We start from the raw sequence: 54,630 nt of genomic DNA, 5'->3' as shown, positions 1-54,630 counted from the left end.
TAGTGTTGGTAGGTTAGGAATATTAAAAAAAAAAGGTATTTTAAAAATACTTTTATCTATACTATTTTGATATTCAAAAGAAAAAGTAAATGTTTAGTAGATTCTTATTTTAAGGGTGTTTTTGCTAAAAAGCCCCTTTTGTTCTTTCATCAATCAAAAGTTGATAAAAAAATAAGGTGCAAAAAATATCTTTAATATTTAGTGCTAAGAGTAATTTTACCTTTAATATTTAAGATGGTGCAATTTTAACGTTGACAGCTAAGAGCAATTTTACCGTTAACGCTAGTAAGTTGGGCCAATTTCAGACATTATTATAAAACACATATATTTTGTTCTTTATTCTGCATCAATTGCATGTCAGTTCGTTTTCAAAGTTTAAAAAAAGATTTTATGTTTTTTAATAGAATTGGAGATTAATGTTTATAAATTCGGTGAAATATTTTGAATTTTTTTTGTCCAACTCATACAATAAACAATATATTTTTTTCACGTCTAATAATAAGTTTATGATCGGTTACTAATGAGCAATAAAATGACTGAAGTGTAGATGACAAAATTTATTACCGTGAAGACAGTTTGATGAATTATTTCTCAAATTGATCTTAGATGCAAATATTAGGGGTAAAATTTCATCATTTTAGACGTTAGGGATAAAATAGCTCATAAGGTTAGGTGCATTTTTGCATTTTATAGCTAAAAAAACAAAATTGAGGCATCAACATCCACCTCTAAATAGACAAAAATATATTCCTGTATACTATATGAAAAATGTTTTAAGAAATGTCATCAAATACCAGTTGAGGTTAATTAAATTCCAACAAATAAATAAATAAATAAGGAATTTAGTGAGAGAGAGACAGGTGATTGGATCCATCAAATCATTACAAGTTTTTGCATGAATATTGCAATTCCACGGAAAGTAAACGCTTTCATTATTCCCATATTACGCCACTTACCATAACAGAAAAAGAAAAGATATACTACAACGTAATTTTATTTTTAATACTAACAAAATTAATTCTAAGAAATATCAATTTTATACGTATCAGATTCATTTATCCAACTTTTTATTTAATGATCATATCAGCCCTCAATTATGGTTCTAAAAAATAAAATAAAATACTAAGGTTAAAATATTTTATATATATGTTAATAATATAGTTATAAATAATTTATCAAAGTACCAACATTTAAATTTATTTTTTTTTGGTAGAAAAGGAAAGGAAAAACAACCAACAACAACTACCCTGGGAAAAGCCTAGGGAAGCTAATTCCAATCATATCCTCTAAAAGAAGAGGAGAGAGGAAGCTAGGGGACACAGAAATGGTAGTAACACCTAACGTCCCCTCATGGCCCGCCGTCGCCAAGCGATCAGCAACTCAGTTCTGCTCTCTAAATATGTGACTGAACTCTAAGCTCTCAAAGGAGGAACAAAGCCTTATAATAGCTTTGATAAGGTTGCGACTATTAAGACCCATAGTATGATTTTCAGAAATCATTTTAATGGCCTCCATGTTATCAGACTCCACAGCAAGCCTCTTAACACCCAGCCTTTTAGCAAGATTGATACCAGTGAGAATGCCCCAGAGCTCCGCTGAGAAGGAAGAACCCAACCCCAAATTCTGGGTGAACCCAGAAAGCCAAGCACCCCCCTCATCTCTAAGAACACCTCCGGCCGCAATCTTACCATTGCTGAGGCAGGAACCATCAGTATTCAGCTTCACAACCCCCTCTCTCGGTCTGCTCCATCCCACGAGATGGACATCACAAATCTGGGAGGATCTGGCAAGGGACTCTCCTTTGAAACTATCAACAATAGAAGAAAGTTTTTTCAAGAAGAACTCAGCTAAGTTTGTCATAAACACAGTTTTATCTCCAAAAATCTCCTCGTTTCTCCACTTCCAAACTTGGTGACAAATAATCGCAAAGAAAATGTCACCATGCTCCATGTAAGAGAGTAACTTACCCCTAATACCATCAGAGAACCAGTCGTCCCCAGAATGGGCCATGAAGGAAGAGAAAATATGGTGTGGGAGAATTTTCTTCCAAACCTCTTTACTTTTAGAGCAATCCCTAAGAGCATGGCACAAAGTTTCAACATGGCCTCTGCATCTACTGCAAGCTCCTGAGTCAGCCAAATGCCTTCTATGCCTATCCGAATTAGTAAGTAACCTGTCCTTAACGCCCAGTCACAGGAAACTCCTAATACGGTAAGGGACTTTGAGGGTCCAAATGGACTTCCAAACATCCGAGGGAGGATCGGACATATTGAGGGAAAAAGCTTCAAAGGCAGATTTGCAAGAATAAACTCCATTGTTAGTCAGCGCCCAGCAATGCCTATCCATGTCTTCCTCTTGATTACTCACCTTCACTCCCCGAATTCTAAGGAGAGTCTCTAGGCTAAAGAAAGTGTCAAACTTTGACCAGATAGTCCCCTTCCGAGTCCACCACATCGGCAATCCTCCAGTTACGGATATCACTAGGCGGAGGGGAAGTACACACATCTACTAACGGTTTATCCCCAATCCAGGTATCAAACCAGAAACTAATGGACTTACCATTACCCACCTCCAGACCAACTCCCAAGCAGAACTCAGCAAACACAGCGCTAAGCCCTTTCCAGAGGAAGGAGCAATTGACAACTCTCTCCTTAGGGCCCCCGAAGATTTTGTCTTTCCGATACTTACCACAAAGAAGGCGAACCCGAAGAGAGGAGGGGCATTGCCATATACGCCAAAGGAGTTTCATTAATAAAACTTTATTATTGTCCTTTGCTTTCCTAATGCCCAGACCACCAGAATCTTTTGGCTGGCAAACCTCACTACAAGGCACTAAATGGACCTTTCTTCCCTCCGCAGCTTCCCCCCAAAGGAACCTACAGTTAATCTTATCAAGATCATTAAGCACAGGATCCGGAAGCTGACAAGCCTGCATGATGTGATTGGGAGCAGCACAGTTAACAAATTGAATTAACGTGAGGCGACCAGCGAGAGAAAGAGTCTTGGCTTTCCACGTGGCACACTTTGTATTGGCTTTATCCAAAGTATCTTTGAAGGAGACTTTAGACACACGCTCACTGTGGAGGGGAACGCCCAGATACTTCCCAAGAGAATCAGTAAGAGGAATACCTGACAGATCACTTAATCTTTTACAAGCTCTCGGATTCATATTCTTTGAGCACATCATCCTAGATTTCTGGATATTAATTTTCTATCCAGAGGCCGAACAAAAACAATCCAGAATATCCATAATGACACTCAACTGCTCCTCATTGCCTTCAAGAAAGATAAGGACATCGTCTGCAAAGAATAAGTGAGTCACCTGGGGACAGAAGATGTTGATCGCCACTGGGTGGAAACTCCCATTATCAATCGCATCTTGAATCAGGTGAGAGAGCATCTCCATAGCAATAACGAAAAGGAAGGGGCTCATAGGATCCCCTTGACGGATTCCCCGACCCGGGGAGAACTCATTCGACATATCCCCATTGACCATAACTTGAAACACAGGAGAAGAAATACATACCTTAATTAACCTTCTCCAGCTGTCCGGGATTCTAGCTCTCTCAAGACTCTCCATCAGGAAATCCCAATTGATACGATCATAGGCCTTCTCCAAATCCAGCTTCAGAGCCACAATGCCTTTCTTCCCCTTCCTGATCTTCATCGTGTGGACCATCTCTTGGGCAATCACCACATTATCCATCATTTGTCTACCAGGCACAAAACTACCCTGATTCTGACAAATGATCGCAGGAAGGATGCCCCGAATTCTATTAGCCACAATCTTTGTAACCGTTTTGTAAAGAACATTGCAAAGACTGATGGGTCTCATATGCAAAAAGGAAGAAGGCTTATCAATCTTAGGAATCAGAACCAGGAGGGTTCTATTAACCAGCTCAATATCCTTAGAACCATTGAACACCCCTAAGATGAAATTATAGATGCCTTCCTTCACAACTTCCCAATGCTTATGGTAAAAGCCCGCCGGCAGACCATCAATCCCAGGAGCCTTAGAAGCCCCAATGCTGAAGATGGCTTGGTCAATCTCTTTTCGGGAAATAGGTTGAAAGGCATCCTGACTACTTTCCTCACTGATTAGAGGAAAGGTAGCAACAGAGTGAGCCCCCCTCTAGATGAATAGGTTCCTCTTTGAACAGATCCTTGTAGAACTCCAGGGCCAAATTCCGAATAACCTCATCTTCATAAACCCAATCACCATTAGAATCCATAATAGCCTCAATTCTATTCCTCTGCCTTCTTATTAAGGTAGAAAGATGGAAGTACCTGGTATTACGATCCCCATCTCTAATCCAGGACTTTCTAGACTTCTGGTATTACGATCCCCATCTCTAATCCAGCGCCGATAGACTTAAGGAGCTGTCCACAGAGCTAACCAGAGCCGTCTTAACCGACGCCTTTAGGATTCCTCCTCCCGATGCTGACAAAACGGGGGAGAAAGAACAAGCTAGAACACATCATGAGCATAGTCAGTCCAAGCAAAAGAGAAAGAAATAGAAATTAGGCTAGCTCAGTTATGCTATGTGTTTGTAGTCTCTATGTGTTATGTTATGTTTTTCTTTCTTTTGCTGTAAACACTGACTACTTCTAGTAATATCAATACTTCCATCTGTTTATCCAAAAACTGAGTTATGAGTTATTATCTATGATGCTGAGTATTAAATCATTATGTATCTTCAAATTACATCAACCATGTTTAATGCTTATAAAACTTGTTGATTGTACCCAATGCTGATAACATGTTTGACATTGACTTATATGCTTATATAATATTGTCTTATAAAACTCATTGAACAACAAATTACTCAGCGCTCTCTGAATGCTATAACTTCCGCTTAAACACTGAGTAAAATAGAATATGTTCCATGAGCTGACCTATATCTATAAACTGACCTTAGACTTACTCGATTAAACCTTCAAATGTTTAGAGTAAAACTAAGTCAGTAGCTCAACCCTTACGGGGAAGTTTGCTAAGTTATATTAGGTCAACTATCATGGGGGAGCTCAATACTGAGTTCTTCGCTGAATAGTTTTGCCAACATCAAAATGGGGGAGTTTGTTGAAACACCTTTCCACATAATTTTGATTTGACAAAATTGTTTAAGTATAATATATTCTAAACACACTTAGTTTAAATGCTTTGATTTATTCTATTAATGTGTTTGTTCAATGTTGAGTTAAATTGTTTATAAGACACAAGATTAAAAGGCCCAAGCCCAATACGGAAGTCAAAGCCCAAGTCAAACAGTTTAAGGCAACTCGGCCCGCGTATGTCAATACTATGTCGTTATGTACAAAACGCAGCTCAGTAAAAGAAGGATCTAGAAGACCTTCAAGGAACAACTTCGGAACGAAGCTGCTGAGTTGATTCGACAAACAGTACAAGACAGCAGCTGGCTAAGAACAACTTCCAGACAAAGTATTTCTACTTTGGGTAAAGTTCAGAAGACACAGTATGCTGTCTAGTTGACATTACCATAAATGGAGAGACACTCTGCCGAGCTGACCAAAAGCTGACCGAGGATAGAAGATACACAAATCTGATTGGCCAAGAGCTCTGAGCAAGTCAGGATGACAACGACAGGAAGCCGTTTCCCTCCAACGGTTATTTCGAAATTCGAAATGACCGATGCCTCAGACGTCTCTATAAATAGTGCCATCAGTTGCTTCATTCTACAGAGAACTTGATCAAGCCATTACGCTGACCAAATTTCTACCCAAAGTTCTCCAAGCAAAAGCAAAGCAATCTTACACTATATTTCATATTTTTTGTGTAAAAGTCTAGAGTGATTATTCAATCATCTAAGGTGTCTTAGCAATCATTGTTTAGGACAAACACTTATCATTTCTAGAGATTAGAAAGGAGAGGCTGAGTACTCGGTTATAGTACTCAGCGAGAGATTAGGATTGAGTAGAGGTATAGAGGAAGGTACTCTTGTTATACTCAGTTGCTAAGATTGTAAAAGGTTTGATGCTCTACCGTTAAAGAGCTCAGTAGAGAATTCGAAATCTCGGAACGTGTTCCAGGGACAGGACGTAGGCTTGGAGGCCGATCCTGGATAAATTTGCTGAGTAACATATTTCTAACCTTTAACTCCTTTATATATTTATTGCTTGCTTAAACAAAAACTGACCAAGTAAAGAGGTCAAGCTGAGTTGTGCGCGTTGAATATCCGAGCTCAGGAATACACTCTAAGTGCTATCTCCTGACTCAAGTAAAGAAACTGACCTAGTCACTAGTTGACTAAGCCAGTATCTTGCTATTCACTCAGCGCCGCTGTCCAAACCTTTTTCTCACGAAAAAGAAGTCTGCCCTAAGCTTAAAAGTTTTAAATAGTTCCTAACCCCCCCCTTTGGAACTATACTTGTAACGTTATAAGGGACCAACAAGTGGTATCAGAGCTTAAAAGCTCACTGTAAAAGGTTTAACCACCTTGAGCTGATCCCCACTATGGGCAAAAACAGCACTCGGTTTCTCCCAGGAAACCAAACAACTCAGATCTTACCTGAGGGGCTGTCCATTACTCGGCCTCCCCTATTCTTCGGGTCTAACTACACCTTTTGGAAGAATAGGATGAAAAATTTCATTCAGGCTACAAATATGAGTGCCTGGCTATCTATAGTCCAAGGTCCATTTGTACCTGTCGAAGTTGTGGCTGGCCAAACAGTTGTTAAAGCTGAGGCCAAATGGACAGAGGATGATCTCAAGAAGCTACAAAATCATGCTTCGGCTATAAATATGCTTCACTGTGCGCTCGATGCTGTAGAATATAATAAAATCTCAGGTTGTGAGTCGGCGCAAGAGATCTGGAAGAAGCTGGAGGTCACCTACGAAGGAACCAATAAAGTAAAGGAGTCCAAGGTGAACCAGCAGATGAGACTGTACGAGCTGTTCGAAATGAAAAATGATGAGGGTATATCTGACATGAATGCAAGGTTTACCAACATCATCAATGACCTCAAGAGACTTGGGAAGATCTTCACTGAGGAAGAACAAGTCAAAAAGATACTCAGGAGTCTTCCTAAAGATTGGCAAGCAAAGAAGACCGGTGTTGAGGAAGCTCAGGACTTAACCACCTACAAATATGACGAACTCATCAGCTCGTTGCTGACCCATGAGATATCAATGAAAAACTTCGAGGTGAAGGAAAAGTCTGAAGACAAGAAGCAGAAATCTCTTGTCATGAAAGCTGACTCCACTGATGGGAGCTCAACAGATGATGAGAAGATGGCTATGTTCACAAGGAAGATGAAAAGGTTGTTCAGAAAGAATGACAAATATTCTAAGAAGCCTTACAGAAAGTTTGATAAGTATAAAGCTGAGTCCAGCGATAGCAAATACAAGAAAGACAACTCAAAGCCCATTACATGCTTTGAATGTCATCAAACTGGGCATATCAAGTCAAGCTGCCCCACGCTGAGGAAGGATAAGAAGAATGGCAAAAAGGCAATGGTGGCTACATGGAGCGACAGTGATGAGTCTTCTTCAACAGAAGCTGAGGCCACCGAGTCAGCAAAGATTTGCTTCATGGTTGACGAACTTGCTGAGCCGTGCGTCTCTGAGCATACTGACCCCTCCATTGCATCTGATGATGAGGAGCAATCAAATGAGGTAATATAACTTTCCCAGCTCAAAAACGAAATGGGTAATGCCCTGAGTGATCTCTATACACTTGTCAAAAAGTGTAATAAGAAAATTAGAGCACTCAGCAGGCGCTGTGACGAGGTTGAAGAGGTCAAGCTAAGTGACCTTAGATTCCTTCTTCAGGACAACTCAACTTTGCATGATAATATGGAGATCATACATAAGTCTGTCTCTGAAGTCCAATCAGATTCAAAGAAACTGAGAAAGGACGTCACAAATATCCAGAACCAACTAAAGGTTCAAAACAAAAGAAATATTCCTCTGAATGCTCAGTACCGAAGTACTGGTCAGCAGAGATGGAATCCCCAGCGGAATGTCCAGTGTGACTTCTGTGGGAAGAAAGGACACACCACAAAGGTGTGCTGGCATGCTCAGCACTGGGGTGCTGACCAGTCAGTGAAAAATCCTAAACAGAAGGTCAGCTGTGACTTCTGTAGAAAGAATGGCCATACTGTCCAAGTATGCCGCCATAAAATAAAATATGATGCTTTACCTGTTGAACCTAACAAGCAAGGACCCAAAAAGAATTGGGTACCTAAAAGTAACTAGTTACAATGCAGGTAAGCCTGAGGTGTGCTGAGAAGTCAAAGATGTGGTATATTGACAGCGCATGCTCGAGGCACATGACTGGTGATGAAACTCAGTTCATCACATTTGAGCGTAAACGAGGAGGAAGCGTAAGTTTTGGAGACAACAAAAAGGGTAAGATAGTAGGGTCAGGAACCATCGGATGTAATCCTACTATTGAGTCAGTCTCCCTAGTCAGCGGACTCAAATATAACTTACTCAGCGTAGCTCAGCTATGTGACAATGGGAGAAAAGTTATATTTGATGCTACTGGATGTAAAATATACGAGGGAAAAACAAATGAGTTAATTTTAACTGCCCCTCGGATTGATAATGTCTTTATGCTAGACTTAGAGAAAAAGTTTTCAAAAACTGCATGCTTAGTTTCAAAGGAAGAAAATTCCTGGCTATGGCACAGGAGACTTGGTCATGTAAGCATGGACCTCCTGGCCAAATTAGCAAGAAAGCAATTGGTTGAGGAACTGCCTGAACTTAGATTTGAAAAAGATCAATTATGCCATGCTTGCCAAGCTGGAAAACAAACCAAACAATCTTTTCATAGCAAAAACATTGTCTCAACTAAGCGTCCGTTAGAATTACTACACTTGGATCTCTTCGGTCCAGTCCAGCCGCTGAGTCTGGGTGGAAGAAGATTTTCCTTGGTCATTGTAGATGACTTCTCTCGGTACACTTGGGTCATCTTGCTGAGTAGCAAGGATGAGACCTTTGAGACATTTTCAAATTTGGTTAGAAAACTTGAAAATGATAAAGACCTAAAACTAGCTCACATCCGAAGTGATAATGGTGGAGAATTCAAAAATCAACAGTTTGTTGAATTCTGTGAAGCCATCGGCATTGACCATAACTTTTCTGCTCCTAGAACGCCTCAACAAAATGGGGTTGTTGAAAGGAAGAACAGAACACTGGTTGAAATAGCCAGGACAATGCTGAGTGAGCATAGGCTTCCAAAGTACTTTTGGGGAGAAGCTGTTAACACAGCATGCTATATTCTTAATAGGCCTCTTGTTAGACCTATACTAAAGAAAACCCCCTATGAGCTTTGGAAAGGACGAAAGCCCAACAGTGGATACTTTCGTGCCTTTGGCTGTAAATGTTTTATTTTAAACACTAAAGATAGCCTAGCTAAATTTGACTCAAAAGCTGATGAAGCTATCTTTTTAGGCTACTCAACAAACAGCAAAGCATACAGAGTTTTCAATAAACGAACTCAAGTTTTAGAAGAGTCAATACATGTTGAGTTCGACGAAACTAACCCTACAGGAAGATATCTGCCGCTGACCGAGGATGATCCACACTCAGCACCCGCTGATCAAGATACAGCTGCTGAGTCATTCCCTCAAGGGCTGACCAAAGGTAAAAGTGAACCTAATATTGTTTTCACTGACCAGTCTTCACCTGCAGAGATTGTTGAAACACAGACAACACAAGACATCGATCTACCCAAAGAGATAAGGATTCAAAGAGGGCACTCAGAGAGTGCAATCCTTGATGCCGCTGAGAATACCCTGATGACAAGAAACCAACTCAGGAGGTACCTCAGCAATGTAGCCTTCGTCTCAGTTCAGGAACCTAAGAACTTCGCTGATGCTGAGGAAGATGAATTCTGGATAAGCGCAATGCAAGAGGAACTTGATCAATTCAGAAGAAATGATGTATGGGAGCTAGTGCCACATCCAAGGAGTCAGAAGACCATTGGAACAAGATGGGTCTTCCGCAACAAGCTGGATGAGCAAGGAAACGTAGGCAGGAACAAAACAAGGCTTGTAGCTCAGGGCTACAGTCAGCAAGAAGGTATTGACTATGGTGAGACCTTTGCCCCAGTGGCAAGGCTAGAGGCTATTAGGATTTTATGTGCATATGCATCTTACATGAACTTTAAATTGTTTCAAATGGATGTTAAGAGTGCATTCCTTAATGGAGTTATAAACGAGGAAGTTTATGTTAATCAACCTCCAGGGTTTGAGGATCCTAAATTCCCAAACCACGTTTATAAACTCAAAAAGGCTCTGTATGGCCTCAAGCAAGCACCACGTGCTTAGTATGAGAGGCTGACTAGTTTCCTGCTGACTAGAAACTATGTCAGGGGTAAAGCTGATACAACCTTATTCATTAAGAGAAAGGGTAAAGATACCCTGCTGGCTCAAATATATGTTGATGATATTATTTTTGGTGCTACTAATGAGTCAATGTGCAAGGAATTTAGCAAGCAAATGCAGACTGAGTTTGAAATGTCTATGATGGGAGAACTCAACTTCTTCCTTGGACTTCAAATCAAACAAGGAAAGAATGGCATCTTCATCAGTCAAGCTAAATATGCCAAGGAGATATTGAAGAAATATGATCTTGAAAATTGCAAGCCAATATCCACTCCTATGGGCACTGATACTGTCCTCTGCGCTGACGAGAATGGTAAGTCGGTAGACAGCAAATTGTATCGAGGTATGATAGGCTCTCTACTTTACTTAACAGCAAGTAGACCGGACATTCAGTTCTCAGTATGCTACTGTGCTAGATATCAATCTAACCCTAAGGAATCTCATTACATTGCTGTAAAAAGAATCCTTAGATATTTGCAAAGCTCAGTGAACGCAGGTTTATGGTATCCCAGCACTCATGGCTTTACACTCGTTGGATACACTGACGCTGACTATGGTCGAGACAAGCTAGAACGGAAAAGCACCTCTGGAGGATGTCATTTCTTAGGAAGCTGTCTTGTATCTTGGTTCAGCAAGAAGCAGGCATCAGTAGCCTTATCTACCACTGAAGCTGAGTACATTGCTGCTGGTCATTGTGTTGCTCAAGTCCTATGGATTAAGCAACAGCTTGAAGACTATGGTGTTCAAACAAAGACAATTGAGGTCAAATGCGACAACAAAAGTGCAATTGATCTATCAAAGAACCCAATTCAACACAGCAGGATGAAGCATGTTAGCATAAGACATCACTTCATTAGAGACCATGTACTCAAGGGTGAGATAAAGCTGACCTACGTCCCAACGGATGAGTAGCTTGCTGATATCTTCACAAAGCCACTAGCTCGTGAACAGTTCAGCATACTGAGAGAAGCCATTGGTATGTTTAATCCTCTTCAGTAAATTCCTGTTCTAAAATGTAAATTTATGCTGAGTGAATTACTATGCTGAATGAGTTATGCATGCTGAGTGATTGTTATGCTGAGTACTTAACATATCAATACTGAGTAAATACGCACACCGAGTAGTAATTTTCAAACTGAGAAATCATCCTTTCATATACTACTGACCACTCAGAATATAAAACGCTTAGTATTCTAAACGCTGAGTGTTAGATCCGTTGCATTAAATGCAAAAGCACGCGAATAGCCACCTAGGATGACGTATGCGCCGAATATGTCATAAAATCCAGGATATTTATCGGTTGACAATCCCAAGGCAAAACTGACACATGGATTCGATAAGATCCACACTTCATCGCTATAAATAATGGGTAAATCCCCATTCTTTATTTTCTTTACACTTACCGAATTCTTTGGAAAAGCATTCTCTCTCTCTCACTCTGAGACTCTCAAAGCTTCCCAATCCTCTTTCTGATATAATGACTAGAGTTTCCGTCAACATCTCCGGTGCCGGTCACCCTAAGACCAGCTCCGATGAACCCTCCAGGCAAACTTCTGTGCCTGAAACCACCAAGGTCACTACGCCGAGCAAAGGCAAAACTGGGCAAGCTACCTCCTCCAAAGGAAAACCGACCAAAATCAGAACCTATACCAAGGTATTTGATAACATTAGCGAATGGAAAGTAGACTTCTCGCGATGGGTTTCTGAGGCCTTCGTGACATCCGAACAACCCTTCTGCGAATGGATATCGCAAAATGGATGGACCGAGCTGTTCTCCATTAGGGATCACACCTATCCTAACCTGGTAAGGGAGTTCTACCACAATCTCTTAGTCGCTGACGATAACCAGGACTACTTAACAACAGTGGTAAGGGGGAAAACGATTTTCATCAATCCCACCTATTTGGCGAATTTGCTAAAGCTGAAAAATGAGGGAGCAAAGCTGAGAAGAACTGGAGATCAGGATGACACTAACTATGAAGTCAACTTTTGCAAGCCCCCTGGTCATTCTGGAGAAGTCTCTGTTGGGGTTTAGTGTCCTATAGACAATTGTTGCAGGATACAAACTTAATGTAAATGAATTGTTCTTTATATCATTTGTTTTAATGAGATATATGTTTTATAACTATATAAAGGCAATCCCTTTTAAGCACTAAATAAAGTCTAATAAAAGGAAATCCGTAAGTTTGTTTAAAGTGATTATAAAGTGTTCATACAAGCATGAAGTGAGACAAAACTTTATAATAAACCAATAAACTTAAAACCACCCCAAGTCAAGTGATATGTTTAGGATTGATATATCACTGTTGAGACTTGTATGTAACAATGTCTTCTGTCCGACAGAAAGCTGATCTCACAAGCTTCATATATATAGATATCTGGACAGTTACATAGATCCGATGAAACGTCGTTCATTAGGATTGGGGATCCGATTTGAGATAACAGGATGGGTAGATTCATCCTTGTCACCTGTTCATCTCATTGGTATTAATAGGTATAACTAATCCTCAGACTCAAAGGAATGTTAATTGGTCATCCTGAATTACTGAATGTGAGACTTTGATCCTGCTTTCCCACGATCCTTAACAGAGATGACTCTGGGGTGTGAACGGCAAAGGTTGGGTGTCACAGGAGGTAATATCAGGGTAGTTATACATTGGATTGAGCATTTATCACTCCCGATTAATGGGAGATACATCCAAGGATCGCTTGTGGAAGACTCGACTCTAAATCCTTGCAAGGTGATAACTTAAGAGTAAGAAATACAGATTTCACTTAACCTATCTATTTGAGTTGACTCGGTCTATATAAGTAAAACGAACGTCTCGCTATATGTGACTTGACATCACCCATAGTCATAAGATTCAGTTCAAGGATGTAGTTGATAAAGGATCGAATTATACTGTAACTAATACGGAAGGGTTAACGCTAGAATCAACCTGTCTTCTTAACGGACTCTGGGGGAATGATTACAGACTTGCCAATAACATACTCAGTACATCATTCCGTTATGCAAGGATTAAATATAATTCTTGAAGAAATTAATTTAATAGTTGCATACGGCCAGAAGTAGTAATAACCTAATGGATCACACATAAGACTTGGAACCAAAAGAGAGATGGATGTCATTAATAGATGGAAGCCCAATTGAGCCCAGTAAGGCCCATTTAAATAGAGGGGGCCGAAATTTATATATAATAAATAAGGAATTATTTTAATTCCATTAATCCTAATTTGATTAGGTTTATGAATTAAATTAATTAAGAGATAATTAAGTTAGGAGTTTTAATTAGATTAATATACTCCTATTATTATCCAATTAGGTTATTTATTATTATCCTAGATATATTAGATGTATTATAAGATAATAATTGAGAATCCTATTCCGAATTGAATTCCTATTAAGTAACCTATTCCTATCTAACTAGGGTTTAGATACAAGTTATTATATATACCCCCTACTACATGAATTTCAACCAAGCCTAACCCCTCCCCTCATTGTGATTTTTGAAACATACAATTAGAGAGAGAAAGTGAATTCGCATCCCCTAGTTCGTGGATAAGAATTCATACGGCTTCCATCGATCGATTAATTTCATCTATCTTTCTTTCTCTTTGATCTTGTGTTGGTTAATTAGAGGCAATCTATTTTGGTTGCATCTCATACGGTTGATTCTAACTTAACCTCACCGTGTTATACTTCGTGCTTGGGGACTCGGAGAAGAATTGTGGGCGCTTCTTTAACAACGGTAGATTGTTCTTCAAAAGGTATTTCTTCTTATCCCTCTTTATATGAAATAACGATTAACGGATCCTATGGTTAAAAGGAAGTAGGCTAAAATTTTATATTTCCGCTGCTATACCTTAGCCTTAATTTCCTTCAGTCTCAAGTTCATCCATGGGTCAGCACCAAAAGATGGCTCATTACCTGCTGACCTACTTTATTTACCCAAAGATAAACTGCACCAGCTCAGCGACAAATTTCGAGCAATGCTTTATATGGCATATGCTGACATATACGCCTATCAACATGCCAGTATTCTTGATTGCTGGGTTCATAAGGAGCACTGGGACTCTGAGGCTGGGATCGCTCATCACCAGGATCCTCATTGATCATCAAATAGACCTAACTGATGAAGTTAAAGCTAGAGGATCTGAAATAACAGCTGCTTCGCTGAGGGCTTTGAAGTTCAATCAGCCACTAAAGAAAGGAAAAGCTGCTGCTGAACAACAAGCTGAGGAAATAGCTCCAAAGCAAAGCCAAAGGACAAAGGCTCCAATTGCCCGCAAGAGGAAAGCTGTTGTGACCTCTTCTAAGAAAGTTGAGCCTCAGACCAAGAAGTCAAAGTCAGCTGCTGAACCAGGTCAGGAAAGACCTAAGTCAGCTGAGAAAAGGAGCAGGCAAGAAGAGCCTGAAATTGAGGATGAGCAACTTCAAAAGAAGCAGAAGTCTTCTACACTGACTCCCATTGATGCTATACCTACTGACGTAGTAGTTCCTGGTGATTCTCACTACACACAGTGTCTAGGAACTATAGCTGAGCATCAAGAAGATGAGGTGCATCTGGACAATCAGTTCATTGCACAAGTTGAGGAAGAGTTAGATGGTGATACTGAAGAAGATGAAGAACAAGAAGTAGAAGGCGGTCAGGATGACGCTGAGGACACTGAGGATACAGCTAGTGAGGTTGATCCTGAGCCAACCAATACTGGGTTTGCTGCTGAACAAGAACCTGACCAACATAATGCTGATCAAGAGGAAACTTCTCCCTCTCACTCAGGAGAATCTATACAAGCTGACGCTCCTCCTCTAAGAAGAAGATTAATCAAGGCAAGTCAGAAGTCTGTCATTGACACTCCTTCTCCAACTGTTCCTGACTTTGTTATCCAGAAGCCGACTCAAGACCCTTCTAAACTCAAGCTGAAATTTTTCAGAAAACAACCAACTTCTACTCCATCGGCCTCCCTTGAAAAGCAAGCCTCTGTTTCTTCACCAAAGGAACATGCCGACTTAAATGCTTCTGCAAACTCAACAAGTCAAGTTGAGTCAATTCCTGTAAATGCTGTCAATCCAAGCATTGTGCTGACTCAAAACATTCCTGCCCCAGTCAGCACAGACAGCATTAGAATTACCTCTTCTCCAATCAACACATCTGCCGATCAATCAAATCTACCAGAAACTCAAGTGCAGATTGGAACCACACTTCCAGTCACTGACCATGTGATTCCACTGACTCCTCTTCCAACCGGTCATACTGAGGCAACACTGCAAGTTAATGAAGGCCCTCTTAGCTACTTGCATGCTACCGAGTCTGGAAAAAGAATCATCGACTCGGTGCAAACACTGATCAAAGACCTTCATCAAACCACTCAACCTGCTGCTGGGTCTTCTACTGCTGAGACAACTTAGCTCTCCCATGTAACCCAGCTTCTCAACGAAGTTAAGGGATTTAAGGACTTGCTGAGTGTCATCGTTACCTTTCAAGCACAGCAAGCTAAGCAGGATTCCATCGCAAAGCTGGCTGAGATCCAGCTGACAATAGTTCAACATCTCAACGCTCTTCAGGAACAAGTTCAGACTTTGTCAGCTGTGAACACGCGCTATGCAACTTCTGATGAAGTAAAAATGCTCTTTGCTCAGCTTCACACCGAGCAAATCAAAACCAATGAGCAAATGGTCTCCTATTCTCAGTGCTCCGTAGAGCAAATTGGTGAGGCCGTTCGATTGCTGAACTTGAACAAGCAAGAGATGGATACTGACGCTATGAAGCAAAATGAAATGCTGTCTATCACCAGACAAACCTTCAATCACATACGTCACACAAATATTCAGCGTCAATCCTATGACACATCCTTACTGAAGACCTTTCATCAAGTCATTGCTGGTCTGACTGATGCACTTACCTGGGTAGGAAAATCTCAAGCCTTCATCGTAAGCGTGATCAGCGCTGCTGAACTTAATATACCTTCCGAGGTCTCAGATAATGGAGTTGCTATTTTTGATGGTGTCAATGAAAGCGCCGATAGACTTAAGGAGCTGTCCACAGAGCCGTCTTAACCGATGCCTTTAGGATTCCTCCTCCCGATGCTGACAAAACGGGGGAGAAAGAACAAGCTAGAACACAACATGAGCATAGTCAGTCCAAGCAAAAGAGAAAGAAATAGAAATTAGGCTAGCTCAGTTATGCTATGTGTTTGTAGTCTCTATGTGTTATGTTATGTTTTTCTTTCTTTTGCTGTAAACACTGACTACTTCTAGTAATATCAATACTTCCATCTGTTTATCCAAAAACTGAGTTATGAGTTATTATCTATGATGCTGAGTATTAAATCATTATGTATCTTCAAATTACATCAACCATGTTTAATGCTTATAAAACTTGTTGATTGTACCCAATGCTGATAACATGTTTGACATTGACTTATATGCTTATATAATATTGTCTTATAAAACTCATTGAACAACAAATTACTCAGCGCTCTCTGAATGCTATAACTTCCGCTTAAACACTGAGTAAAATAGAATATGTTCCATGAGCTGACCTATATCTATAAACTGACCTTAGACTTACTCGATTAAACCTTCAAATGTTTAGAGTAAAACTAAGTCAGTAGCTCAACCCTTACGGGGAAGTTTGCTAAGTTATATTAGGTCAACTATCATGGGGGAGCTCAATACTGAGTTCTTCGCTGAATAGTTTTGCCAACATCAAAATGGGGGAGTTTGTTGAAACACCTTTCCACATAATTTTGATTTGACAAAATTGTTTAAGTATAATATATTCTAAACACACTTAGTTTAAATGCTTTGATTTATTCTACTAATGTGTTTGTTCAATGTTGATTTAAATTGTTTATAAGACACAAGATTAAAAGGCCCAAGCCCAATACAGAAGTCAAAGCCCAAGTCAAACAGTTTAAGGCAACTCGGCCCGCGTATGTCAAAACTATGTCGTTATGTACAAAACGCAGCTCAACAAAAGAAGGATCTAGAAGACCTTCAAGGAACAACTTCGGAACGAAGCTGCTGAGTTGATTCGACAAACAGTACAAGACAGCAGCTGGCTAAGAACAACTTCCAGACAAAGTATTTCTACTTTGGGTAAAGTTCAGAAGACACAGTATGCTGTCTAGTTGACATTACCATAAATGGAGAGACACTCTGCCGAGCTGACCAAAAGCTGACCGAGGACAGAAGATACACAAATCTGATTGGCCAAGAGCTCTAAGCAAGTCAGGATGACAACGACAGGAAGCCGTTTCCCTCCAACGGTTATTTCGAAATTCGAAATGACCGATGCCTCAGACGTCTCTATAAATAGTGCCATCAGTTGCTTCATTCTACAGAGAACTTGATCAAGCCATTACGCTGACCAAATTTCTACGCAAAGTTCTCCAAGCAAAAGCAAAGCAATCTTACACTATATTTCATATCTTTTGTGTAAAAGTCTAGAGTGATTATTCAATCATCTAAGGTGTCTTAGCAATCATTGTTTAGGACAAACACTTATCATTTCTAGAGATTAGAAAGGAGAGGCTGAGTACTCGGTTATAGTACTCAGCGAGAGATTAAGATTGAGTAGAGGTATAGAGGAAGGTACTCTTGTTATACTCAGTTGCTAAGATTGTAAAAGGTTTGATGCTCTACCGTTAAAGAGCTCAGTAGAGAATTCGAAATCTCGGAACGTGTTCCGGGGACAGGACGTAGGCTTGGAGGCCGAACCTGGATAAATCTGCTGAGTAAGATATTTCTAACCTTTAACTCCTTTATATATTTATTGCTTGCTTAAACAAAAACTGACCAAGTAAAGAGGTCAAGCTGAGTTGTGCGCGTTGAATATCCGAGCTCAGGAATACACTCTAAGTGCTATCTCCTGACTCAAGTAAAGAAACTGACCTAGTCACTAGTTGACTAAGCCAGTATCTTGCTATTCACTCAGCGCCGCTGTCCAAACCTTTTTCTCATGAAAAAGAAGTCTGCCCTAAGCTTAAAAGTTTTAAATAGTTCCTAACCCCCCTTTGGAACTATACTTGTAACGTTATAAGGGACCAACAATAATATGCCCAAAGACGTTTCTATTCCACCCCTGCACATTATTCCTGAACCCTTCAGCAGCTTGCAGGACATTCGAACGAGGTTTCCAATTCTCGTGAACGAACTCTTTGAACTTAGGATGGGACTCCCAAGCCAACTGATACCGGAATGGTCTCTTACCCCTAGGACGCTTCCCTCTCAAAAGTCTAAACAAAATAGGACAATGATCCGAATGACGGAACAGGAGGTTCAACACAAAACACTCAGGGAAAGAAGTCTGAGCTAAAATATTAGCGTAGACTTTATCCAACCGAACAAAGATATTATTACGCTTCCAAGTGAATTTATGACCAGAAGCCCCCAGATCGGAAAGCCCACATAAATCCATACTATTTTTGTGGTGAAGGCAGCGATTAACATAATGATTGGAACCCCCTCTCTGATCACTCATAAAGGCGATATCATTAAAGTACCCCGCCAAAAACCAGGGCTCAGAAATGCTGACACTCATAGAGTAGAGAACCTCCTAGAGCCATTTTCGATTAGATAAGATAGGGTCAGCATACACAAGGGTAATAAAAAAAGGAGTATTGCCGGAGATACTCACTTTACAATGAATAAACTGCTTATCCATGCTAAGAACATCAAAATGAATCCGATCTGGCCTCCAGAAAAGCCAAATCCCACCAGCCCGGCCAGTTTTCTCCGATCTAACACAGTACCAGTTTTTAAACTTCTTAACCACCTCATCTGCTTTATCTCCACTAATCTTAGTTTCCAAAAGAGCAAAACAAGATGGATTAAACTGTTTAATAAGATCATTAATATGGATACGGGTAGCCTTGCTAGCCACACCCCTAACATTCCAACATAACAAATCCATAGAAAGGAGGACAACTGACCGCACCCCCACCCCTAAGCCAGGTATTTACTAGGGGCTCCTGAGAGCCTTGCCGAGGTACCCGCAGGCCCCCTCTTCTCTGGAAAAGCCATAGTGTTTAGGGCATTTTTTTGCTTTCCTTTAAGCTTTTTCATACTAGTTTTGTTAACTCCCATAGACTTCCCAATCCCAAGATCACCAATAAGAATAGGAATACTAACCTCATTAGATTTCTTCATCCTTCGAGCTGCCAGGGCCAGGGTCCCCCCCTGGGCTTCATCTTTAGAGACAAATAGCGGGTTAACAGATTCCACCACCTTCTCGACTGGATCCACAGACTCTAAGCCTGGCATGCTTTGGTCCATATGATCCTCATCCCGGTCCGACCCTTGAACTTCCTCAATTGTTAGGGCCCCAAATCTAGACCCAGGCATGACAGCTGAAGAATCACCAGGCTCCTCCCTAGCTTTGAGTATGGGCTTCTCCTTGACATTTGGAAGAACAGTAGGCTTCTGAGTAGAGGACTTGAAATTCGTGTTGATGTCAGGAGGACGATTGTGAACAACTGAAGGTTGAGTTCTACGTCTAGCGGGCCTTTTTGCCACCATCCAGGGGCCAAAGTTCCCTCCGTATCCCTGATTCCCTTCAGTTCTTCCCACACTATCCACAACAATCTTCTCAACAACCTTCTCCCTTTTAGGGCACCCCTCCTGAGAATGACCATACATGCCACAATCATAACAAATGTTATGTAAGCCTTCATATTCAATAAAAAACACTTTATCACGAACACAAAATTTTGACAACAAAGGTTTAGCCAGATCCACATCTATACAAACCCTAGCAAACTTGCCCCTAATGGCCCCAATTGTAGTTTTGTCCACGTGGTGGACCTTCCTGACCAGGCCTCCAATTTTACTGAGAAATTTTCACTGTAGTACTCAATGGGAAGGCCCGGGAACCTTACCCAAGTCAAAATCCTATTAACCGAACAATCGTGAGGATTAAAATTAGGAACCCAAGGCCGAAGGGCCAGAACATGGTTGGAGATGATGTACGGCCCTCCCTTGATTACCGAATTGTAATCCTCAACCCTGGTAAATTTAATGACATAATAGTCATTTTCCAGATCAGTAATACTGATTTTACCTTTCTTTGCCCACTGAGCTTGTATCCTTTGGGCAAAATAGTTAAAGCTAATTCTCTTACCCAGGACAGTAACAATTAAAGACACCTTCCACTTCTCTCTGAGCTCACGCTTCTCAGCAGCGGAAAGTCTAATAACAGGACATAGAGGATCGTCCTGGCCACTATCCTCCTCATCAGAGTCAGAGAACATGTCATCAGAATCCCCCACCATTAAAATCTCCTCTAAACCCGGCTCTTCCTCAACCACCCCCATAACCGTATCCTTCCAAGAAACTTTACCAGTCTCATTCAAATGAACCCTAGGTCTGGGTGAAACCTCGTTCCCTTGACATTGAACTCCACCCTCAACACCAACCCTAGTCGTTTTATTAGAAAGAACCTGCCTTGAGGCAGCCTGCCCCCCTGCCGCAACCTCAACCTTCCCATCGCTGCCCGGACTCCTACCTCTCGCGCTAGGCACAACACCGACAGCCCCAGCCCACCGCCCGGTAGAGGAGCCGGCAGAACCCGGACCGTGCCTAGCGCTAGCAGCGCTTAGCCCCGCGCTAGGCAACCCTCGGCCCGCATCAACCCTCGAGAACGGGGGCGCCTTGCCTCCGGCATCAGTCACCAACGGCGCCTGTAGAGCCCGTAGATCGACCCCAAGCCGTAAGGGCGCCTCCTGCGGATCCCGCAATGGAGCCTCCTGCGGCTCCCGCAAATCCTCCCGAGGACTCCGCAGATCAGCCCGCAGATCCCGCAGCTCCGCCCGCGGATCCCGCCTAGGCTCCTCTTGCAGATCCCGCGGCACCGCCCGAACCACTGCCGAGTTGCCGATCGCCCCACCCAGCGCCGCGTCCTTCGCATGCCCACCTCCAACCAACTCCTCCCCACACCTTGCACCCACTCCAACCAGGTCGCGGCCCCCTTCCCTGCCGACATCCCCTTCCTGATCCGACCAGAAACCAGCCGCCTCCAACCCTTCACCACCCACAGCCACCCTCTCCCTAGATCTATCCCTAACCCGCTTCACCATAAACCCTAGCAGAGAGAGCCTAAATTAACAATATGCTCTAAATTAACAATATAAATAAATATCAAATATATTTTTTCTGATTGGAATGATGAGTTTATATACTGTAAAAAGTATTTTTATACTTTTCCCTCCAACATTTAAATTTATCACATATAAATTAATCACAAAAACTTAAAATATTATTAACATTGGTTAAAATCGAGTCATAGCGTCTGCAAAAAAAAATTAATTGGAAAATGATCTATTTAAAGGGTGTTTAGCTATCTTCAAATTAAGAAATCAAATAAACTATAAAAAACGCACTAGTAAAAAATAATTTGTCAAAATAGATATATATATATAAGATCTGATGTAAAATAATTTGTCAAAATCATTCAAATAACCGTCAAATTTATGGCCTATTCATATATTTTTTTAAAGGTGTGGTTAAAGTTAATAAACCGTTAGTGGTAAAATTTTATATTTTATATACTATGGATAAATTTATAGTTTTACAAAAATAATAAAGGATAAATTATGGCACGAACCACATAATTTTTATATGACTATATTTTTAAAATTACTATTTTCATAATATTTGTGCTAGCAAAAATCTGACGTGACAATAATAAACAGAAAAATTAATAATTAAATTAGCCTAACACATCCAATGCCGTTTTGATCATGAGTAACGTGAATCATGCTTCTTAAAAATTCCCAAATCCAAAAAATGAAATAAAATAAAAATGTATATATACACAATTATTCCTCAACATTCAGTACGGACAAATACATTGAAAATCTCTAATTATTGATTGAATCATCCATAAAAATGGCGGGAAGAATGATAAAGTTGGTAATTATCATAATATTGTTAGGATATTCTATTCTCTGGATTGCTATGCCTACTAATGAATACAAGCAAACATGGTTGCCGACTATCAGAACCAAGGTTAACTCCACCTATTTTGGACCCCAACAAGGTTATATTTATTTTCTATGAATTTAAATTTCATAACTTAGTAAATTTAACTGTACTGATATTATTCCAAATTAATATTATAATGGTTCATGTATTTTTTCTTTTTTCCTTTTTTTGATGAGAATAGTGCATGCACTTTTATTTACCTTTTCTATAAAAACTGATATAAATATGTGCACAAGAGGGACTGAATTTAGTCTAGAAAGAAGACGTTTCACTCTTTCTGATCAAAACGGAAAATGGTCCGATCAGTGATACGACTCTCGTCGGCCGTTGTATTACTGGGTTATCTTCTGATATGGATTATGGCGCCGACGGACACTTACTGGCAAAAATGGTTGCCTAGTATCAGAAAATCTGTTGATTCTTCTTATTTTGGCAATCAAGGTTTCGCTGTTTGTTTCTTTTCATTTTTTTTTTTTGATGAAATTTGGGACGATATAGAAAACTTGGCCCTGACATCCCGACCAAGTCGGCACCTCGGACCAAGCAACGTAAAACCCATTTATGTAAGTTTGATTTGGATATTGGGTTGTGCATCATTTCAGGTTTGACGTTTTTGGTGTTCTTATTCCCGATTCTGTTTGTTGCTGTGCTGGGTTGCATTTATCTTCATCTGGGAAACACTTCATCCAAAAATCATAACAAGGATGATAAAAGGTATTTATTTATTTTTTGCTACTTAAATTTAATTTGATACGTAATTAATATTATGAGAAAAAAAAATAAAAAAGAAACCTACTGTGCTTTACAAAGCAAACATATGGAATTCGATGTCATTCTTAGTTAATATTGTTTAATGACGTGACACAACATCTTTGTTCATAGATGTTGATATATATTACGACATTCTAACTCTTGGAAAGGTTATAATATATGTGCGATGTATCATGTTATATTTGTGGTGTACAAATAATTTAATCTCACATGATACATTGAGAACTGTGGACCGAATGTAATGGACCGAATGTAATGGATCCAACCAATGAAAAAAAAAACATAATATCTCATTAGCACTTGATTGATGTAAAGAAATAAAGTTTATAATTGTCATGTTTTTATTGTTAAGTCCAATAGACCGAAACCCATAGGTAAAGACTATGCTTACTTTGTTTTTTACAAAGTAAGTCTTACTTTGTGTGTTTTCATCATTAGATTAATTTTATGCTCCATCATCCAATGGTGAAAACACACCAAGTAATGGTACTTTGTTAAAAACAAAGTAACCATATAGTAGAATTAATACCGCGTAATTGATTTTTTTAAAGTAATATTGTGTAATGAATTAATGATGTATATTTTTAGTTAATTATTTATATAAAATTTTAAATACTAAAATATAAATATTAGACCCTAATGTATAAATCTAAATGCTAAAATATATAATAAATTATTTATTTTCTGAAAAGATGACATATGCATCAAACATAATGCATTGACTTGACCATATATTAGTCAGCAAAAATAGAAGATATATACACGATCCAATGACACCATACAAAAATTGACACAGATTTAACTGGGTAATGTTTTATTAAAACATGTGAATTTTTGAATTAGATTTGATTTATTATCTTAAAAAATAACTCAATATAATATTAACGAATTAAAAGTGTTTTATTAAACAAAAATTTAAGTGATTTTTAAATGATTAGATAGAAAATATTACATGTGACCCATAAATCGATATGACAAAAATTATGATAGTTGAGTTTGGGTTGACTCATGTACCCATATGAACTTTTTTTGGTTTGTTTATCCTAAACTCTACTAATTTTAAAATCTTTAGCAACGGCGGAAAGCATCATTTGGCGGCATGGAAGAAGCCGATGCTAGTGAAAGGTCCACTGGGAATAGTTTCAGGCATAGAATTGGGGTTCTTGACCATGTTTGTAGCACTAGTAGTTTGGTCTTTATCTACCTATTTGCACAATGGCTTCGCCAAAATTACTCCTCACTCAGCTGCTGCAGATGGGGAGAAACTGTAAGTACTTAATTTCATTCATCATAACCTAAATTTCACAAATAAAATTGAAAATTACTCAAAAATTCATGCTGATTATTGCAGATGGGAAGCCAAATTGGAGACTACAGGGTTTAGGCTAGGCCTGATCGGAAACCTGTGTCTCACATTTCTCTTTTTTCCGGTTGCTCGTGCGTCGTCGGTGCTGCCTCTGTTTGGTCTGACCTCCGAGGCCAGCATCAAGTATCATATATGGCTTGGTCATGCCGTCATGGCTTTTTTCACTGCCCATGGATTTTCTTACATCCTTTATTGGATCGTTACTCACCAGACTTCCGAGGTAATCAATCACTAATTAGATGAAAAACCAATTTTAATTCATTCTGGATCTTTACTACTTGATTCAATTAAGATAGTTACCAATTTCTCATTCATTTACTTGTTTTTTCTCTGGAGCATTTTATCGAACAGTTTTCTGGCAATGAGGTAAAAGTAATTTAACTAATGAATTAATGTAGATGGTGACATGGAGCAAAACTGATATATCAAATCTAGCAGGAGAGCTATCACTGTTAGCTGGGTTGGGACTTTGGGCTACAACTTTCCCTCGCATAAGGCGAAAAGTATTCGAGCTTTTCTTTTACGCCCATCATCTCTACATTCTCTTCATCATTTTCTTTGTATTTCATGTTTCATTCTCTTTCTCCTGCATTATGCTCCCTGGTTTTTACCTCTTCATCGTTGATCGATACCTTAGATTTTTACAATCAAGAACTAGTGTTCGTTTAGCTTCAGCTCGAATTTTACCTTGTCAAACTTTGGAACTCAACTTCTCCAAGTCTCCAAGTGAGTTAGTTACATTAATCTCTTGAGATTATTAATCTAATGCCTTAATTTTCTCTTAATTGTATTCTAATTTGTGCAGGTTTGAGTTACAATTCAACGAGCATTCTGTTTATAAATGTGCCTGCAATTTCCAAACTTCAATGGCATCCTTTCACTATCACTTCTAACAGCAATTTGGAAACAGAGAATCTGAGTGTTATGATTAAAAGTGAAGGAAGTTGGTCTTCAAAGCTATACCAAATGCTTTCATCTCCTTCTTTGTTGGATCGTCTTCAAGTCTCAGTTGAAGGACCTTATGGACCTGCTTCAACTCACTTTCTAAGGTAAAGCATTGAACTGGGAATGTTTCCTTCAGCTTTTTAAGATTGTTTAGACCTGTCTTTGTCCCCAAAAGCTCTCAACAAGGGGATATTGACACATTTGTAGTCAATCCCTGAGTAGTTTATCTATTTGTGGTTGGTTTGAAATTATTTCTAAATTTTGTTGCGTTTCTAGTTAGCCGTACAAATCATAATGGCCTTTGAAAGGTTTTCGTCTAGCATTTAAAGTAGTTTATGTCTGACAGGCGGACTGCTTTATCTAAAAGTCTGCCTGTTTGACAAGCAGACTATTGTTAGTTTATCTGTCACATAAACAGATTGGTGAAAAGAGTTGCTCAAAGAGCGGAAGAATCTAGCCACTAAGCACCAATCCGCCTGTTGGATAGGCAGACTAACACAGAAAGCAGAACGTCTGTCAGACGGCGAACTGCTTTGAATGTGTGAAAAAATCTTTCAAATGCCGCTATAATCGGCAGAGTTAACTAAAACTCTACAAATTGAATCTGTATTCCAACTGTAACTTGTTTATCTGTATACATTTCAGGCATGAAACTCTTGTAATGGTGAGCGGAGGCAGCGGAATTACTCCTTTCATATCCATAATTCGAGAACTTATCTTTGCCAGTACAGCAAACAAATCCAAGATACCACAAGTAATTCTAATATCTTCATTCAAGAACTCTTCAGATCTCACAATGTTAGACCTGATACTTCCAATTTCTGGTACTCCATTTACAACTTCCAATCTGCAACTAAAAATTGAAGCTTTTGTCACGAGAGAGAAAGAACCCACCCTTCCAAACAACTCCAAACTCCTTCGAGCCATATGGTTCAAGCCCCACATAACAGACGAACCTATTTCAGCTATCTTAGGCCCCAATAGCTGGCTATGGCTTGCCATTATAATTTCATCTTCTTTCATTATCTTCCTCATCATAATTGGGTTTATCATCCGCTTCTACATTTACCCAATAGATCACAACACTGGGAGATTTTTCTCCTACCCCTTACGAAGTTTTCTAAATATGCTGGTACTTTGCTTAAGCATAGCTTTCACAGCAAGTGTAGCAGTTTTATGGAACAAGAGCAAAATTAAAAAGGAAACGAATATTCAAATAAGAAACATTGAAGGATCAACAACACCATCAGGATCGCCGAGCTCCTTCTTGTATAATATTAATAGTGAGAGAGAGCTCGAAAGTCTGCCTCATCAGTCACTTGTCCAGGCTACTAATGTGCATTATGGTGAAAGACCTGATTTGAAGAGTGAGTTTACTCTTTCATTTATTACAAAATCATAAGTTTGCCATTGATTTATGGAGGTCTTCCGCGATGATATATTTACTGTTTTTTTGGGTGCAGGAATGTTGTTTGAGTGTAAAGGATCAAGCGTTGGAGTTCTTGTATGTGGTCCGAAGAAGATGAGACATGAAGTTGCTAATATTTGTTCATCTGGATTAGCTGATAATCTGCACTTTGAATCCATCAGTTTTAGCTGGTGATGTTCTTATTTTGATTTTCCATTAGAATAAGAAAAAGTGAATAAAATTTCACTTGATCTCCTCCTGTAAATGTCAGGGTTTATTTGTACACAAATAGTTCTATTTCAAGTTCTGTAACTACATCAGTATAATCATTGAATCACACAAATATATTTTGTCACTTGGAACATTGCTGACAAGTATATATATATATGAAGGTTAATTTTTTGTTTATAAATAAAATGGGTTAAATTGGAATGAACTTTAACAAAAAATTCACAATCTTCTTATAATTATGTAAACACTGATATATATTTAAAAATAATAAATCTTTTTCATCTTTCTCCTTTAATTATCTCTAATATAAAATAGGGTTAAGGTGCAAAAATACCCCTAACGTTTTGGACCAGGAGGAATTTTACCCCTAACGTTTTTTCACATCTCAACTTATGTTTGTGATTTGTTACTGATAAAATTGCTTTTGGCTTCCAACGTTAGGGTTCCAACGTTAGGGGTAAAATTGCACCATTTTAGACGTTAGGGGTAAAATTGCTCCTGGCCCAAAACGTTAGGGGTATTTTTGCACCTTAACCCTATAAAATATAACTTGTCAGCCTTGAGGAGAATTAGGGCCGGACATCCCAACTAGATTGGGACCCCGGGGACTAAGCAACCAACGAATCCGGATATATTAAAGAAGAGAATTGAAAATAAGTACAAACAGTACATCCCGAAAGAGGGAATGAAAAGAAGAAACTTGGAAAACCTATAATTACAGAAACCACAGATACTGGAAACATAGAAGAATTACGCCGGAAAAATCTACTGACATAAGTTGAATCCACCTCAAGCCAAAGCCGCAACCAACCATTTTCCCAAGCCTCAAGCCAAAGCCAAAACCAACCATTTTCCCAAGCCTAGTCGAGAGAATAGCAAAAGATAACGCCCCAGACGAAAACCAAAATGTATTTCTATGATTCAATGATTATACTGCAATTATATATATTTTAGCTAAAAATTACAGAAGTTGAAGTAATCTATTTGTATACAAATACACCCTGACATTTTACACGAAGAGAAGAAGTGAAACTTTGTTCATAACAAGAACATCACCAACTAAAACTGATGGATTCAAAGTGCAGATTATCAGCTAATCCAGATGAACAGACATTAGCAACTTCATGTCTCATCTTCTTCGGACCACAAACCAGAACTCCAACACTTGGTCCTTTGCACTCGAACAACATTCCTACACCAAATTAACAAAGTTAATATATCATCCTTCTAGGGTTCAATAAATCAATGCCAAAAAGCATTTTGAGGCAAAGAGTAAACTCACTCTTCAAATCAGGTCTTTCACCATAGTGCACATTAGTAGCCTGAACAAGTGACTGATGAGGAAGACTTTCGAGCTCTCTCTCGTTACTAAACAAGAAGGAGCTCGGCGATCCTGATGGTGTTGGTCCTCCAATGTTCCTTATTTGATTATTTGATTCCGTCTTAATTCTGTTCTTGTTCCATAAAACTGCTACACTTGCTGTGAAGGCTATGCTTGAGCAAAGTACCAACATATTTAGAAAACTTCTTAAAGGGTAAGAGAAAATTTCCCCACTGTTGTGATCAATTGGGTAAATGTAGAAGCGGGTGATAAGTCCAATTATAATGAGAAAGATGATGAAGGAAGATGAAATTATAATGGCAAGCCATAGCCAGCTATTGGTGCCTAAAATGGCAGAAACAGGTCTGTCTGTTATGTGGGGTTTGAACCATATGGTTCGAAGGAGTCTGGAGTTGTTAGGAATGGTGGGTTCTTTCTCTCTCGTGACAAAAGCCTCAATTTTTAGTTGCAGATTAGAAGTTGTAAATGGGGGTACCGGAAATTGGAAGTAAAAGGTCTAGCATGGTGAGATCTGAAGAGTTTTTGAATGAAGAGATTAGGATTACTTGTGGTATCTTGGATTTGTCTGTGGTACTTGCAAAGATAAGTTCTCGAATTATGGATATGAAAGGAGTAATTCCACTGCCTCCGCTCACCATTACAAGAGTTTCATGCCTAAAATGTATACAGATAAACAAGTTACAATTGGAATAGAGATTCAATTTTTGGAACAGTATCTCAAAAGTTGTTTGGAAACTTAGTCAAACACTTGTTTGAACAACTCTCACGACCGTTTGTATGTTGGATAGGCGAACTACTTTGGATGCCTGACAAAAATCTTTCAAACACAAAAGACTTGGCATGACACTCATGCTTTGTTTTCTAGGTGATGCAGTTTGGGACAATTTGACCAATTTTGAACAAAGATGGACTAAACAATGTGACCCTTTTCCCATTTTAAACCTTATGAATAAACCCTCTTTTACCCTTTGAACCTTTCAAGTCTTTAGTTCAATAGACCATGTTTCAGCAACACAATTGGGGAAAAACTTGAGAGTAGAGAGACAAGTATACATCAAGCATATGTAGAAGCAATTAGAAGAGCATATAGGTTTATATACATTGATAGCCACTTAAAAAATGAAACTAAAAGCAAAACAATAAATTCAAAAAGATAAAAGAAATCTCTTGCTTTCCTGAAAGGAATCTCCCATCTATAGACGCATCATATAAAAAACCAACAAACCAAATATTCTTCAACTTGCATAAGGTAATTGATAAAATATTGATTGATCGTATGTTTACTTGTGGGCTATAGAGATGTAGTGCCCGTTTGTTTCCATTTTTCAGAACTGCCTTTCGCCTTTCAATACTAAACAGGAGATAACATCTACTGCCTATCAGCAACACCAAACAGCTAACAGGTAACAACAACAACAAACAGCAAACAGACGGCCCGTAGTTCTAAACTTTAATTCCTCTAAATGGTTAATATATTGATTTATTTCTTACAAAAATAAAAAATTCAAGCCTTTCTTTACACAATGCAAAAGAATTGTAGTTTTGTTTGTATAATAATGGTTATTGTTTGAAGGTGATAATAAATGAGCAATTTGTGATGGAAGGGATTAATTTGCTTTAGATTAATGTCATGTTTTGGGATAAATTGAATTTCTTTTTTTGAGGGAAGGGGATAAATTGAAATTTAATCGTACAAAATAGAGGTATTGTAGAATAATATTTCCATATCAAGTAAATTGCCTTATTAGACAGTCCTAGTCAGATTAGGAATCTTGCCGTCCAAGAATCCTGGAGGGTAAAAGTTACGTCCAAAGCAAAGGTATAAATAAACCATCGATAATATTAACCTACATTAATCGATCTAGCAACTTAATTTGCTTCTGAAAAAGGCTAGGGTTTCATCAAAAAAAACAAAAGGCTAGGGTTTACAAAATGGAAAACATTGCAGAAGCAGCAGGGATTTCAAGCGAGGAAGAAATTATCACTGGTTATCTTAGGAAGAAGATTAAAGGGGAAAACGTTCTGCTGCCTGAAGATTGTGATGTTTATGGAGATAAAGAGCCGTGGCGTCTTTTCAACGAAGAAGATGTGAGAGAGATTCGTTATGTGTTGGTGGAGTTGAAGAACAAAGGTAGCAAACGAATCCAAAGGACTGCTGGGTCAGGAACTTGGACTGGCCAAAGTGTTAAACAAGTTTATGACAGAGAAGAGCGGCTTATTGGATTCAACAGATTTCTGGTTTTTAAAACTGCAGATGGAGAAGCTAGTCGTTGGGTAATGAACGAGTATTCGACTTTGATCAAGTCTGACTATGTTGTTTGTGCCATAAGAAAGAAACACTAGTTTTTAGTCGACAAACATATTCCTTAATTTGTTCAATTCATTCATCTTATTCTTATATATATAACTGATATATGGTTCAGTTAACTTGCTTGTAATAGAGAGGAACAAGCTTAGATTTGCCTATTCACTCTTTGACATTGATTGTAATTTTTTCTTCTTTTTTATTGATTTGGGTTCGGAGGTGGTCGTCTGGGGGGTGCCAACCTAGTTGGGATGTCCTTGGCTTCCTTTCCTTGTCCTCTACCTCTTAATCAAACGATTTTCCATTTTGTTAAGTCTGAATTTTTTTTCTCCTTAATTCATACATATTGATTCCCAGCTTTAGTTACTTCAAACACCTAAATGTGTTTCTGATGAAAGCATTATACAGGACAAAGACCAATTCCTAAATTAGGTGCATAAATTGTTAAGGGATTTATCCAAGGTGTACAATCTAAAATGAAATGCTAATTTAATCAGCAATTAATCTAAAACGAACAACTCTCACCACAGGCTGAAGGAAACATTCCTAGTTAGATGTTCTTACCTTAGAAAATGAGTTGAAGCTGGTCCATAAGGCCCTTCAACTGAGATTTGGAGACGATCCAATGAAGAAGGAGATGAAAGCATTTGATATAGCTTTGAAGACCAACTTCCTTCACTTTTAATCATAACACTCAGATTCTCAGTTTCCAAATTGCTATTAGAAATTATAGAGAAAGGATGCCATTGAAGCTTGGAAATCGCAGGCACATTTATGAACAGAATGCTCGTTGAATTGTAACTCAAACCTGCACAAATTAGAATACAATTAAGACAAAATTAAGGCATTAGATTAATAATCTCAAGAGATTAATGTAACTAACTCACTTGGAGATTTGGAGAAGTTGAGTTCCACAGTTTGGCAAGGTAAAATCCGAGCTGAAGCTAAACGGACACTTGTTCTCGATTGTAAAAATCGGAGGAATCGATCGACCATGAAGAGGTAAAAACCAGGAAGCATAATGCAGGCGAAAGAGAATGAAACATGAAACACAAAGAAAATCACAAAGAGAATGTAAAGATGATGAGTGTAAAAGAAAAGCTCGAATATCTTTCGCCTTATGCGAGGGAAAGTTGCAGCCCAAAGTCCCAATCCAGATAACAACGATGCGTCTCCTGCTATAATCGATATATCAATTTTTCTCCATTTCAACATCTGCATTAGTTAATTCATTAAGTGATTTTGCGTCTGAAAGGTGTTCGATAAAATGCTCCAAAGAGAAAACAAGAGTATAGTGATGAATTAAGTACCTCTGAAGTCTGGTTAGTGACGATAAAAAGAAGGATGTAAGAAAGGCCATGGGCAGAGAAGATAGTCATGACTGTATGACCAAGCCATATGTGATACTTGATGCTGGCCTCTGAGGTCAGGCCAAATAGTTGCAGCACTGACGATCCGCGAGCCACCGGAAAAAAGAGTAATGCAAGACATAGGTTTCCAATCAGGCCTAGCCTATATCCTGTGCTGTCCAATTTAGCTTCCCATCTGCAATAATTTAACCCTGAACTTTTAGTTGGATAATTGTTTAAGAAGCAGGAATATTACATTAATATCACAAAACTTTCATGTGTTAACATCAAAATCATTCGATTTTACATTTCATTCATTTTTCATATCGTCATCTACTCCTATATCGGTAATAGAAGTGACCGGAAAAGATGTGTCGCATGACTCGACCCAATCAATTTCATTTGGCCATTCTCTTTCCATTTGTCACATAAACAAAACCTAATAAAACCGAATTAGGTATTTTTTTTTAATTCACATACAAAAATTTGATTTATGTGTTGTCCACGAATTGTTTTTTTATGAATGAGATAAAAAAAGTACTAAAAAAATTAAATTTAAAATTGAATGATTTTAATGTTAAGAAATTAAGCTTTGTGATGTTAATATTCAATTTCTGATACTTTAAGGACTATGGGTGCAATTAACTTTTAAACTCATAACTAGACCTGGCAATTATCGTGTTCGTGTTCGTGTCATTTCGGGTTCGTATTAAAAAGAGTAAATTCAAATCCAACCCAAAAACTTTTATATCACAGTCGTTTTAACCTGTTCGGGTTAATGTAGATTTCGTATTATAAAATTTTAGTAAATTTGTTTATTTAATAAAAAAAATGAGAGAATTTCATAAATAAAATATTAGGTGTGGATTTCATTTTTTTGTTTTTTTATTTGTATTGTCTCACAAAAAATAATGTCAATCATAAAATAACTGCATTATAAAATTTAGAAAAAATAAATATCGTGGTTTGGCCGATTTGTAAAAACAATTTCCGTGGTTTAAATATTTGCAAACAAAGATTTTATTGTTTGTGAAATTTGCAGTTAAAGGATATGTGAGTCAATTTTTCAATCAAGTAATACTTTTTATTTAGTTAATTGATAAAACCAGACATTGTATATTGAGTAATTTGCAAAATCAGTCTTTTTAATTGTTTCAAAATCGCTCCATTTTTGGATAAATAGTCACGACAATAATTTTTAATTGCATGATTGGGTTTCTAAACTGGACAAAGCATGTAACCTCTATTTGCAAACTTTTAAACCATGGAGATATCTTTATCAATCGGCTACAAAATTTATTTTTATATTTTTTCTTAAACTTCATTTTTAAATGATATTGAAATTCTACTAATTATAATGGCACTGTTTGGGAATTAGCTGTTAGCCGATTACATTAGCTGTTAGCCGTTAGCTGATTACATTAGCTGATTTGACTAGCTGATTTGATTAGCTGTTTGTGTAGACCTGTTTGGTAAAAATTAGCTGATTGATAATAACGGTTTGTGCAAAAAGACGAATAAGGGCATTAATTTTGGCGCAGGAGAAGAGGGAGTCTATCTATTAGGGTAAAAGAAGTCCATTAATTTTAATATTGCAAAACGCTAATTGAAAAAGCTCATTTTAAGAGCTTTTTCTAAATTAGTGTTTTCATCCCAAAACTCTCTCTCAAACCTCTCTCTCAAACCTCTCTCTACCAAACATTCCAATTAGAGGTTTCAGTGGTCAAACCTCTAAAGTTGGTCAAAACCGCTCTTTTTATCCCAAAACGCTCTTTACCAAACAGGGCCAATATAAACCACGCCAGGCCTATGAAATATTAGCGGATGGAGATATTTACCGTTTCTGCCCTTCCGCAGCAGCTGTCTGAGGAGTGATAGTGGAGAAGTCGTTATGCAAATAAGTAGATAAAGACCAAACTATTAATGCTACAAACATGACCAAGAACCCCAACTCTATGCCTGAAACTATTCCCAACGGTCCTTTCACTACCATCGGCTTCTTCCATGCCACCAAATGTTGTTTTCTGCCATTGTTAAATATTTCAAAAAATGTCGATAAACAATGTTAAACTAACACATTTGTTAGCGGTTACTTCAGAATCTACGATCCATTCAGAATTGTCATGCAAAAAATTGACAAAAGATAATAATCGTTTCTGAAAATCAGTGTGTTATGTCAGTAAATATGTCATTCCAACAAAATTCACGAACATGACATGCCAACGACAATAAAATAAAATTAATCTACGTGTTATACCACTAAAGTATAGTAAACATGGTTAAAATCATTATTTTTATTTTTTACTATCTCCGAATATAGTTTACTATCAATCAAAATGGTAACTAAAAATGGATATATAATTAATTACCTTTTATCATCCTTGTTATGATTTGATGATGTCTTTCCTATATGAAGATAAACACAACCTAAGACAGCAACAAAGAGAATCGGGAATAAGAATATCAAAAATGTTGTTCCTGAAATGATATGCACAACCCAATTCAAATGGATCAAGAAGTAAGAGATAATAATAAAAGTTATTTTGTAATCTTATCTATCGGTTTAATCTTTTGGATCAAATGGTTCCTTGATACAGTATATAAGTACTTCTTAGACTAAGTTATCAAGAGTTCAAATGGTAGAAAATTAGGTTTGGAAACAAATAAATAAATTACAAACTTTAATATATATTTCATTGTTTTAAATTTTTCTGTAAGTCAGTGTTCTCCGACCACGAGTAGCATCTACTATTCTTGAGTCTCGGTCATAACATGTGATTATATATTTAGAAAATATTTTAAACTCGCGAGGAGTATGTTATGAGACTTTTTTTTCTCATACGCTACTTAATTTATACATGTATGTTGAATTTGGTTAAAACTCGTTGAAAGCATAATAAAAGATTGGCTCGGTCAAAGCTCAGTTTGAGAGGGCTTGACTCGAGATATTAGCGAACCAATAACGAATCTACCTAGGTTCGGGCTTGGCTCGGCTCATTTACACCTCTACTTCTTAGACTAAGTATCAAGAGTTGAAATGATAGAAAATTAGGTTTTGAAAGACACTTAGTCTTCAATTTCAACCACATATGCTACCTACTTCTCCATCTTTCTTCTCTCTTCTTTAATTTTTATGCACTTCGTTCTTGAAGATTGAAGGTTATTTATGGATGAAGATGGAGTAGTCAATCTACAGGCTGAAGTAAGCACTGAGTAGGGTCGTCCATGGGCATGGGTAAGAGTGGCGCCTGCCCAGGGCCTAATGGTTGGAGGAATCCAAAAATAATATTAAAAAAAAATTTAATAATACAAAAATTAAATCTTAGAAGATGCAACGGTTATAGAAATAATTTTACTACGTACATCTAGGCACAATGGATGGGCGGGCTCGAAAAAAAAATTTATAAAAAAAATACAGAAATTAAATCTCAAAAGATGCAATTACAATATAATTCATCGGCCTAAACAGTTACAATACACAAATTTATGGTTATATTTTCTTATAATAATTTTTCGCATGTTGATGCAGATGATGTTCTTTCAGAAATGAAAGTGTTGCAAATTCTTTGGCCAAAATTATTAATGTCAGTTTTTGAAATTCGTGAGTTTTTCAAAATAGCAGATTGTTATCCAAATATTTCAAATGCATTTCGAATCCTCTTAACTATGCTAGTGACCGTTGTATCGGATGGAAGAATTTTTTTTCTGAGTTAAAATTATTGAAAAATATTTGAAATCATCAACGTCTCAAGAAAGATTAAATGGTTTTGCAATTTTATGTATTTAGAGAAATACATTTTTTTTGATAGAAAACTTATATATTTAATAGATGAACAAGCAAGTACAATAAGAAAAACAGAAGGAATGAAACCTTACAAGAACCATAAAGGCACTAAAACGACTACAAAGAGCAAAAATAACCATAAAAGACATTAAAAACATAAAAGAACAAGAAAATATTTTAGAGAACATTAATATAGACACTATTTTTTAGTGATTCTGCATCTAGAAATGCTCGTAGATAATGTTTTGTATGAACAATTAGGTTTTTAATGTGAAATAAAGTGTTTTTTTATTTGAAATTTGATGTTTTTATTAGATTCTTGTTAAGTGTAATAAAAAAACTGTAAGCTATAAGTAATTTTTCTTTTACATAATTGATTTTTTTTTTTACTTTATTTTTTACTTGTACTTATTTATTAGGCCATTGTTTAGTACTTCATCCCTAGGCCTCCAAAATCTCAGAATAGGCCCTGACATTGAGTTGGCAGCTGTAAGTTGCTCTTTATTTGTAAATGTTGACATATTTGATAGATATTTAATCGAGTTCTTTATAGGGTAAATAATTATAAGATCCCTATGTTTTTACCTAATACACTATTTAGTCCATGTGTTTTTAGAAATAATTATATAGTCCTTCAGTTTTTGTTTTTGTTAACTCCTTAGTCCTTATGCTTGGATCAATGATCAAACTATACTAAATAAATTTTAAAATACTAAAATTACCCTTTACTTTATATTTTAATAATAAAACATCTATTTTTCCTATTTTATATTTTTTCCTCTTTTTTCCTAAATAATTACAATCTCTCCAATATAAACTCCAATATAAATTAATTGATTTATTAATTTTTATATAATTATAAAACTTTAATTTAATAACGTAAATTTTATTGGCTAAAAAAATGAATGAAAAATATTTCAAAAATTATTAAAATAGGAGTAAAACTATCATTGTAAAAGGTTTTTACAATTCTAATAAATTTTAAATGAAAAAAAAAATATGATTTTTAAAAAAATTATAATAATATTTAATTTTAGTTTAAAGATATTATATTAAAAAATAATAAAAAACAATTACAATTTAAGAAAATTAATAATATTTTTTTTTGAAAGAGTATAATATATTTTTTCAAGTATATTAATTTTGGTATAGATGTAGTTCAAAAACTTCATTAAAATTAATTAGATTAAATTTGAAACTAAAAGATAATTTTTTTATACATATAACTAGGGGCAATTTTGGACTTTCATTTATAAAAACAAATAGAAGGACTAAACAATTGATTAAGATAAAATTTAAGGACCTTATAATAATATGATGGACCTACTAACGTGTTAAGTTAAAACATAAGGACCTTATAATTATTTACCCTTCTTTATATCTTATAAATTCGATCACCCAATATTAGTTAAATAATTTTGAGGTGACTCGAATTAGGAGACCGAAACATTATTAGAAATATGTTGGTAGGATCAGAAACATGATTAACCACATGTTAAGAGTTTTTAACATAATGTACGTTAAAATGCTTTCTTATTCTAAGTGGATATAAAGAGACTTAGTTTGCATGTTTTTAGAGAATCTTAGAAACAAGTGATACTTGAGGCTCAAATGATTTAAGTGAAAGAATCTCTAAATATATGTTTTTGACTTCAATCACACATGCAAAAAGTTAGGAACTTTTCATGCTTTTGCCCACCCAAAACCTTACCCCTATTAGTTTAGTGTATTTTCATTGTTGTTAATGAGTATATCTTAACTTTCCAACTAGGTTACTTCACAAAGACCCGACTGTTCTAGATCATTTTAGTGACGATCTATTAGGTTGTTCTATCCTTATGGAGACGATACACTTGCTAGAGTCATCATATTTTAGGACAATTAATTATTTTGAACATGTATAATATTCAATATCAATACTTAAAATTCAGCACTTATATTTTTCAGCACTTACTTTTCATTTTTATCGAATAACATCCAAGTGACTTTTTTTTAACTTCAAACAATATAATAGAAGTGTTTGATTATAATTGAAAAACAACTACTTATAATGAGTTAACTTTACAGGCTACTAATAATAACAATTGAACTGGACATACTCTAAATTGGTTTCTAATGTCGATGTAGTGGGTGATATATATATATTAAGCTGTGATGTTCGTGCATAGTAGATTTTGGTTATTACTAGTGAAAAAAGCACAACAAGATCTTGAAAATAAAAGAAACTGAAAATGTGGAAATTCAATTAGTTAACAATAAAAAGTAATACAATATAAATTTCGCTTATGATTATTGAGGAATAGTAGATTTAGCCACTACATATAAAACAAAGTAATTTGAAACCTAACATTTATTAACCAATGCAATTTTAAACCCTATTAACAGAAGTTGCATATTTTTCATTAACAAGAAATATGTAATTTCAAGTTTTACTAAATGGTTAGAACGTTTGAGGTTGGAGGGTAGCGAAAACATGAAATTAAACATAAAAAACTTATTTTTCGCTAATCAAGCTAGTCTAAAAAATTATACTGTTTTATATATAAATATTAAATCCGCTTTCCCTCAACAACTATAATACTAAAACTGTAAGTTATCGTAATTTAAAATGACAAAAAGGTAGTGAATTCGAACCTTGTTGGGGTCCAAAATAGGTGGAGTTATCCCTCCTGGTGATAGTAGGCAACCATGCATGCATGTATTCGTTAGTGGGCATAACAATCCAGAGAATAGAATATCCTAACAATATTACAATACCTACCAACTTTATCCCTCTTCTCACCATTTTTTATGGATCAACAAATAATATATTTTGTCTGTACATAATGTTGGGGAATAACTATGTATATATAGATCTTCATTTATAATATTTAATTTAATTTTCTCATTTGGGAATTTAAAGAAGCATGATTCACGTTTTTCTCAAAACGGCATTGGAAGTGTTAGGCTCATTTAAATAATAATTATTCTGTTTATTGTGACGTCAGATGTGACCAATTTCAGTTGTTTATTTTACTTTTTTTTTTGTGTGGAAAAAAGTATTTGGAGTATTCAAAATATTCTGATTTTTTTTATGGAGAAATATTCTGATGTTTTATTGCAATACGTTAAGTTTCTACTTTTTTTACTTAATTTTTTTTTTATCACATCGTCGATATCAAATTGGGTTAACAAAACATTATTATTTTGAAAACTTGTATTTTTAAATAGTTGAAAAAATAGTTGGTTATATTCTTGAAAAAAAAAATAGCTACTTATATGTGTGAGTGTGACTATAAAATAAACTTTATGCTTTCATCAAAAAAAAATTAAAATAAAATAAAATAAACTTTATGCTTAATACATTTGTCCTCTAAACTTAGATCAAAATTTTAATTGTATCCTTCAACTTTTAAAATTCCAAATGACTCCTTATTTTGTCTACTTGCATTCAATATAACTCCCTAATTCTTAATAATATTTTTTTAAGTTTGTTCAAAATAACTTAATTTTACTTTTTTGTAGTTGTGGTACTTAAAAATTGATTCTGGACTGCTTAGATGATAACATGTATATATACAGAAAAAAAATTTGAGCATATTCACCATTTTATCTATTTTTTCCAAACGAATACTGGGGTTTTCGATCAAACGAGGGTCTTTTAGTTCAACGCTATAAAAATGACCCTTAACTACCATAAAATGGAAAATTCTAAGAATTAGGGTTATTTACCACACTCAATATGGAACCAAATTTTTTATTTTCCAAAATCATTATTTTCAGAACTTTCTCTCTCTAAAACATTCATTTTTTCTCTCCTCATCTAACAACATCTAAATAACCTCAAAATTAAAAAGTTAAACAATTAAAAATTGCTTAGAATATCATGAAGTCTTTGAATTTTTCAATTTTAAAACCGTCAACGCTCATTTTAGTTTTGAGATCCATGTTTTTAACAAAGCAAAAAAACATTGGTCATTTCCTAATCGCATAAAAAACTTTAATCATCGTTTGGACAAAAAAAAAACAAAAAGGACCGGAACTAGTACTAGTCCCTCTATTCAAATAATGACACATCAACGGTTGGATTGATGTGACATCATCATCTAAGTAGTCGGGATCAGTACTGGTCCGGCACGTTGTAAAAAAAATTGGAAAACGAAGCAATAGTATTTACTTGTCACGTCCGTGTCTAAATTTCTAGAATTTATATCTTGATAGTATTATATATGATAAATATTAGGTGTATGATTTTTATTTGGTGTTATAGGAAAAATTTGGAGTTAATTTGATGGTTTTATGTGTAAATTAAAAGTTTAGGATAATTTTTAAAAGATTATAGAAAGATAAAGGACCAAATATGATATTTTTAATATTTGAGATATATAAATCTCAAATCTGTGATGCGGTGATCATTATCTTCCTTGTTTCTTTTCTTTTTTTTTTCTAATCCTGTTTTTGATTCATCAATTTTCTCTGAATCGTTCTCCATCGTTTCTTTGATTTACGGAGATTTGACCGTCCGAATCACTCAAAATTGAAATCATAGTATTCTTATACATAGTTTTAAGTCCTAACCGAAGAGTTTTTGAATTTCAGAAGTGTTTGGAGGGAAACGTCTTAGACAGAATTTAGCGGCGAATCGATCGGGTGTAAGGTAAGTAACTATCAACTATATTTTGAGTTTTATATATATGGATATATATATATATATAATCAAAGAATTTTCAGAAAGTGATATTTTAATGTTATGCAAGAATTTTGTAAATTGGGGTTTTTCACGATTTTGCTTTTTATTGTGAAATTATGATGCTTCTATGTGAATTTCAGATTTTACTTGATTATGTTGATTTAAGGCTTAATTTGGTTGATTTACATATATGCATATATGTTTTTGGTTTCAATATATATCTATATTGAACAAAAGGAATTTGATGATTTCTTACGAATTGTTTTTGGATTGAGAAATCTGTTTCGGTTATTATTGTTATTATTTTGGATTGAAGTCCAAATATGATTTTTATGACACAAAAGGACTAATTGAAGCCAAATGATTTATGGTTATGAAATAGTTTGGAATTGGATTGTGAAAGGAAATTTGAGCACGTTATGATTTTATGATTTTATATCCATCGAGAGTTATCCGGATCAGTGGTTTTATATTTGAAGGCCATGTTCAGTAAGGGACATGGCCTGTGTACACAGTCTGAAGACCTATTGGGTATGGCAGTGAAGTGTTGGGTAAGACCATATGGGATAGGCAATGTTAAGAGGCGTCTCGACTATATATGTGGTTATGGATTGAGACTTAAGGGGAGAAACTCGAGGATGGATACAATATTTTAAGTTTATTTGGATTATGTTTTCGGTTATGATTGATTTTGATATAAGGTTTTACGTTTGATTGATTACGAGTTGGTTTGATAAAACACTTATTTGATTACAATATTTTATAAGGTTTTGAACTCAAGAATGGATACAAGATTATATATTTTTATGGTTTTGGTTTACCATTTTGACTATATTATGAACTTACGTTTTGAGTATATTTGAGAAGGTTTTGATTAAATCCCTTTATAAAAGGTATATATGTAGCTATGTTAAGTAAAGTTAGTTTGTATAGTTGATAATTTCTTACTGAGATTTTTGTCTCATGTTTTTAAATGTTTTAATGTTTTTAGGTGAGACAGTACAGAATATAGAGAAGGTTACCGACCGATTAGGCGAGGTTTGGAAGTTGGCTGCTTATTGTTAGCATTATGGTTAGAACCTTGGTATTGCAATTGTAATTAAATGATATTGGGATAAATTGGAGACTCCTAAGTATTGATTACGATCTTTCTATTTCACGCCCGATGCCGATTGAGGTCGTTTAGGGTCGGGTGTGACACTACTAGTGTGATTTGAATTTAAATAGAGTTATTAACTCCTTCACCAAATTACACGAGTACCAAACCAGAAGTAGAATGCTAATTATCAACTCAAAGTTACATTTTTTTCCTTACTTTTCAGAAACTGAACAAACATAGCAATATAATAATCTTGATGCAACTTTTCATTTCCAAACACTTGTGCAGCTTCACTTGCACAAGCTCTCAAATCTTTACTTTCATCGGACACCATTCCCATTCTCAAAGCCTTAGCAATTCCATCTCTACTAAATGAGCCATCTTCATTCCTTTCAACTTCAACTCCCAAACCTTTCTCTACCAAAAACTTAGCATTCAATGGCTGATCAATCACAAATGGCAATAAGATAAGACAATGACCAAATTGCAATGTTTCAGTCACAGAACCCCATCCACAATGAATCAATGTTCCCCCAATTGATAAATGCCCCAAAATCTCCATCTGCGGTACCCATCCGAAACTCACAATTCCTTTCCCACATGTTCGCTCGCTAAATCCTGGAGGTAACGAGTCAAGATCGTCTTTTGCCCAATTGGGTTTCCTTAATGCCCATAAAAATGGTAACCCAGATAGCTCTAACCCATGAGCAATCTCAAAGACTTGATCTTTACTTAGCATATACTCACTCCCAAAGCCTACATAAACAACCGATTTAGCCTTCTGTTCATCTAGCCATTTGAATATTTCATCGTTAATTTCTCTTACTTTGGGTAATTTGGGTTTTTCTAGATGTAATAGGCCTACAGGAATCACAGATTTTCCAATTATTTCTTGCAATTTATTAAGGTAATCACCTTCAATCTCTGTGCAGGTACGAATAGCAATAACTTGACAAGAACTCAATATTTTGTAAATCCTTTCAGCATCTGAGACACCAGAAGCGTTTCTGCTGTAAATCCATTGAAAAACATCTATAGCTTCATTTTTTCTATAAGCTAAAGAAGAAGGGAAATCAATCCAGTCAGGCTTTGAAGTCAGACTTTCCCAAGACGGACGGAGTTTCTTATGACCTTCACCAGTTAAGCACTCAGGATTGGCGAGAAATAGAGTTGCAGCAGCAGAAAAAATTGAGAAGTAAACAAGAGGAACTTGGTTTTCTTGGGCAATTTCAGTTATCCAGTGAGGAATTCCATCAATTATAAGCCAATCAGGTTTTTGTTGGGTGATAAGCTTCTTCAAGGGGTGTTGAAGGAGGTCATATGCGATTTTCAGGTAATCTATTTTTGAAGTGGGGATGTCAGAAGTGGCCTCTGCATGTTCTAGGAGAGATCCATCTTCTAAAATTGGCATTGGGATCTTAATGAATTGGATTAAAGTTTGTAGATTTGGAGAGATTTTAGGGAGTCTATAGATGTTTTTGGGAGTTGAGATGAAAGAGACATGGACTCCTGACTTGGCTAAGGCTATGGAAAGTCGAAAGAATGGAATTAAATGGCCAAAGCCACACCATGGTAGCATCATTATACGAAGCTCTCTTCCCATTTTTTTTTTTTATCAAATGAGAAAACTCTATGAATGGTGAAAATGGAAGTTTTGGAAATATGGTTTCAAGTTTTAGAATTCATGGGAATTTATAGATGAGAAAAAATATTAAACTAATGGAGTGAGTAAATGATTGACTATTAATAGGGAATAAAAAAACTACTTATATTGAAACATGATAAATGCTATGACTAAATAATAGTATGCAAGGTAAGAATAATACAGACACTACAGCAAAAATGGGCTTTACCAGCCCTTTTTTAGAGGCTATACTAATAACCGCCGGAATGGGCTAGGCCCATCCTCTAATATTGAGGCGGATCTAAAAATAGCCTCAAAGTAAACCCCTGGGCCATCAAAAATATATATTTGAGAAAACCTTTTGGTCATTTCCCTAATTTTATTCATTGTCTCTCTGTTCACTTGAAAACTCTATCGCGGCCTTCAACTACTTGATTTTGAGGGTTCTAATTGCATGTCCGACGATTTGATCTTCCCTTGAATCCTCTTCTATTTTCTTCTGACTGGTAAGCTCGATTACTGTTCTTCATTTCAATATCTTCAAAAATTGATGTATTTACATTTGGTAATTTTTCATTTCGAGTTCGTCATGCTCCACCATATTCTTTGAATGGCGTCGGCTTGTCCTCGGTCGTCCGATGGATGACGTCAAGGCCAGCTACAGTTTCGGCCGTGAGTTAGGTCGCGGTCAATTTGGTGTAACTTATCTTGTTACTCATAAGGAGACTAAACAGCAATTCGCCTGCAAATCGATTGCTACTCGGAGACTCGTTCACAAGGAAGACCTGGAGGATATCCGCCGTGAGGTTCAGATCATGCACCATCTCACCGGCTACAGGTCAGTAATCTAATTAATTTAGCGAAATTGATATGTATTTGGGGTATAAGATAAGTGCAATTTTGATTTTGGTGTTCTCTGTATTTTTGGGGGTAAATGGAATTGGTAGAAACAGAAGGATCTTACACAAATCAATTAGTATTGGATTCAATTGATGTTCATGTTGGGCAATCTTATTCAGTTCTTGTGACAATGGATCAGGATGAATCTGATTACTACATAGTTGCAACACCTTTGTTGTTCAATAATACAAGCTTGAGCCCCTTTGCTGGTGTTGGGGCAATGCACTATATGAATTCAAATTCTCAGGTTCAATGTCCTTTACCTGCTGGTCCAGATCCTTTTGACATGGCTTTCTCAATCAACCAAGCTAAATCCATAAGGTAAAACACTATTCTATCTATAATATTTCAGTCAACTTCATTTTGTTTCAATAATGTGATTGAGCTTCCTTTTACAATTAGGTGGAACATGACAGCAGGAGCTTCCTTTTATCTTAATTTTTTTTATATAGGCTTAAATACATCAGGCAGCCCTGAACTCCCTTAAACTTACTTAAAATGATCTATTGTCCCTGAACTTGCTTAGAGTGTCTTAGTGGCCCCTGAGCTTGCTTAAAGTGGTACTGCTTCAACTTGCCAAAATCTCCTCATATTCTGCCACATATCACTTAGAAGTTAATTATGTCATTTAAGCAAGTTAAAGAGGAAATATTGATGAGTAGTATTTGAACCCTGAGGCTTATATATTGGAATTGGTTATTTGTGGGTCAGGTGAAATTGATAGATAATTTTACCAACAAGGAAGGAAAGACGAGCCATTGCTATAGGATTACTTACCGATCAATGGAACGTTCACTCACAGACGAGGAAATTAATAAATTACAGGTAAGATGAGACACTCTTTTGCTGCATCACAAAACATCTTGTTAATATCATTGGTTGTTTTCTTTTCTTTTTTTGAATGGAAACAAATGGTCAAACAAAGGGTTAGTTTTTCTTTAACAACACTAACACTTGAGTTGTATTAATACTTGCAACATCTGCCGAGTTCTCTTGCTCTGTTTTGTGTGCCTATGAAAAGGTTAGCCTTGTAGAAGAGGGGAGTTGAATAGCTGTGTATTCATGCCATTGGTGTGTTTTTGATAGGCAACAGAGGGAAAAACATGGCTGGCTGATGAGAAAGTATTAACTCAATTGGAAATGCTCAAGTTAGAGACTGATGGAAAGGTATGCCTAACCCTTTAAACTGCTTCTAGCTATGCAGCAGTATTATGATATATTTGGTGTAACTTGCATTTTTATTAATTTATTGTTCAATTTTTGTTATTACATCAGATCAAATCAGACGTTGTTGATTATTGTTTGCTCTCCTCGGCCTCCTTTGTTAATGCGGTGAGTAATTTGGTTTGGAAAATACGGGTAAGCGCTGGATTCTGGTAATTTCTTTGCTTCCATATTTTGTGGTTGCAGGAAGGAGCTTTATGTGTTGAACCTCACAAGTAATAGGTTCAACTCTAGTATTTTAGCTTCATTGGGTGCTCTTAAATCACTTCAAACTTTAGTTATGGGAGATAATGAAATAACAAGTATCTTCCCTAAAGGTAAATTATTCAACATATATTACTTCTTATTTTATTTACTTTCCCAGTTGAAGAAACCATTCCTAATAACATTAATGATCAGAGATAGGGAAGTTGAAATACTTGGAAACATTGTATTTGAGCTACAATTACCTCAGGGGTATGCTACCTCTACAAGGTAAATATATTTTGTGGGACTTTAAGATCATTAGAGAGGAAATAAAAAACAGGGGTAAGATGGGTTTTGACATTAGAAGTTAGGATTAGAGGACACATATATATGATATGTGGAAATGATGTTTCTTTAATTTCGTTGGTTTTGATGCATCACCTGAAAAATTCTCAGGGAGCATGGCAAGAAGGCTTGTTGCTTGGGGTTGACATCACTTGCGCTTCCTGCAAATCAATTACCGGGAGAGGCTTTGGAAAGAAGCTGCTGCAAAGGAAGAAGAAGAAGCTGAAGATGATGATGATATGGATGGGTTCTAGACTGATCATGAAGATGATACCAAGGGGTCTAACATTTGGGGATGAGGCTGACAGCATTAGGTTGCAGAAGTTAGTTTCTTTTAGCATTTTAGAAATGACATTTGTAATATATTCCTTTAGATCCATTTAGGTTAATGTGTTGAATTTAACAATATATGAAAATTCAAAAAATTTGATGTTACATGCTCTATTTGAAAGTTTTATGAATATAAATTTGAATAATTGGTCTATAATTAGTATTAGGTGCCCAATTGGAATATAAATAATTAAAAAGCAAAAATCACTAATAGGGGCGGTTAAAACCGCCCCTTGACTGAGAGGGGAGTATTCCAGCACCACAATAGGGGCGGTTTAAACCGCCTCTACAAATCCGCCGCTAAATTTTATCTACCCCGTCGGTGATAATTTTCGTCGCTATTCTGTAGCTCCGGTCCCCTTTGGCGACAGATTTGGGGCGGTCGGTAAAACCGTCCCTAGACCTTGTAGGGGCGGTTAAAACCGCCCCTACACGTAAAAAAACTGCCTCCATAGGCAATTTTTGTTGTAGTGAGATACTAGTAAATTATTTATCTAAACATATATTAATAATACGATAAGGTAGTAAGTGGAGAAAGAAACCAACACTAAAATAATGATGCATTGTATCTAAATTTATTAATCTTATCAAAAAGAAGTTTATTAATCTTAAGTTTGCATGATTTAAAATAGAATGGATGTATAATTATATTAGAAAATGAAGTGTTGTGAATTGTTTCAAATATGAGTATATAAATAGACACGTGTACTTTAACTTCATATACTAAAATATAAAAATTCATATATTATAACTTTTTTTCCATGACTACTCACTGGAAATATGTAAAAAAGTACTTAGTTCAAAATGAGACCAATGTGTCAAATTTAGTTTATGTCTTCTTAAAAGTTAAAGATGAAATTCAGCCAGTTCGCAAGAAAATAATAAACAATTGACAATGGATACCTATTTTAAAAAAGCATAAAATTTGAAATTGTTTAATAAATGTTTTATTTTATGAATTATATACAAATTTTATAAATATTTAATGAATTATTATTTTATATTTTCAGTGACACTCAAAGAATTTTTTATTTTTAAATTATTGTCATATATATTTAGTTAGGTTATTATTTTATCTCATTGGTCCAAATCAAAACCAGAAAAAAATATTATTTAATTAAGATTATTAATTTATCAAATATTCATTTATCGAGATTTTTTACTGTATATAAATTTCAGTAACAACACTTGAAATCAAATTCAGGTAAAATAAAAGTAGTATATGAATCACTTTTTTGTTATGGGACAATTACAAAACTAGCACCTTTTAAGGTGTTAGTTTTCTTTTCTAACTCCTTTTGAAAAACTCACCAAAACTAACACATTTCAACAAGTAACTTCCAAGTTTACCCTCATCTTCTTCCTTAACATAACTGTGTCTTTGTCTTTCCTCATCTATCTCTTTCTCACGCTTTCTCTCTCTAAAGAACAGAATAATCTACAGAACGACTTGAATACTACAACAATCAATCCAACCCACAGTTTATATAACAAAATTTCTACAATCATATAAGTTTTTCATTGGGTTTTAGTTTTATTGAAAAGATTTAAAGCTTAGTCCATTCATCGTTATGGTGAACGGCGAACGGAAGAGGAGGAAGAAGCGACCATTTTTTCCGGCAATCTCGTCCCAATATATATTGTTTCTCTTCCCTTTTCATGTTTTTCTTGGTCGTGCGAATCCAAAAAACAGTGGCATTGTTATCTGAAAATGGATTTGAGTTGGAATATCAATTTCAAATTTTTTTCCCCGACAGTGTCGATATTTGTAGATATTTGTAGATATTTGTAATATTTGTAATATTTGTAGATATCTGTAGATATGTGTTGTCGATATCTGTAGATATCGACACATATCGACAAATATCTACAACACATATCTACAGATTTGTAGATATCTGTCGATATGTGTAGATATGTGTCGATATCTGCAGATATCGACAACACATATCTACAGATATCTACAGATATCGACAGATATCGACAGATATCGACAAATATCTACAAATATCTACAGATATCTACAAATATCTAAAAATATCGACAAATATCTACAGATATCGACACTGTCGGGGAAAAAATCTGAAATTGATATTCCAACTCAAATCCATTTTCAGATAACAATGCCACTGTTTTTTGGATTCGCACGACCAGGAAAAACATGAAAAGGGAAGAGAAACAATATATACTGGGACGAGATTGCCGGAAAAAAATGGTCGCTTATTCCTCCTCTTCCGTTCGCCGTTCACCATAACGATGAATGGACTAAGCTTTAAATCTTTTCAATAAAACTAAAACCCAATGAAAAACTTATATGATTATAGAAATTTTGTTATATAAATTATGAGTTGGATTGATTGTTGTAGTATTCAAGTCATTCTGTAGATTATTCTGTTCTTTAGAGAGAGAAAGTGTGAGAAAGAGATAGAGGATGAAAGACAAAGACACAGTTATGTTAAGGAAAAAGATGAGGGTAAACTTGGAAGTTACTTGTTGAAATGTGTTAGTTTTGGTGAGTTTTTCAAAAGGAGTTAGAAAAGAAAACTAACCCCTAAAAGGTGCTAGTTTTGTAATTCTCCCTTTTATGATTGATTCATGCATATAAACACAATATTAGTATTATTTTTGTTCTTTAAACAGAATTACATTATTATTTTTGAATTTTATTTGTTTGAATATCAAAATGATCGAACCCATATGCTGGATTTTCACGTGATTGATCTTGTTTTTTATTCAAAAATAATTAAATGAGTAGCTTAATAAAGAAAAAGCAAATCAAAGTAAATTGGGTAAAAAATGAGTGTGAGCTGTCATGATGTTAATGTTTCATAGTAATTCCTTGTCGCTTTGGCTTTTTGAGATTCCAAATAAGCTTCACAAATGTTTTCTAGTATGTCATGATAATATTCCATCCATTATTCCTTTATAAAAGTTATTTTAATAAATTAGTTTTTTTTTCTTAAATATAAGTATTTTAGTTTTTCAAAAAAAAAAAAAATTTAGTTGTTTTATCTAAACATTAATTTTTTTTTATCTTGATCTACATTACGCCAAAACCCTATTCAGACGGCGGTTAAAAACCGTCGTCCTGCGAGATATAAATCTGTCATGGGGCTCGCTGCCGTCTATTGCACCTTCAGACGACGGTCAGGTTCTGTCATGTTTCGTTATCACACATGATATTAGCCTATTTGCTTAATGTCATCTTACCCTTGTTACGATGCAGCTTCTTTATTACTGCCGTCACCTTTAATGTCATCACATGACATTCTAACAATTAAAACCGCCAGAGCGTGTGGGAAATTGGCATATTTAATTTGAGATGACAGTTTGTATACTAATTTCTGCCGTTATAGCCTGTTTAGATGGCACAGGTCTTAATCAATCATGTCAAATGATTTTTTTTCATATGACAGATACGTTTATTTTAATGTCTTTTTATTGCTGTTTAGATGACATTTTTAAAAATTAAAATGTCACTTTATGCCCTCTTCTTCGTTTGAATTTCTGGTTTTTATACCTGAATACAGAAACATTCTAAAATATGAAGATGAAATTCTGTATATCAATGGTTTTAATTTTATTGGAGACTAATACTTATAATATGTTTACATTTGTGCCTATAACGTCAATCCATATCTTGAATAACCAATAAATTTCTGAATTAAAACACACAAAAAATAACCAATCTTCCATAAGTCAATCCATATCTTGGAGTAATAATTAGGCCTATAATCCCAAAGGTCTTGGTATCTGCAAAAGCCAATCAAGTCATTAATATTACACACATCCCTAAAATCAGCAGTAATTAGAGCATCTCCAATAGAGGTGCCTAAAAGAGTGCCAAACTTACTAAAATATAGTATTTTATTGTCTCTTTTATCCACATCATTTTTGGCAACTTTAATTTAAAAAAGGGAAAAGTACAAAAATAAACCTTGTGGTTACACCTATTTTCGAACAACACCCATGTGGTTTAAAAGTTTGCAAAGTGGTACCATGTACTTCATTCCGTTAGCAAACACATACCAAATTGACTAACGGTGTTAAAAGTCAAAGGGTAAAGAGTTAATTTTGTTTTTATATTTATTTATTTTTATAAATTGACCCCCTTATTATCTAATTATCACAAACAAACCCCAAAATAAAAAATAAAAATCAAATATACCATCTTCTCCATCTCTCTTTAATTTATTTTTTCTTATTTCTCTCTTCTCTCTCCTCTTTATTAATTTCTCTCTCTAAAATCAATTGAATTTAGAAGTTTTCAATTTAATGACATTTACTAACAAATTAAGCCAGCAAGTAAGTATTTCCGGTTCTCAAAAAGAAGGGTAAGCTCTGTTGTCTCTAAACAAATTCTCTTCCATAACTTCACACCCAAAACAACAAAAGAACCCAAAATCACATAAACAAATAAAACCAGCTCTTAAAATTGAAAATATCGAAAACCTTTGAAGCCTCACGACCAATGTAAAGCGTCATCTTGTTCTCTTCGTAGTTGTTTTCTGATAACCACCACTTCCATAGTAGTTGAAAACCCATCGGTCAACATCATTACAAAACCACTCTCATATGATCAGTTCCTCAAATTCCCAAAAGAGAGTACGCATAATGATTATACGTGGGATCGATCTTTCCATTGGTATGCATAATGATTATACGTTCAAAACGGCCCTAAGATTGAAATGTGGAGTGGCAAGAGTCATTGGGTGCTGCCGAATAATATTGGTGTCTGACGGTGTTGGAGCAGAATTAATTTGCGCAAAAAACATAAGAGCAGCAGAATTGGCTGGAATCAAAACTGGGCTAATAGACATAGAAGATTCAGGAGCATCAGAATTTGCAGGAGCCATAGCAGGTGATGAGCCGTCTTGTTGCATTGAGGGAGACGTGTTACTAACAGCTGCTATTCCAATAGGGATGTCACTGAACGTGGAAATCGTAGAATTGCAGGCCGTGATGAAGGGGCTAGAAATTGCGCAGGACGGTGACTGGCAGCGGATCATTTGAAACGGACAACGCTAATCTGGCAGCAGCTTTGGCGGGCACTGGCTCCGTGACTGGTGCAGGTACAATGCTGTTCGAGAATGCACAACCACGGATCAGAGGATTCCAAAAGGTTCAATTCTCCCATGTAAAACATAATGGAAACGTTGTTGCACATGAATTGGCTAAGAAGGCTACAATTAATAATCCAGTCATTTTGATTGAAAAAGAGAGAGAAGAAGAGAAAGTATGAGTGCCATTAAATTGAAAACATGGAAATTCAATTGATTTTAGAGAGAGAAATTAACAAAGAGGAGAGAGAAGAGAGAAATAAGAAAAAAAATTAAAGAGAGATTGAGAAGATGATATATTTGATTTTTATTTTTTATTTTGGGGTTTGTTTGTGATAATTAGATAAAAGGGGGTCAATTTATAAAAATAAATAAATATAAGGACCAAATTAACTCTTTTCCTTTTGACTTTTAACACCGTTAGTCAATTTGGTATGTGTTTGCTAACGGAATGAAGTACATGATACCACTTTGCAAACTTTTAAACCACATGAGTGTTGTTCGAAAATGAGTGTAACCACAAGGTTTATTTTTGTACTTTTTCCTTTAAAAATGCTCCAATAGAGGTTGCTTGAAAAGTTGCCACTATAATTCTACAAATTATTATTTTATTATAAATAAAATGTTCCATATTTATTATTATTATTTTTTTGAAATTGAGAAATTCTCATTAATCAGAAGTTGAAATGTCCGAATACAAAACTGATTCCAAAAAAGCTGGAATCGATACTGAAAGAAAAGGACTAGCATTGGAAAGGGCATTCCTAGCAAGTGTATGAGCTGCCCTATTCGCTAATCGCGGGCAAAAAGACACTGTGATATCGTGTCGTTGTGACAAAAGAGTTTGACAGTCTTTGATAATCGAACCGAACTCTGATAAATCTTCCTTCACGGCGTGGAAACTGTCCACAACGGTCTTTGCATCCGAAGCCAAGGTAACCGAAGTGAGACCAAGGATTAAAACTTGATTAATGCCGTGCCACAGGGCCAATGCTTCAGCAGTTCTTGCACTGATCTTTCCCTCATCAAAACCTCCAAAACAGACATGAAATGCCCCTGTCGAGTTTCGTATCACGCCACCCCATCCATACCGACCCTCACCAGAGAATATTGCTGCGTCTATATTGCAGATTAGTGCACCAGCCGGTGGAGCTTGCCAACGCGGTACTTCTGAATCTGATCTTGCTGTTATATGCTCATGTTTTCCGCGAGATTGCTGCCACTCTTCAAGATAGTTTAAGCTCTGTCTAACTGCGATAATAGATGGGATTAAATTGTTATTCCATAACCTTTCATTCCGCTGTTGCCATATAGTCCACATAATTGTCAAAACTTTGCACAGCCATTCCGCTGGGGCGGAGCTGCATAGATTCAGCAGATAATCGCCAAAAACAGCAGCGTCGTCCCATGGCATTAATATTCCTGCAGCAGACCAGCATTGTTTTGCGTACAGACAGTCAACGAATAAGTGCCAATTGTGTTCCGATTCTCCTTCGCATAAGACACAAGTAGTTGGGGTCAATTGTGTTCAGATTTATTATTTCTAGAAGAGTATATTAAAAAATAATTAAACAAGGTTGCCAAGAGGTTGCCAAAAATTGGCAACTTTCCTTGGCATCCACAATCACTCCAATAGTGGGCACCCTTTAAGAGTTGTCAAACCTAATGCCACATCAGCTGACACTCTTTTGGGTACCCTCTATTGGAGATGCTCTTACGTGACCTTGCCCTTTACACACAAATTAGTAAAAAAATTAAATATTGAATGTTGAATATGGATGACTTAATTTAATAAAAAAAAAATATATTATCAATAACATATGATACAAGCACTCACACTTTTAATTATTATATAATCTCACAATCTGACTTCTAATTATTTCCCTCTAGCTCACTCTCTTTTCTTCCCCTTCTCTAATCACTTGATGCTCTCAATACAAAACACAACCCCTATTTATACTAGTAATGAGTTATTTTGGGCTACAATTTACAAACTAAAAATCTAATACAACTTATATCAAAAAGTATTTCTCTAGGGTCCGACTTTGTCTCTATTGGTGGTAGGCGATTGGCGGAAGCGCTTGGTGAGATTTTTCTGCGTTTGGCCGGTGGCTTTTCGTCGGGGGCTGTGTGATGAAGGATAGGATCAGGGATCGGTCAAGGGAGAGGGCGAGGGATAGGGGGTGAATGGAGGAGAAGGAAGGCTGGGCTCGGTTCGTGGTTCTCGGGAGGAGGAGAAAATTTTGGTTTCCGATCTAGGTCTGGAGGGGGATATGGGGGCTAGGGATAGGAGATTGGTGGAGGGGATGGTGGAGTTACCACGCAATCCCGGCTTCAAAGGCGTGGGGGTAGGCGACACTAGGGGCGCGGAGGTTTTGGGCAGGGCGGGCGAAGGGGCTCGGTAGAGGGGCGGGGAAAGCAGACTGGTTGTGGATTCTGTCGGAGAGGTCGGGGCGGGGGAGTGTGTTGCGGTTGGTAATTTCAACCATGGCGGAAGTCGGGTGCCTAGGCCTGGTGGTGAAGGTGATGGCCTGGGGGGTTGCGGATGGCAAGGGGCCTGCGGCTGTGGGCATGGGATGCAGCGGTGCTGCGGAGGCCGGCGCAGGCAGCAGGGGTCCTGCGACGGATGGCGCAGCCCTAGCTCTTTATGGATTTTCTGCTATTCCCTTAGCTACTGGGGAAATTCGGGATAGGGTGACTGAGGGAATTGGTAAGGCCCCGGCTATGATGAAAATGAAAAACTCGTGGAAAGATACGGTCATGGGAGAGGTCGAGGAGGAGCCTTTATTTTCTGACGATCTTTTAGATGGTGACTCAGAGGAGTTTTATTCTGATTCAGACGAGGAGGATGGGGAAAAGGATGATCATTTATGCCCTGTGATTCGGCTTTCCTCAGCCGATAAACGTAGCCTTAGGGCTAATTGGAAATTATCTTTAATAGTTACGGTGCTTGGGAAAAGAATTAGTTTCAATTATTTTGCTCAGAGAATCCAGGCACAGTGGGCCAAAAAAGGGAAAGTCAGTATAACTGACTTAGAAAATGACTATTATGTAATTAAATTTATCCGGGCTGAGGACTATAATGCTGTGATCAATGGGGGGTCCATATATTATATCCAAGCATGTTTTGGCCTTAAGGCCTTGGGTCCCTAACTTTAATCCACATGACTGCTCGGTAAATAGAATTCTGACATGGGTGAGATTCCCGAGCCTCCTAATTGGATATTACAATGAGAGTTTTCTTAATAAGATAGGTGGGCTTGTTGGCAAAGTGCACCATATGGATAAAACTACCATTGGGGCAGTTAGAGGTAAGTTTGCTAGAGTATGTATTGATATTGACCTTGCTTTGCCCC

General features: G+C 36.5%; 3 protein-coding genes and 1 pseudogene across 13 annotated transcripts; 2 read left to right on the top strand and 2 right to left on the bottom strand.

The window, feature by feature from the left end:
- Positions 1–22,202: 22,202 nt before the first annotated feature.
- Positions 22,203–27,181, top strand: LOC136217046 (ferric reduction oxidase 2-like). 2 transcript variants are annotated; one of them, XM_066003622.1, is made up of 8 exons: positions 22,203–22,391; positions 22,939–23,050; positions 24,180–24,374; positions 24,459–24,693; positions 24,872–25,199; positions 25,279–25,522; positions 26,064–26,785; positions 26,882–27,181. In XM_066003622.1, exons 1-8 carry the CDS (start codon positions 22,241–22,243, stop codon positions 27,019–27,021), a joined length of 2,127 nt encoding a protein of 708 aa, XP_065859694.1. In that variant the 5' UTR covers positions 22,203–22,240; the 3' UTR covers positions 27,022–27,181. The 2 variants fall into 2 exon arrangements, with proteins under 2 accessions (XP_065859694.1, XP_065859695.1); XM_066003623.1 differs by lacking the exon at positions 22,203–22,391 and adding an exon at positions 22,630–22,777.
- A 506-nt stretch (positions 27,182–27,687) lies between these two features.
- Positions 27,688–38,602, bottom strand: LOC136217047 (ferric reduction oxidase 2-like; annotated as a pseudogene).
- A 2,998-nt stretch (positions 38,603–41,600) lies between these two features.
- Positions 41,601–43,208, bottom strand: LOC136217048 (putative UDP-rhamnose:rhamnosyltransferase 1). Its single transcript, XM_066003624.1, has one exon. The coding sequence runs from the start codon at positions 43,206–43,208 to the stop codon at positions 41,793–41,795; it is 1,416 nt and encodes a 471-aa protein (XP_065859696.1). The 3' UTR covers positions 41,601–41,792.
- Positions 42,538–46,335, top strand: LOC136217049 (uncharacterized). Of its 10 annotated transcripts, none has more exons than XM_066003626.1 (7): positions 42,538–43,735; positions 43,813–44,450; positions 44,841–44,954; positions 45,216–45,296; positions 45,405–45,461; positions 45,540–45,827; positions 45,996–46,335. In XM_066003626.1, exons 4-7 carry the CDS (start codon positions 45,289–45,291, stop codon positions 46,108–46,110), a joined length of 468 nt encoding a protein of 155 aa, XP_065859698.1. In that variant the 5' UTR covers positions 42,538–43,735; positions 43,813–44,450; positions 44,841–44,954; positions 45,216–45,288; the 3' UTR covers positions 46,111–46,335. The 10 variants fall into 10 exon arrangements, with proteins under 10 accessions (XP_065859698.1, XP_065859700.1, XP_065859699.1 ...); XM_066003628.1 differs by having other exon boundaries at positions 42,538–44,067; positions 44,183–44,450; XM_066003627.1 differs by having other exon boundaries at positions 42,538–44,067; positions 44,177–44,450.
- The last annotated feature ends 8,295 nt before the right edge of the window (positions 46,336–54,630 follow it).

This window comes from Euphorbia lathyris, chromosome 2 (genome assembly GCF_963576675.1).
Source record: "Euphorbia lathyris chromosome 2, ddEupLath1.1, whole genome shotgun sequence".
NCBI lineage: Eukaryota > Viridiplantae > Streptophyta > Magnoliopsida > Malpighiales > Euphorbiaceae > Euphorbia > Euphorbia lathyris.
Note: the sequence above shows the minus strand (reverse complement) of the source record. Positions and strands in the feature narration are given on the sequence as shown.

Bases quoted from the DNA above. Each gene is read 5' to 3' on its own strand.
- LOC136217046 (XM_066003622.1), top strand. From the start codon at position 22,241: ATGGCGGGAAGAATGATAAAGTTGGTAATTATCATAATATTGTTAGGA. The intron at 23,051-24,179 runs GTATTTATTTAT...TAAAATCTTTAG, and splicing joins CATAACAAGGATGATAAAAG to CAACGGCGGAAAGCATCATT. The intron at 25,523-26,063 runs GTAAAGCATTGA...TATACATTTCAG, and splicing joins GCTTCAACTCACTTTCTAAG to GCATGAAACTCTTGTAATGG.
- LOC136217048 (XM_066003624.1), bottom strand. From the start codon at position 43,208: ATGGGAAGAGAGCTTCGTATAATGATGCTACCATGGTGTGGCTTTGGC.
- LOC136217049 (XM_066003626.1), top strand. The intron at 45,462-45,539 runs GTGAGTAATTTG...TTGTGGTTGCAG, and splicing joins CGGCCTCCTTTGTTAATGCG to GAAGGAGCTTTATGTGTTGA. The intron at 45,828-45,995 runs GTAAATATATTT...AAAAATTCTCAG, and splicing joins GGGTATGCTACCTCTACAAG to GGAGCATGGCAAGAAGGCTT.